The sequence below is a fragment of the Monodelphis domestica genome, chromosome 6 (genome assembly GCF_027887165.1).
Source record: "Monodelphis domestica isolate mMonDom1 chromosome 6, mMonDom1.pri, whole genome shotgun sequence".
Taxonomy (NCBI): Eukaryota; Metazoa; Chordata; class Mammalia; order Didelphimorphia; family Didelphidae; genus Monodelphis; species Monodelphis domestica.
The window spans coordinates 304,235,356-304,307,444 of record NC_077232.1 but is presented as its reverse complement, the minus strand read 5'-3'; positions in this window follow the sequence as shown (position 1 = coordinate 304,307,444).

Genomic DNA, 72,089 nt, shown 5'->3' with positions numbered 1-72,089 from the left:
TGTATGGACTTCATGGAGCTAGTCTTAAAACTTAAATTAGATAATTTATGTAAGGTGACTGACAAGATTATAGCAACATACAGGTATCTATCAGCTACTATCTCCATCTTCAGGCTAGCCAATATAGTGGTTGGTATTAAATAAACATACTTCTTTCACTTGGCAGCACTTACTCTGGAAAAAGAAGTCTGGGTTCTCTGTCACCTGTGTGACCTTGAATAAGTCACTTCAAATCTCTGAGATGAAATTTCCTCATTTGCAAAGTGAGGTGGCTCAGGGGTTCAGAACCTGGGATCTGGGATCTTTCAAAGAAAATTTTAATAACTATATGTTAATATAATCTATTTCTTTTGTAAATCCTGTGTTTAGGATGTCCTCAACATCCTAGAGCACCTGTCTATTGGATTTTACTTTAAGCATTTAAATTGTAACAGGGTTGCATGACAAAAAAAATTAAGAATCCCTGGATTAGATGATCCTCAAGAGTCTTTCCAACTCCATATTCTGTGATGATAGATTTATGGTGAATCCACACTATAATAGCAAATATATATATATATATATATATATATATATATATATATATATATACAAAGAATCTATGATGTTCTTGCCATGTTTGCTGTAAGAATAATTTTAGTGTTTTGACTTAAAATCTAAGTAAGTGGTCACCATGGGAAATTCCCAAATATGAAAATACCCAAGTCAGCTGGGATTTATGGAGATTTTAATTAATGAAGAAAGAAGGAATTAAGGGAGAGAGAGAGAGAGAGAGAGAGAGAGAGAGAGAGAGAGAATTAATTTAAACTGCTCTGGCTCAGGCTGAGCCAAGCAGTAGTTAAAGGCCTAGGCCAAAGTGGCCTCCCTGAGCCTAAGGAAGAGCGAGTCAGTCTTCTTATTCACCACAAGACCATCTTCAAGCAAGCTCCAGTCCTCCACTGAATCCCATGAACTCCAATTCCCTGAACTGAGTTCAGAATCCAACTCCACACTGAATTCAATTGCTCTCCAAACTGAATTAGCCTCAACTGGCTTTTTACCTTTCCTTTTAAAGAAAATTTTCTCTTATGTCACCTCCCCTAAATTTTCATGTCTACCAATCACAGTAGACACTTTTTTCCAGGACCACCCATTTTTAGTTCTCACCTTATTTGGTTCTCACCTTCTCTGGTTAGATTATATCTTCTGAGTACTTCACACCTCTTTTGTTAATCTTGTCTTTTGTAAGTTGTTTGACCCTTTGTGATTAATTTAACCTTTACAGGTACTTAACACCTTTTTGTATTAGATCTAAAAATAGACCTATCTTAAGGTTCTAGCTTTACGATCAGGTATGAGTTAGGGACTTTCATTGTTCAATTGGGAGTTTACAACTTTATCTTCCCCTAAGGCACTGTCTGAATAGGGTGGAATAATTTCCAAGTCCACAATACATTCTTGATTCTTGTTAGACCAAGTATCTCCATTGTTACAATGAGGGAATAGCTAGACCAAATCTTCTAAGGTACAATCTGAGTAGTTTTTAAGATTCACATGGCCACACACAAATAATAACAATCCTTGTTAGTTCTTTGTTTCAAAGAAAACCAGCAACATCAAAATGAGTACTGGATTTTAGTGAGGCAGAGTTGCACAAAGTTAATAGCCTCACTCTCTCTTCCAAAGTCATTGAAGTCCAGTGGTAAATTAAATCAAGATAACTGGCAAATGTCTGATGAAGTGGATGATCTTGGTATCTTCCATGTCTGACCAAATTCTAGGCACTCTACAGCACCTGCATCAGCCACCTTCATGGCCCCTGGAACAAATTGTTTTCTTCTGCCCATGAGGTGGGAAAAGATTGCAAATGCTTGGGGTAGACATCCCCCTAGATCACCAGTGGGTTTAAAAGTCTGTCAGCTCCCTTCAACCTGGTTTAGCCCATCTGTAGAGATGGTTTTATTAGGATATGTGTATACTACAGTTTCTTGGGCCATGTGTGAGAGTGGCCATCAAAGGAATTACCTTTACAACAGAGAGAAGTGACCTCCCCAGAATTACATGACTTTGGGAATCACAAATCAATTTAAAGCTGGAAGAGTCCTTAGATTTTATTTGGTACAACTGTTCGATTTTACAGATGAGAAAACTAGGGGGAAAGCAATTAAATTATTTCCCCAGAGATTAAATTATCTCACATAGTAAGTGTCAGAGATAAGTTCTGAACCCAGGTCTTCCTGGTTCAAAGTCCAGAATTCTCTCCACTGTACCACATAGCCAAGTGGAGGACAAAAGGACTTTTCAGGGGCTGTGTATTTCTGCTCCAATCCTGAAAATACTGAGTCAACTCAATTGAAGGCAATCATTCTATGAAACATTACAAAGGATTATAGCAGTTGTGTAGTAGTAAATATTTAACAAATGGCTTTCCAGGGTGGGGATGGGAATGTATGTATGACACATTTGAGAGTTTAGCCTGGATTATTAACATTCTCTCCATTATTTTTTTAAATCAAGACAATCAACAAAATAATGAATCAAGACCTAGTTTGTAGAGTTTGTTGACATTAAAAATTTAATAATCAGTTCTCAGAAACCAGAACACCTCTGGTTATAAAGTTTGCAAAAAAAAGGAGGGAAAAATGACAAACTGTTCCAGTGTCCTACCAAGAAAACTCAAATGGGATCACAAAGAGTTGGACACAACTGAAAGAAAAAAAAAACAACACACAACCAAATAACCAAAAGTGTTTTAAACACACACATATCATTATATCCAAAAGATCTTGGACTTGTACTGAGTTTATAGAGACTTAATTATAACAAGTACACTACCTGGGAAGCCTGAGCTCTAGCTCTAGAAAAAGTCTGATGAGAATAAAACCTCCACATGGCAGACAGATGGAATGAAGCATTGTGTTCCCGCAAGCAAAAAGGGGTTATTCTTTCCCCAGTTTTGCCAGTTATCTAAGCAACAACTAAAGTGAGTCCATGTCTATTTCAAGCTGATTCCCTCCCACAGAGAAGATCTACCATGGATTCCTAGCTCATCAAAACACCCATCAAATCCATCAGTTCATGAAAAAGCCAACAAAGATTTGGCTTCCAAATTTTGTTAGGGAAGTCATCCCTCAGAAGATTATGGAGAAATGGCCAAGTGAAGTGTTCAGATAACCCAGGTCACTGGAAACAGTATTAATGTGACAATCATATTATCTTTCTATGTGGGGTTGTGTGATTTTCACTTGTAGGTACCTATGAGACTTTATAACAACATACCACACTAAATGTTTTGAGATTCTTTCCTTTACGACATTGCCAAAGCAAGTGATCTTCAAAGAATTGTTTGGGGAAAAAAGATAATATGTTCAAAATGCACCCCACCTGCTTGTTGAGACAGCAACATTTTTTAAATAAGGAGGGATTTACAAGGTGTCTGGCACATGCTTAGACCACTGAAGATGATTTCATCTATAGAGAATACACCAAGGAATCTACTTCCAGAAGCCTAGAAAACTAAGCACATGGAGAAACATCTGTATTGGTCAATCACGTGGTTAAAAGCAGTCTGCATCCATTAACTGTGCAGCCAGAACGCCTAAGTGCCATCTTGGTATCTTGGCATCAGAAGGTGAAGAACTTCTTCACTAGCAGCATACACAGTAATCACCTATTACATTCATGGAATTTGAGGAAGTGCATAAACCAGTCATGTTCTCCCTTCTCTCACCTCGGCTCCTGCCTCTCTGGATTTGGCCTCCAATCCAGCAGCCCACTTACCCTGGATGATGCCTTCATTTCCTCTTCGTCTTGGCCAGTTTCTCCTCAGAATCTCATTTTGAGGAAGTGCCTGAGTTGGCCAAGCTCAGTCCACTCCTAACTCTCCAAACTTCTTTGACACCATGCCCCATGCAGGTACTTTTCTTCCTATACATACATTTTTCAGTTCTAGTTTATGTTTTGTATTCCCCTAAGTCCCTTATAATAAATATAAGCTCCTTGAGGGCAGGGACTGCCTCTCTTTTCTTTTCCTATTTGTATTTCCAGAACTTAGAGCCATGTCTAGGACAAAGCAAAGAGTTAATAATGCTTTATCTATCTAAATCATCCCCATCTCTACAAACATAGATACTCTGACTCCTAGAACAGAATTCTACTCCATTTGATAAGCATTTACCAGGCACCTGCTAAATACAAAGCACTGTGTTGGGAATTAGGGCTATAAGGACAAAAATGGAAACTGCTCCTTCCAAAAAGAAGCTTTCATTCTGGGAGAGAAAAGTATAGGCACAGATAAACAGACATAAGAAATATAAAAAATAAAGGCAAAGCAATTTGAGGTGGAATGCTAATAGGAGTGCAAGGGGCACAAGAAAGGCCTTCTGAAAGAAATGGCATTTCAGTTAAGCTGGAATAAAATTAGGCATTATCCTTCCAAAAGATGGAAGTGAGGAGGGGGCATGCCAAGTATGGGAGCTATCTGGTGGGAAGTCAAGAGATGAAATATAAAGCCCAGGGAAAGGCAAATAAGTTTGTATGGCTGGCACATAGAGTGCATGAGGAGAATATTGGGAAATACCTTGAGAAATACAAGTTGGAGCAAATGGTTAAGTGTTTTAAATGTCAAACCGAGGAACTGTATTTTATCTTAAAAGGCAATAGAGAGCAAGTGGCATGCTTGAGCAGGATAGTGATATAATCAGATGTATGCTTTGGGAATAAGAAGGATGGATGGAGAGGAGAGAGACCAGAGAAAAGGGAAACAATTAAGGGACTCTGACAGTAGTACAGACAAGACATTACCAAACCTAGAATTACACTGGCAGTCATGTGAAAAGAAGGAGACATTTGCGGGAAATTGTGAAGGCAGCATTGACCAAATCTGAAAACTGAATGGATTTGACAGGGTAGGGTGGGGGATCGTAGAGAGAGGGGAAAGAGTCAAGACTGACCATGAAGAAGCTGCCTTGATGAAGACAAATTTATAATTATACTTTACATTTTGACAACATGTTTCTTTTCAGTGACCTCAAGTAGTATAGAGAGGTAGGTGCCTGGCATTGTGCTATGTGACTTAAGATAGTCTTCAGTAGGGGAGTAGGATATGTACAGATGGGGAGACAAGGAGAAGACTTTGAAAATATAGAGTACAAACATGAACAAAAGCACAGATGTGAGGGGACCATGGGAAATGTGCTCATAAGAGAGAGCAAAGGTCAGCCTGAGAAGTTGAGGAAGAGGGGAAGATTGGTTAGCTAGGGTAGCGACACACTATGGAGGGTCTAGAAAACAAAAGAGATGGATTCAACCTTGTGGTGGTAACAGAAGGGAAGTTGAGCTGATTGTTTTCCCTGAAATTATGGGGGAAAGGAAAGGAATGGGCATTTATATAGCACTTACTATGTACCATAAGCATTTTTACAAGTAATATCTCTTCTGATATATGGATATTGGTGTTTTTTGGAGCAAGGGAGAGGGGAAGTAGGGAGTGGACACAAATAACTTTGGGCTCATTTTCAGTGACTAAAGCAGCTTCCAATACAAAATCTACCTGCCCCACCTAAAGGAGGATGATAATAAACCCTTATAGAGCCCTTTAAGGTTTTCAAAGTGTCCCTAGAAGAGCAGTGACTAGTGATGCTTCAGAGGCCAAGGACAAGGAGACACTGAGAACTTTCAGCCCAGTAGAAAATCCCAGCATAGCCAATGGGGACCATCGGAGGATCCTGTGCTGACCCCAACAGCTGCTATAGCAAAAGACTGCCCTGCTTTCCTAACTCTCTTGCTGATAATGTCTTACCATTCCCTGATCCCTTTATCTTTCTAAGGAGAATGCTTTTACTTCAGACCCTCTTATTGCTAGTGCCTTCCTTTTTTGAGATGACCTTCCACATCTTTAATATAATAATATATTTTATACATAGAGTTGTTTACATGTTGCCTACACCAGTGGAATGTGAGTTCCTTCAGGGCAGGGGCCAGATTTTTGTTTTTCTTTGCATCATCAGTACTTAGCACAGTGGCTGGTATAGAGTGGGTGCATAATAAATAAATGCCTATGCATTGGCATTGTTAGTAGGTCAGCCTTGCTATTGTGCTTCCGAGCTCCAAGACAGGAGAAGATGATCCAAAGACTGAATTGTTGGTGTCCTCCTTTGTAGCTTTGTAATTATCCTCTCATGTGTTCATTGTTTTCATTAACTCATCAAAATCCGGAAGGATTCTAAAAGAGCTGGTGACTGGCTCCTTATACTTTTATCACGTGGTTGTGTCCTGTATCAGTGAACATTGAATCTAGCCTAACTATGGCCTTTTTTAGGTTTTCTTTCACCTATATCCCTTTCAGGCTCTGAAATTTGGCATTCACATGAATTACATGGCCAGAAGGTACTTCCCCTTCCTGCTGAACTGTATATATGAGGAATGTAACGCCGTCATCAGCCCCATCCATATTGCTTCTATAAGTTTTGCAAACAGGTTTTCCAAGTGAATTTGGAATCAGATTTAAATTCAAAAGTGCCTTTTGTCTCAATACAAATCCCAAAGCTCATCCACTGATACAATACTTTCCATTAAAAAGGTCTGCTTTCCTAACTCCGATAACTACTCATTCCTTAATGGACAATCCAAGTTTCCTGTGGTATTTCTTTTTTTTTTTTCTTTAAAACCCTTACCTTCCGTCTTGGAGTCTTGGAGTCAATACTGTGTATTGGCTCCAAGGCAGAAGAGTGGTAAGGGCTAGGCAATGGGGGTCAAGTGACTTGCCCAGGGTCACACAGCTGGGAAGTGTCTGAGGGCAGATTTGAACCCAGAACCTCCCATCTCTAGTGTGGTATTTCTTTAAGAGAACATGGCTCCTTTCCAGAAAAGATTCCAAACTTCAGTCAGTGACATATCTCTCCGATGAGATATCTAATCTTGATCGAATCTGGAAGCTTAGAGGAGCTCACTTAGCACAATTTGTTACCGTTGTTCAGCCATATCTGACTTCTTGAATCAGGGTTACATGACTTGGACAGGATTACACAACTTGTATATATCTAAGGCCAGATTTGAACTTCACTCCTCCTGTCTCCAGAGCCAGCACTCTATCCACTGTGCCACCTAGCTGCCCTTCAGCACAACTTACATATGAGCTTTTCTTTTTCTGACTTAACTATGCTTTGCCATCTGTCTGACTTCGAGCTTAGTCTTCTTATTTTGGGTTCCATCCTTATGCCAAACTCTTCTTCAGAAGAGGACATGAGATCAGCATCTAGGTATTAGTTCCTACTCTCAGTGTATCCCATATGTTTGAATGACTAGATGACGGGAAGTTCACAGAGTATTAAGTGAATGGTTTTCCCAGTCTTGACCTGGCTACGGATTCTCCCGAAGTTCCCCACTCTTCCACCTTTGCATTCAATGTCATGATCATATCCTTATTTTTATTCCCCTGCTCCACTCCTAGAATCAGGAGACCCCAATGAGTTTCCAGTTCCAAAACATCACAAAGTGTTCAACAAGCCAACTATGTTGAGTGTAATGCCAAATATGCCATATTAGACCACTGTGACAGAATAAAGCAGCAGTCTAACCAAGTGAAAAGGGATGAAGAGTAAAGCAAGTACTCAAATATTACAACTGCCACTACAATAGCACTCCACCCATAAGCCAACGATTTGGTAAATATTTAGACAAGAGCATCTAATAACGCAAAAGCAATTTCACATTGACATACTCTTATCAGGACACATATTTTTATGCAAAAAAAATACCATTACTGAAAGAGGTACTCTGCACACAAAAGCAATTTATAACTGAAGAAAAATGTTTTGTTTTGTTTTTAGAGAAATGAATCCACTATAGGAAAAGTTAAAAATAAATAAAATTAAAACAAGATTGAAAAAAAATAAAACAAAGCTAAAGCAAAAGATGAAATTGAAATAATTCTTTTAACATCTTCAGGATTGAAAGAAAAAATGAATAAACACAAAAAATATTTTGAAAATATGAGCATCTTCTAAAGGTAAAAGAAAAACTTCTGGAAAAGATTCAGATCCTGGATATGACGAAATTGGAAAAATAAAGAAAAAAATGGCCAAATGAGGTGTCCCTACTTGGGTCTTTACTACCCAAGACTTTGCAGTAACACAAGGCAAGCCAAAAATAAATACATCAAAATAAAAGTACCAAAGCTCCTACATAAAACTAGGTTAGTTTAGAGAGAGAGGCTTAATTGTCAATCATCCTCTAAGCCAAAGAACCTGTCTAATCATGCCCACAGAATTTTTCAAACCCAGAATGCAAAGGATGAAAATTGCTAACAGTTCTCTCTTCCTCCCTCATACAGAATGCCACATTCATTTCTCTGACTTTTTCTCAACTCAAATTTTAAAACAGCTCAGTCTTGAGCTTTTTTCTCAGTCATGTAGACTATTATACCTGCCTCTCCATTTTGCCTTAGCAGTTCTTAATTAGTTCTAAACCCAACACCTTGAACAACTAGGCAAGATATTTCTCTCTGGAAAGCAGATTTCTCTCCCCTCCTGTCTTCTCTGTCACGTTCTCTTAAACAGAGCTGACTATATACGGACAAAGACAGAGGAATCCAAGGACCGGCTAACCATCCTAGATGCAGAGGCCCTCTTCTGAAGAAGAGTCCAAATGAAGCAGATGAGATTTTAAAATAAATTAGAAATGTTCAAAAGAGTCAATAATCACTCTCTTAAGAACTGCACATTACTAGCTAAAGGCTGTTGTTTTCCCTTCTTCCACTCCACACACTCGGATTCCACTGGAGCCTGCTTCTGAGATTTCCTAACTTTGCTACAAGTATCATTTTTTTAATCACCTTGTTTCATTTCTTAAAAACATCTACAGCTGACTTTGAACATTATACATTTTGTGTTGTATCTTGCTAGGATAGTCCCTGGATATGGGAAACATAGTAACTATTATGAAGTATGTAAGATAGGGCAGAGAGGCCTATTTTTGTCCTCTTACTAGAGGAAAGTTATCTAACCTAATCTATTTTTTTAATTCTCCAGAAGAAATAATTTTTGTGAATTCAGGATGTTCCCCTAGGCAGCTGGCCTGCTACCCAAAGATAGCATGGACCATCTTTATTTGAGGAGAAAGTCCTAGAAGTGGCCTTTCTACTTCTTCTTTTGGGAAAGGGTAATCAGGAATGCCATCTTGAGGTTACACCTACATTTGTAAACATTCAATAAAACATGGTCCAAGAAGGTTTTATCATATTTCAAAATCTTAAGGAAAAAAGGACTCTTTTAGAACAGAGGCTCAGAAAGGACCTAGGAGACTAAAGTGAGCAAATATACCCAGAGTTTGGGTTTCCTCCTTGGAGAGGTGAGGTGAAAAGAGAGTGTCCCCAACATCTCCTCCCAGCCTCTCTTAATTACCAGTGCAGATTTTGCCCAGTATATAATTCACCTTTGGTTCACCATGCTTCTCCAGCTATAGCCAGACCTCTACTGTCCACTGAGATTGATCTCCCTCCTCCTTTTGCTCCTTTCTCTGGCTTGCCTGGCCTCCTGCTTTCCCTTTTCATAAATTCCTTTTTCCAAGATCGGAGTTGGAGACAATGCTTAGGAATCTGGGTAATATCCATCAGGGTCAAACGTCACCTTTGTCCAAGTCTCTCTGCCCCTTTGGGGTGTGGATGAGTAAAAACAAGACAGCATTTGTTAGAAACTTTGTTACCAGGGGTAGAAACTCTCCAGGCAGCAGAACTGCCTCCTTTCCTTCCCATGACAATTTATCGTCACACCCCTCATTCAGAGAATTTCTTACCTCCCTCCCTTCCAGGAAAAACTCACTGTGGTTTGCTGGCCCTCTGGGCTACAAATAGGCCTCCTGGCCTTTGGAGCAGATGGTACCTCCCATTCTCCCAAGTGACTGGGCCACCCCAGGAATATGACCCTGGCCCTGGCTGTCTGCCCTTATCTTCCAAACTCTGCACTTTCCGACTTAGTGGAAGAGGATGAATCTTCCTCTTCAATTTCAGACCTAGTTGGTTGGACTGTTTGTAGAGTGTTAGAGATAAGAGGCACCATCAAGAGCATGAAGTGTAACCCCATCCATTGACAAGTCAGGAAACTGAAGCCCCAGAAGGGGATCACTCTAAAGTATTTGCTCATTGAGGCATCTTGATATAGAGTCATACTCTACATCAATCTGAATATACCTAATCTCTCTAGCACTTCCTGTTTTCAGGTAAGTTCTACCATCCAACTCACAGTTTGGGCTATAAGATTAAAAGTTAATATCCAATACTCCAAGTATTATATTTCATAAGAGTTATTAATAATCACTTGAAGTAGAGGAGAGTGATAGCCTGAGTAAAGAGTAAAGAGAAGCTTCCCGGACCATGCAAGCAGGAGAGAGAGAGGGTGGAGTTACACACAACTCTACTGATACATGTGGAAGAGAGAGATATGGGAAAGGCATGCAAAAGAACAGAAGCAGTGGCTGAGTGGTAATCTGTCAATCAAATGAAGATTCTGATTTGGAATGTTCCCGGGAAAGGCAGTTTGGAGCCAAACCAAATACTGGCTGAATTCTGGGACTTGGCTGATGGGGTTGCCTTTGAATCAGGGAAGGAAGAAGCTGGTTTAATCTCTCTGACTTGCTCTGTTTTATGACAGTGACTGACTGCCAGACCTATCAATCATTCCTCTCAAGTTGAACTCTATCCCAATATCCTCAAACTTGAGGCCAACTTGTAATATAGAGAAATCCTCATCCCTCTTATCTCCATCCTCCATCTTTTCCTGTCTTCCCCAAATAAACCCTTACTTAAGATAAAAGAAGATAGAGAGTATTTTCATTTGAAACATCATTAACTCGCCCTGACTGGTTTAGAAACCAGAAGAAGAACAGGAGAAAGGGAAGCTGAAGTGAAGAAGAGGGGAGGAAGGGAGGCTGGAAGAGGGAGGAAGGGAGAAATAGAGGGAGGAGGGTAGACAAAACAAGATAACTTCCTGATTTATTAGTTATCATTTACCCATAAAATATACCCTCCCAATATTTTCTATTACAAACATAAGAATGTAACATGGGGACAAAGGGAAAGGGACTCTAGGAAATGTAGTTCAAGGGTACAAAATTCTATTTACACAGGGCATGGAAATCAAATTTCACATTGTAGGGAGAGGGCATGAGAAGTATATATATTCTAATGATTCTAGACCCTTTCAAGGAGTTAATGGGGAATTTTAGAGCAAGAGTCAAAACCAACTCCTAAAGGATATTTGGACCCATAGCAATGGATACAGACTCACTCATAAACTCATCAATTATTTAATTAAGAACCTACTCTATGCCAGACACTGTATCTGGGGACATTCTAGGAGCACAAATACAAGAAGGAAAAATGGCTCTTGATTTCAAGGGACTTACAACTGGAATAGAAGATATATAAACAAAATTGTAAAAAGAAAATTAATATGAAGGTACAGTGCCTAAACCACTAGAAGAATTAGTAATGCTTCATTAATCATTCAATCAACAAACTTTTACTTTATACCTCCTATATCCTAGGCACTTTGCTAAGCATTGGGAATATACACTCAATAAATGAGACAATCCCTACTCACAAAGAACTGAGTTTCTCCTGTGGGATATGACCTGTGAACTGAGGCTTAAAGAAAACAAGCTAGGTATTTTAAAATGCAGAGATAAGAAGGAAGAGCACAGGGGACAGAAGGAAAGCCTGTTCAAAGGCACCCAAATAGGAAATGGAATGGCATTCATGAGTCATAGTAAGTAGGCCATCAAATAAGATCCATGGGATTACAAAAGAAAGTAATTACAGGGAAGTCCAGTTACCAGAATTGTGCCCAAAGGGCCATAAAACTAAGAATATCCTTTGACCCAGTAATACCTCTACTAGGTCTGTATCCCCAAAAGGTCAGAGATAGGAGGAAAGGACCTACCTATACCAAATACGTTTAGCAGCTCTTTCTTAGTGGCAAAGAAATAGAAACTGAGAGAATCCATCAACTGGGGAATGGCTGAACATAATGAGTTCAGAAAAACCTGGAGAGACCAATAGGAACTGATACAAAGTAAAGTGAGCAGAACTAGTACAGTGTATATAGAAATATTATACAATGGTCCTAAACTATTATCAGCAAATAAGGTCTCAAGCTAACCCCAAGGGACTTATGATGAAAAATACTATTCACAGCAAAAGAAGGAACTGTTGGCCTCTAACTGCAGATTAAACCATATTTCACTTTATTTCCTTCATGGGTTTTTTATTGTATGTGTGATATCTGTCTTCTATAATAGCATGGGGAATGTGGAACTATGTGTTGAATGAAAGCACTGGAAATAAGGGAAAAGAACAGGGATGGAATTTTAATCTCAAAGTGTCAAAAAACAATTGTCAAAGACTGTTTCTACATGTAATTAAAAGAAGAAGAAGAAGAAGAAGAAGAAGAAGAAGAAGAAGAAGAAGAAGAAGAAGAAGAAGAAGAAGAAGAAGAAGAAGAAGAAGAAGAAGAAGAAATCCAGTTGTCAAAATATTTGAATAACACATTCTCAAACCCTAGTTCACAAATCTTCAGTCTAGAGCAGTCTTCTTATTTCATAGGTGATAGCTGAAACCAAAAGAAGTTGAGTTACTCAATCCAGGTAACCCAAATAATAAGTAGCAAAGCAAACACTGAACCTCAGGCCCCTCTCTAGTCTCAGTATTCTCTTTCATGTCTCTATGATGTATCCTACTGTAAAAATTAAAATTTCATCTTAATAATAAAATATTATATTTTAGGAAGTTTATTAAATGATCATTACAAATCAAGGAATAAAGAGAATACAAAATAAAAACCACATGCCCATGGCTGGTTAGCTATTTTCAAAATCTCCACTCACCACCATCACTGCTGATTGCTGTATAATGCCCAAAAAAGACTGTGGGAGGAGTTACCACCAGTTAAATACCAATAATGTGATCCTGTCAATGTGAAGACGCAGGAGAGATTATAGGGAATTTGGAGAAATACCAAGGACTTCTGGGGAATGAAGTCAAAGGTTCAAAATCTCCATTTATACATTCCTCCCTGAGAGCTGAGGAAGACTAGTCTCTCAGATGGGACTTGTAAACATACCAACTTTGAAATTACAATAATTTGAGGATAAGAGGAAAAGAAAACAAAACCAATAATTGCTAGGCACATTGACAAAAAGCCAGTTAGGGGGCAGTCCCCTTTGGCATAAGAATATTCATACAAAACAAATGCATTCAACACCATACAGTTCAAATCACCATATCCCAAAGTTTACTCTGGATCTCCTGATGTAGCTTGTGGTCTGTGGAGGCATCTTCATGGTGCCTTCTCCAAAGAGTTCATTTTCTGGATTCAGAGAGGTAGCATGTTTCTTAACCTAAAATTACTCTCAAAAAGAATTTAAACTTTGCAATTTAAATTAAGTGCTACAACCTCGAGTCTCACACATGATCAAGTCCTTAAGCTCTTTGCACAGAATGTCATCAATCCACATAGGATTCATTTGGTCTCTGACCTTGTGCTCTATTGGCACTATATAAGTAGCGTTGTGCTTCTTTGGCACTGTGCAATGGCTCTTTTTGTACTCCCTTTTCCTGGACTCAGACAGAATCATTAAACAAAGCCCCATTAAATTTTTTAAACAATCAATGGCATTATTTTTATACTCTAAAGCTTTTTGTGTATGCATTGGGATCGGGGAAAATGTATTTTAAACTTATATTACTGTAAAATCAAAAAAGTTAAAGAAAATCTTCTCAATACTGGTGACATGTGCTTCAAATAAAAAAGGAGAGAAAATTAAAAAATGAAATAGTATATTGCACCTGCAAGCAAAAACAATAATAAAAAAGCTTTTAAAATAAAAAATATATAGCTTATAATCATTGACACACTTTGTCAGCTAAGGAAAGGTAGAATACAAAGGTTTCTCACCAAAGATGAGTTTCATTTCCTCTTCAAACCTGGCTATAAACCACTGTGAGTGCAAAGCAAATGATTTTCACCAAGTAATGTTTTTTTATAAAGAACAGTAGCACAACATGTAATGCACATTGAAAAAGTATCAAAATCCCCAAAGTTATAATAACCCATTTAATGACAATAGCAAACAAACCCACTATCATATTCTACATGAGTCTGCTGTATGACTTTTTTAAATTTTATAATATTTTATTTGATCATTTCCAAGCATTATTCATTAAAGACAAAGATCATTTTCTTTTCCTCCCCCCCACCCCCATAGCCGACGCGTGATTCCACTGGGTATCACATGTGATCTTGATTCGAACCCATTGTCATGTTGTTAGTATTTGCATTAGAGTGTTCATTCAGAGTCTCTCCTCTATCATGTCCCGTCAACCTCTGTAGTCAGGCAGTTGCTTTTCCTCGGTGTTTCTACTCCCATAGTTTGTCCTCTGCTTAGGAATAGTGTTTTTTCTCCTAGATCCCTGCAGATTGTTCACGGACATTACACTGCTACTAATGGAGAAGTCCATTATGTTCGATTATACCACAGTGTATTAGTCTCTGTTTACAATGTTCTCCTGGTTCTGCTCCTTTCACTCTGCATCACTTCCTGGAGGTTGTTCCAGTTTCCATGGAATTCCTCCACTTTATTATTCCTTTTAGCACAATAGTATTCCATCACCAACATATACCACAATTTGTTCAGCCATTCCCCAATTGATGGGCATCCCCTCGTTTTCCAATTTTTGGCGACCAAAAAGAGCACAGTTATGAATATTCTTGTACATGTCTTTTTGTCCATTATCTCTTTGGGGTACAAACCCAGCAGTATATGGCTGGATCAAAGGGCAGACATTCTTTTATTGCCCTTTGGGCATAGTTCCAAATTGCCCTCCAGAATGGTTGGATCAGTTCACAACTCCACCAGCAATGAATTAGTGTCCCTACTTTGCCACATCCCCTCCAGCATTCATTACTTTCCATAGCTGTCATGTTAGCCAATCTGCGAGGTGTGAGGTGATACCTCAGATGTGTTTTGATTTGCATCTCTCTGATTATAAGAGATTTAGAACACTTCTTCATGTGCTTATTAATAGTTTTGATTTCTTTATCTGAAAACTGCCTATCCATGTCCCTTGCCCATTTATCAATTGGAGAATGGCTTGGATGTTTGTACAATTGATTTAGCTCTTTATAAATTTGAGTAATGAAACCTTTGTCAGAGGTTTCTATGAAGATTTTTTCCCAATTTGTTGTTTCCCTTCTGATTTTAGTTACATTGGTTTTTTTTGTACAAAAGCTTTTTAATTTGATGTAGTCAAAATTATTTATTTTACATTTTGTGACTCTTTCTATGTCTTGCTTGGTTTTAAAGTCTTTCCCTTCCCAAAGGTCTGACATGTATACTATTCTGTGTTTACCCAATTTACTTATGGTTTCCTTCTTTATGTTTAAGTCATTCACCCATTTTGAATTTATCTTGGTGTAGGGTGTGAGGTGTTGATCAATTCCTAATCTCTCCCACACTGTCTTCCAATTTTCCCAGCAGTTTTTATCAAATAGTGGATTTTTGTCCCACAAGCTGGGATCTTTGGGTTTATTGTATACTGTCTTGCTAAGGTCGCTTGCCCCCAGTCTATTCCACTGATCCTCCTTTCTGTCTCTTATCCAGTACCAAATTGTTTTGATGACTGCTGCTTTGTAATATAGTTTAAGGTCTGGGAATGCAAGGCCCCCATCATTTGTGGGGTTTTTTTTCATTATTTCCCTGGATATCCTTGATCTTTTGTTCTTCCAAATGTACTTTGTTATGTTTTTTTTCTAAATCAGTAAAGAAATTTTTTGGGAGTTCAAAGGGTATGGCACTAAATAGATAAATAAGTTTGGGTAGGATGGTCATTTTTATTATATTGGCTCGTCCAATCCATGAGGAGTTAATGTTTTTCCAATTGCTCAAGTCTAGTTTAAGTTCTGTGGAGAGTGTTTTGTAGTTGTGTTCATATAGTTCCTGTCTTTGTCTCGGTATAGATTCTTAAGTATTTTATTTTGTCTAAGGTGATTTTTAATGGGATTTCTCTTTCTAGTTTTTGCTGCTGAGCTGTGTTGGAGATGTATAGAAATGCTGATGACTTATGTGGGTTTATTTTGTATCCTGCAACTTTGTTAAAGTTGTTGATTATGTCGATTAGCTTTTTGCTTGATATTCTAGGATTCTTTAAGTAGACCATCATATCATCCGAAAAGAGTAATATATTGTTCTCCTCATTGCCAATTCTAATACCTTCAATTTCTTTTTCTTCTCTAATTGCTACTGCTAGTGTTTCTAGTACAATGTCAAATAGTAGAGGTGATAATGGGCATCCTTGTTTCACTCCTGATCTTATTGGGAATGCATCTAGTTTATCCCCATTGCAGATGATATTAGCTGATGATTGACCAGTACTTTGTCTATTTTGTTTGTTTTTTCAAAGTACCAGCTTCTTGTCTTATTTATTAAATCAATAGTTCTATCACTTTTGATTTTATTAATTTCTCCCTTAATTTTTAGGATTTCTAGTTTGGTTTTCTGCTGGGGTTTTTTTATTTGATCACTTTCGAGTTTTTTTATTTGCATTTCCAATTGATTGATCTCTGCTCTCCCTAGTTTGTTAATATATGCACTCAGGAATATGAATTTACCTCTGATTACTGCTTTGGCTGCATCCCAAAAGGTTTGAAAGGATGTCTCGCCATTGTCATTTTCCTCGATGAAATTATTAATTGTTTCTATGATTTCTTCTCTAACTAAATGATTTTGGAGTATCATATTGTTTAATTTCCAATTAGTCTTTGATTTGGTTTTCCATGTACCATTACTGATCATTATTTTTATTGCCTTGTGATCTGAAAAGGCTTCATTTATTATTTCTGCTTTTCTGCATTTGTTTGCCATGTTTCTGTGACCTAGTGTATGGCCAATCTTTGTGAATGTGCCATGTGGTTCTGAGAAGAAGGTGTATTCCTTTTTGTCCCTATTTATTTTTCTCCATATGTCTATTAATTCTAATTTTTCTAAGATTTCATTCACTTCTTTTACCTCTTTCTTATTTATTTTTTGATTTGGTTTATCTAAATTTGATAATGGTTGTTTCAAGTCTCCCACTAATGTAGTTTTACTATTTCTTCCTTCAATTCTCCTAGTTTCTCCATTAGGAATTTGGGTGCTATATTATTTGGTGCATATATGTTGATTAGTGATATTTCCTTATTATCTAAAGTCCCTTTTAACAGAATGCAATTATTTTCCCTATCCCTTTTAATCAGGTCTATTTTTGCTTTGGCTTCATCAGATATCATGATTACCACTCCTGCCTTCTTTCTGTCAGTTGAGGCCCAGAAGGTCTTACTCCATCCTTTAATTCTGATCTTTTAGGTGTCTACCCGCCTCATGTGTGTTTCTTGAAGACAACATATGGTAGGGTTTTGGATTCTAATCCATTCTGCTATTCGTCTACGTTTTATGGGTGAGTTCATCTCATTCACGTTCAAAGTTATGACTGTCACTTGTGGACTCCCTGGCATTTTGATATCCTTCCCTAATTCTAACCTTTCTTCTTCAGCTCTACCTTTTAGTCCAGTGATTTACTTTAAATCAGTCCCCCTTATCCCCTCCCTTGATATGTTTCTCTTTCTAGTCCCTCCCTTTTTGTTCCCTCCCCCTACCCCCTCTTCTTCCCTCCCTTTTTTGTGTTCCCTCCTCCCTACCCCCCTTGGTTTTCCCTTCTCCCTTACCTTGTTGGGTAAGATAGAATTCAAAATCCCAATGGATCTGGATGTTCTTCCCTCTCAGAGTTAATTTCCCTGAGAGTAAGGTTTAAGTAAAAACTCTCTTCCTCTCCTTCTTATAGGAGTTTTCTTCCCCTCCCCTTCCCATGTGAATCTTTGTGTGAGAAAGATTACTCTGTTTGGTCTTTCTTTTCCCCCTATTTACACATTACATTTTCCCCACATGTTAGTATACATAGATTGATATAAATGTAGTCCTTATAGAAGAGAGTTTGAGTAAAAGAAAAAGATAACATTTTTCTCCTTTTCCCTTTCCTTCATATTTACCTTTTCAGGTATTCCATGCTCTTTGTTTTTCGATATCGAACTTTCCACAGAGTTCTGGTCTTTTCTTTGCAAAAACTTGGAAATCTTCTATTTTGTTGAAAGCCCATACTTTCCCTTGGAAGTATATAGTCAGTTTTGCTGGATAGCTGATTCTTGGTTGAAGACCCAGCTCTCTTGCCTTTCTGAAAATCATGTTCCATGCCTTACGATCATTCAAAGTGGAACTTGCAAGGTCTTGTGTGACCCTGATTGGCATTCCTTTATATCTAAATTGTCTTTTTCTGGCTTTTTGTAGGATTTTTTCCTTTGTTTGAAAGCTTTGGAATTTGGTAGTTACATTCCTGGGAGTTGTCTTTTGGGGATTTAGTGTAGAGGGTGTGTTCTGTGAGCTCTGTCAGTGGCTGTATTGCCCCCTTGTTCTAGAATCTCTGGGCAATTTTCTTTGATTATCTCTTGTATTATGATGTTGCATTTGCTGTTAATTTCTGGCTTTTCTGGAAGTCCAATTATTCTTAAATTATCTCTTCTTCCTCTATTTTCCAAGTAAGTCTGTCACCTTGTCAGTGAGGTATTTTATGTTCTTTTCTAATTTCTTGGTCTTTTGGCTTTGTTTTATTAATTCTTGCTCATTGTCTTCGAGTTGCCTGATTCTGACTTTTAAAGCCTGGTTTCCCTTTTCACTTTGGTCAAACTAGTTTTGTAGATGCGTGAATTTCTTTTGCATTATTTCCCACTTTTCCTCCCAGAGGGCTTCCATCTTTTTGGTCATTTCCAATTCAAATTCTTCATGGGTTTGTGGAGAGTTTCCATTTCCTTTGGAAGGTTTTGGAGCATTTGCGTGTGTTTCCTCTTCTATCTCCTCTGTATTTTGTATTTTTGCTCCATAAAATGTGTCTAAAGTCGCCCCCTTCTTCTTATTTTTCTTGGAATTTTGGGGCTTTTGTGCTTCTGTGGAGTTTGCCATCTCTATCTGAGTGGGGAGGACTAGCTTTTCTTATCTCCGTCTGGTGTTCAGAGGTTTTAGCCCTAGGCAGATTGTCCGTTATATGCAGTTGTTGTTCTGTCTTCCCAGGGAAGCCAGGAATTGATGGTGTTTCCCTGTTACTGCCCTCCTCAGGTCCCTCCCGATGCTTCTCTGTTGCCTTACTTCCATGCCCTGAGCCTGGCTTGGCCCTTTCTGCAGGGTGTTTGTTTCTTTGCCTTAGCCGGCCAGGAGAGCCAGCACTCTGAGGGGGGAGGGGCCGTGGCTTCCCAGAGCTCTGAGGGCTCCTGATAAGATTAAATTTCTCTGGGTTGAACTGAGTATGCTTTGAGGCAGGGAGCTCTGAGGGCTGGTGATAGGATTAACCTCAGACTGAGTATGCCCTGAGGCAGGGGCCTTCGGTGAGACTCAGATGGAAGGATCTGGTCAGGGGGCTACAGGCTCCTCCTGTCTCTCTCTGTTTCCCTGCTGTCTGGGTGCCCCCGCGACTGGGTCAGGTTGTTTTCAGGAAGCAGCCTTCAGAATAGCAGGCCCCGAGGCTCTGAGGTTCCCTCTGCTGCCTCAGACTCAGCGCTCTGGGTTGGGGGGATGGGTCCTGGGACCTTCCTTCTGCCTACCCCTTAGGTCCAAGTGATCCCAGGTTCTGGCTTTTGGGGGGGCCATTCCTTTTGATCCAGGTCCAGGTCCAGGAGGAGGATTCCTGGGGTCTATGCTATTGTTCGTTTTGAATTTCGGTGCCTTAGGAGCATATAGGTTGAGTTCGGTAGGGAAGGGTTTCCGGAGATCTGAACTTTAGCTTTCTCTAAGCCGCCATCTTGACCAGAAGTCTGCTGTATGATTTTTAAAGAAAATGGATACTTGTCATAAGTTTTATAGGTGTAGCAATGTTTCAACCTTGGCTGAGATATTTTTTTAAAATCTATTACTTCCATCATTACAAAAATGTGACAGAGGGGTCTAGAAAAAACCAAATCTCTATACTGTTGCTGTTGAGTATAAAAATGTCACCAAGAAACTTGAGATCATTCTGGTGAAAGGGTAAAGTGAACTGAGGAGGTACAAATGAGAGATGCCCCTCTTTTGGGAGCCATGCCCTGGCTCCTTTGGTATGAGATTGCAATGTCCCATCCATTCACATTTTTACAAATGAGGGAGGTGGGGATTATAATTGTACTTCACTTCAACTACTAAAATGGACCTTACTTCCTGTTAGAGGCAGGCAAAATGATCAGTTGTTGAAAAAAATCTAAAATTCATTTGAAGTTTGAAGTTCGAAGACCCCTTAAAATCAATTTGGGATATTTACCTCATTAAATTTACCAAAGGTTGTTATACACTTGTAACCAGTTTTTTATGAAGTCCATCAACTGTAAAGGTAATTTTAGGGTTGTGACTCAAATCTAAATTAATTTTGGTTGCCAGAGTAAATCCCAAATAAAATACCCAAGTCAGATGGAAATTTATGGTGATTTTAATTAATATAGAGGGAAGGAATTAAGGAGAAGAAAGAGAAGGGGGGTATAGGATTTCTCCCACCTGGCATGTGCCAGGGGAAGTTCAAAGGCCTCTGCCACAGGGTCTCTTAAGAAGATTAGAGGCTTTCGAAGAGGATAATATTTGGAAGGTAACAGAGAAAGGAATCAGCCTAAACTCCGATAGAGCTCAGTTAAGATGTCTCACCTGAACTAGGCTACTCAGCTTCTCCCAGTATAGTATCAAGGAAAACTCACTGTCAAACAGGACAATAGCTGCCACCACACCAAAATGCCAAATGCTCAGTACGCTGCCAGCCAGAGCCACCTCTCCACCGAAACAGACTGGAGAGAAGAAGTGATGCGAAATATTTAGATGGTTTTTACATCACTTTCCTGAATCTCACATGTACCAATGGTAGCTTAAGATTGACTTAGGACAGCCCAGGAGTCTGTCAGTTGTTTCTGATTTGTCATTTGCTAGCATATGTTGGTCATAGGCCATCCTCCTAAATACTTAATCCTTAAGTATGGGTGTAGACATTCCTGTTTTTGGTAGACTAAGTAGGGTGGAGTAATCTAAAGTTCACACCATCCTCTATGTTACAATTTACAAAGCCAAAAAGGAGGGAAAAATTTGTTTTTTATATGGGTTTATTCAATAATATTTGTTCAGTATAGTTAAAGGGGAACGCAACAGACTATAACAGTAGATAAAAATCCAGTACATTAAAATGATTTAGTGTAACATAATAGTATTGAATACATTAATATATGAACTTAAAACCACAAAATTAAATCTTAAATAAAACAATCAGCAAAATACAATAAAATACAGAGGCTTTTATAAAACACTGGAGCCTAAAAAGGCCTAAAAATTTAACCTCCAGTCTCTTTAAAGTTCCTTTCTCTATCCATTGAGATTTCTTTTGTCAGTACTCTGGGATCTTCCATTGCAAGGGAGAATGTGGGTTTTAGGAATCTCAAACCAGGCAGGCCCAAATGGCAAGGATTTGCAGGGAGATTAATTTCTTCCCTGAATCTCAGGTAAGATAAGTAAAAGTATCAGTGAACTCATGAATGGTAGAAGCTGTTTGAAATAGGTAAATTCACTGCTCTTTCATAGAATATACCATGCTTGTAATCAACTTCCTGTTTGGAAGAGTGTCTTCCTTCTCCTCACACCCCGCCCCCCCCCCCCGGTCCCCTACCACGTGGAGACTAATTGTTGCCTAAGGAAAGGACATCCCAGTTCTTTACCATCTACCCTGATTCCTAGCTTCTTGGTGGCAGCAATCAGCAGCAGTGGTAGGGGTCAGGGCCCTGTTGGAGGTCAATTTTAAGAGTAGAACTGGAGATCAGGAGGAGGATTTCTGGAGGCCAGGGGCTAGGACCTGGGGCTAGGGCCAGGCCAGATGAGTGATGGGGTCTAGGTCTGGAGGAAGCAGAATCAGCAACGCCAGAGTCAGCAGCGAGGAATTGGGGAAATCAAGTAGATGGGCAAGAGTCCTCAAACTCAAAACAGCCAGACCTGTAGGGAGGGCAAGCAACCAGGCAAAAAGTAGGAAAAGAAAAAAGGCAGCAGTTCCAAAGAGAGTTCTAGTTCTCTCACAGTTTGTGAGGGTGGGTGGGTGGGGTGGGTGAAAAGCATTAGCAGGAGAAATGTGGCTTAAAAAAATTACCTAGACTATCTTTTTAAAAAAATTGAGAGTTTTCTCTCATCCCTTCTGGTCACAACTGTAAAAATTAAAATTATGTCTTAATAGTAAAAATATTATATTTAGGAGGCTTATTAAATGATCATTAGAAATCAAGGAATAAAGAAAATACAAAATAAAAACTGTGTGCCCATGACTGGTTTTCAAAATTTTTCAAATCCCCATTTTCAAAATCCCCACTCACTACCATCACTGCTGATTGTTGTACCATGTCCAAAAAAAAAAGGCTGTGGGAGGAGTTACCGCCAGTTAAATACCAATAAGGTGATCCTGCCAATGTGAAGACCCAGGAGAGATTATAGGGAATTGGGAAATACTAAGGACTTCTGGGGAATGAAGTCAAAGGTTCAAAATCTCCATTTATACAGTTCCAAGTAGCCAACAGAAATTCTCTTTGATCTCTCACTCTCATATAAATGCCACAAAAGCTATTGTAAAATATCTACTCAAAGGTCTTCCATCTCAGTAACTACTAGTAGAACTTTACCTCCAATTGGTATGATCTTTAAAAATCCAGGATCAATGAGTAGTTCCATGACTCAATTGAATAGAGAACCAGGACTAGAGATGGGAGGTCCTGGGTTCAAATCTAACCTTAGATATTTCCTAACCGTTTGACCCTGGGCAAGTCACTTAACCCTAATTGCCAAGCTCTTATGACTCTTCTGCCTAGGAACCAATACTTGGTATATATTCTAAGACAGAAGGTAAGGATTTAAAAAAAAAAAGATTTATTGACTAAATTATAAGATTTTAAATCTGGGGAGACATTAGAAATTAATTTAACACTCTAAATTTAAAAATGAGGAAACTGAGGTGCAAAGAGATGAACTGACTTGTCCAAGGTCACAGAAATAGCAAGAAACGACTGTAACAGAATAGGGATTCCAATATTGGCCCTCTGTGCTTTCTATTCCACCAAGTTGTGCCTGAGCCTAGCATGTGCTATACGTAATAGTTCATCTATTTGGTTGAGTTACATTGACTTGGTAATGTCTCTATTAGGAGATAGTTCACGTAACTTGAAACTCTACTTTTTTTAAATTTCTCTCCCTTATTTTTGAGAACCAGGGATAGTCCTTGCATTGAAGTAAGCGTGTGCTTAGGCAATGCATGTAGTCTTGTTTTATAACACGGAACAGTGTCCTAGGCAAAACCCCACGTGACCTGATGGGACCTTGCCGTGTACCAGAGAAACAAGGCTGGCCTCAGTCTTGCCTGTATCCCCTGCCTAAAGTAGTAACTGGGACAGAGTGAACAAGGATTTGCCCCAGGTCACTGAATTTAGAAGGTGCCAAATTTGGATGGCAACTGACAGAACTTGAAATACTACACCAGCCCAGAAGAAAATGAGCTTTAGAACCAAGTTAGCAACAATAAGTTAAAATAGGAAGTTCAAGGGCTAGAGCAGTGGTTCTCCACCTTTCTAATGCCGTGACCCCGCAATACGGTTCCCCATGGTGCAGTGACCCCAAACGGTGGCTACTTCCAAACTGTCATTTTGCTACCGTTATGATTCATAATGTAAATACCTGATATGCCTTACGTCTTCTCATTGCTACAAAGTGAGAGGTGGAGAACCGCTGGGCTAGAGGAAGCTTTTCCTCTTTCTTTGCCCCACCCCACCTGGCCACCCCAGCAGCAGGCCTCTATCTGGTACCCTGCCTAAATAAGTTTGCTTCCTGCCATTTGTCCTAAGCATGGTTTTTTATTGTGTTATTTGCCCTAGGTGTCAAAATTCATAGATATAGCCCTTCCCCTAAACCTTACCTAATTAATGTGGTTTCCTTTTTTCCCCCTATCTTGCATTGGTTGGAAAAATTGTTTTACAGAAATGACTCATGATTGAGCCCCTAATCTCCCTCTGGTTTTGTCATTTCTGTTTACAGTAGTTTTACTTGCTGATGAAAAGAAGTGATGACTCCAAAGACATGTTAGAAAAGGACTAGTTTTGGCCCCATTTATAAGGAAGGATAGCATGAAAGAAGGAGGGAAGGGAAGGGAAGGGAAAGGAAGGGAAGGGAAGGGAAGGGAAGGGAAGGGAAGGGAAGGGAAGGGAAGGGAAGGGAAGGGAAGGGAAGGGAAGGGAAGGGAAGGGAAGGGAAGGGAAGGGAAGGGAAGGGAAGGGAAGGGAAGGGAAGGGAAGGGAAGGGAAGGGAAGGGAAGGGAAGGGAAGGGAAGGGAAGGGAAGGGAAGGGAAGGGAAGGGAAGGGGAAAAAGAAAATCCTTATGTCTTTTTCTTTCACAGGATAGAAGGCAAGATTTGTTCTTCATTCTCAAGGTTCCATCATTTACAGGGTTAAATTACAAAAAGAAACCATATTACATGGGATATTTAAGATTCAATCACTATATCCATCTCACAAAAAGCCACTAAAACTGGTTCCGGCAAAGAAGGAAGGAGGAAAGTTTATTAGAACAGACCACAACCTCGAAATAGCCCTAAAGCTGGAAAGATAATGTCAGACTCTGTTAAGACAAAAGTGAGCATGGCGTCCTGGCACTGAAACTTTGGAAAAGCTCTTAACCCCAGGGACCATGCAATACTGGGCAAGCAGACAGGACCCAAAAATCTGTCAACTGTGACAATAACTGGCTGTCTCTTCTATGCCGTTCTCATCATATAAGCTCAACCTGAATGGTGCCAAAACAATCCATCATTTTATTTTATTTGGTATTTTAATGCAAAACAGGTCTCCCAAGACCAAACTTGAAACTACATTTTCCAGACCTTTTGACAAAAGATTGCTTTGGTTTCCTCTGAAACCTTGTCCAATGCCAGCAGGGCAAATGTGAGCTCGAATCCTTGTTCTGGCCTCACTGGCTTGGTTAACTCCTGAAGGACCTGGTTGAGAAAGGGGAGGAAGGAGAAGCAATGGAAAACTATTGCACAGCCTTGCCTCTTTATCAGGTATCCAGCACAGAATCACTTCCAAGGCAATGATTGCCATAAAAAAAAACAGATATTCTATTAGCTACAATCATTTTAAATGTGATGCTATTACTGAAGCAAGAGAAAGAATGTAGATTCTAAGCAACTGGATTCAAATACCAACTCTTCCACTTGTCATGGACATGACTTTGGCAATATCCTTCTCCTCCCTGGACCTCAATAAATTTTCAATGTTGTTCAATACTGTCTGACTCTTGGTGACCCTATCTGGCATTTTCTTGACAAAGATATTGGAGTGGTCTGCTATTTCCTTCTCTAGCTCATTTTACAAATGAGGAAACTGAGGACAATAGGGTTAAGTGACTTGTCTAGGGTTACACAGACAGGAAGTGTCCGAGACTAGATTTGAACTCAGGAAGAGGAATCTTTCTTACTCCAGGCCCAGCATTCTCATCACTGTGCTATTAGATAGCTCACCAAAATGTTTGTTTTTTTTTTAAACCCTTACCTTCTGTCTTGGAGTCAATACTGTGTATTGGCTCCAAGGCAGAAGAGTGGTAAGGGCTGGGCAATGGGGGTCAAGTGACTTGCCCAAGGTCACACAGCTAGGAAGTGGCTGAGGCCAGATTTGAACCTAGGACTGCCCATCTCTAGGCCTGGCTTTTAATCCACTGACTACCCAGCTGCCCCCTCACCAAAATGTTTTATAGGGGGGAGGGGCTAACATGATAGAGCAGAATAGAGTAAAGAAGGCACCAGACTCAAATTTAGAGGCCAGAGATGTGTTTGTGGTAGTTTTGACACTAGCTATATGGCTATGAATGAGCCATTTAAATTTTCTAAGCCTCAGTTTCATCATCTATAAAATGGAGCTAGCAATACTCGCACAGCCCTGGATTCCTCAGAAGTGAAGCACTTTGTAACTTTCAAACATTAAAATGATGTGATGATAGCAATAATGGCAACATTGATGGTAGCAAAGGTAATAGATGACAATAATGATGGTAAGCAATGGTAGAGAAGACAGAAGGCAAGACTTGGAATTAAAGGAGGAGAATTCAAGTTCTTACTCTGCCAGTTAATCGCTGTTGCTTTCTACAAGACAATTTACCTCTTTAGTCTTCAATATCATATCAGACAGATGAAAGGATTAGATAAGCTGGTCTTCCTTTCCAGTTCTAAATCTATGATCCTGTCATGTGTTCTTAGACCCACGTAAACTCCTCATCTTCCTTCTCCTAGGAGGCCCCAGAGAGGCACCCAATTTTTAAGCATTTAGTGGGCAAACGTCCAGGCAAAATCATCTCTCAGAAGCCCCCACCAATATGGTCATCTTCTTTAGACCTCACAGAGGCTACATTAGCCACAGACAATTATTCAAAAACAAGGGAGAAGAAAAATTTACACACACACACACATACACATTGGTAAACTCTTAGCAGGATACCACACCACCACTGGAGTTTATGGCACATATAGAGAGCAAACAACCAGGGAACAAATAAGAAAGAGCCTACATATAATGAGCCCGCTGTCCCTGGGAAAACATATGATCCAGGCAATTCACACTTCCAATTATGCAAAGGCATCATTCTACTCTCTTCTACTCTTAGTTTAGCTACTGTTGTTCTACTGGCTTCCCTCAAGTCTCAATTAAAATCCATCAACTAGAAGCTTTTCTCCACCCCTTCAAAGCAAGTAACTTGTTTCCAAGCTTATCTTCAATTAATCCTATCTTTTGTTTGGATGTTTGTTGTTGTTCAAGTCATGTCCTGTTCTTCTTGACCCCATTTGAGGTTTGGAAATCTTGGAATGGTTTTCCATTTCCTTCTTTAGTCCATTTTTCAATGAGGAAACTGAGGTATATAAGGGGAAGTGATTTGCCCAAGGTCACCCAGTTTGTAAGTATCTGAGATTACATCTGAACTCAGATCTTCCTGACTCTAGGACTGGCACTCTATCCATTGGGTCACCTACATTCCCTAGTTTGTAGTTATATTGTCTCACCCATTTAACTTTTAGCTCCCTGTGGGCAAGGCCTATTGTTTGCCTTTCTTTGGCTTCCCAGTGTTTAGCACAATGCCAGGCACATGGAACCTGCTTCATCAATGCTTGTTGATTTCACCTGACTTGTTGCTATCTGCAAGGCTTCACTTCAGATGCAACTTCTTCCCAGTTAGAAGGGAGGGAGGAACTGACAGTTGTTTAGCTTCTAGCCTGTGAAGCTCTCTTCAATTATTTGTTATATAGACATCAGATCGTCTCAATCCAAGTTCAATGCTCTTTCTATTATATGATTCTGAAAAAATATGAATTCAATTAGCATAGGGGGCAAGGGGAGGGTTGCAATATGGTATGTGCATATCTATGCTCCCAAAATATAAGCTATGTTCCTAGTTCTATAGGATGAGATTGGGAAATGCAAATACATGTCAAAGAAACTCCAGAGAAAAAGGTAGATCTTAACTATGAATTAACTAAGAATTCTTAACCCATGGCAGAGAAGGTGAAAAATAAGGCCTATTTGTTAGTGAAGTTCATAAAATACAACTTCACCAAGAGTGATATTCTATCATAACTATTTGGGTCAAGACATTAGAGGTCATTGAGTTTCTAATACAATTCAAACCTATAGGACTCTGTTGGTGAACCACCAACATGCCAGAGGGGATCACTCTCCTTCCCCTCTCCACCATGCCTTTTAGGGTATTTCTCACATTGGGCCCAGCAGCCCAATGGGGTTGCTTCCTCCGTCCCCTGACTGGGGGGGGGGGGAGCCTCACATGTGGTGTGAGGGTACAGTTTGGACGCTTGATCTCTAAAAGGTTCACCATCACTGCTATAGGAAGCATACCAAACCCTATTTATGGACTTTCATAATGAGAGGATCAAAGTAGCTTCACCTAAGTCTTCAGGCTAGGCTGATAACAGAGCCAATTCATTTGAATTGAATCCAACCAACCCAACCTAAGCTCCTATTGTGTGTCAGGCACTGCATACTGGGAATAAGGAGCAAAACCAAACCAAAACAAAACAAAAACAATATAATGTCCCTGTCTTCAGAAAATATATAATCTCCTTAGGGAAGGGCAGATATAAAAATACACAGAAATAAGTAAATACAAAGTAGAATCAACAAAGTACAAAATTATTTCAAAAATGAAGTATTAACAAATGAGGAGAATCAGGGAAGGACTGACACCTGAGATTTGAGTTGTGAAAGAAGCCAGGAATTCTGGGATGGCAGTAAAGAAAGAGTTGATTACAAATATAGGAGGCCACCTAAGCAAAGACACGGAAGTGGTAGATGGAATGTTACATACCAAGAATATCCATCAGGCTAGTTTGACCAGATTGGAAGGGAGCAACCTTCAATAAGACTGGAAAGTTATTTGCTATGGATGACTTTAAATGCAGGTCTAACCATTTTGTGTTTTATTCTAGAGATAATAGGAGGAAATTGGAGGGTTTTTTTTTAAGTTGGGACAGTGCAAAATGGATACTTCATCACTGTTTTAATCTCCCCCCACCTCTCCCATCCTATTTATATTTAGAAGAACAAGTGGAAGGATTTCATTCCATTTCTCTAAGGCGACATTTGATATCCACATAGACCAGGAAAGTAAAGTACACCTGTTAAAACTATTTTGGTTTGGGTATATCTAAAGCCCCATGGAAATGCTAAGTGGGCCATTTTCTATATATGTCTGAACCTCATGGAACCAAAGAGTGGAATGAAGGAGAAGGAGAATGCTAGTAGTGAGACCTCTCCAATGGATGCGATTTCAGAAGAAACTGGGGCTAGTCACAAGTGGCTAGGCATAAAAAGGCTCCCCAACCACAGTCAATCTGAAATTGTTCTTTGTCTAGTAAGAGATCCTGTTCCTTGACTAGTAAAATTAATCAGTTTATTTGATTGAGGCAGCTGGGTGTCTCAGTGGATTGAGTATCAGGCCGAGAGACAAGAGGACCTAGGTGCAAATCTGGCCTCAGATATTTCCTAGCTGTGTGGCCCTGGGCAAGTCACTTAACCCCCATTGCCTAGGCCTTATCACTCTTCTGCCTTCGAACCAATACACAGCTTTGATTTTAAAACAGAAAGTAAGGGTTTAAAAAAGTAATCAATCATTTATTAACACCAAATATTTCTTTCAGTCTGATACCTGGACCTTGCCACTCAATAGCTCTCTGCCTCAATTTCCTCACCTATAAAATAGAAGAGGGGTATTCATGATAGCTTCTAAGGCTCCTTTTAGCTATATAATCCTGTTTCCCTCACCAGTCTCTCTTGTATCTTGTAATCGCTACTTTTGACCCTGTTACAGGCTTCAGATATCACCTTCTGCCTTAATAATGGGTTCTTCTCTCCCATGGGATGCAATGTGGCAAAAGTAGAAAGAATTTGGACTTAAATTCTCAAAGGTGCTTTCTCCCCCAGAGGAGAAGTCAGGGGAACCTATGAAAGAGCGAGGGACTTGGAAGCTCTGGGTGTATTCTTTTGTTTCGGTAAGAGGAACAGAGCTTCTGAATGTGAGCTTGTGAGTCTCAGCGCGTCAGGAGGGAGCCCGGGGATCTCCAGAGACTAGAGGCAGAGTTCACATCCAGAGCAGCAGCAGTGTCCCCAAGGCAAAAGGAAAGACTTCAGGAAAAACCAGTCCGAGATAGCTGAGGCAAAGACTGATCCAAGTGGGATGCCACATTTGGACCTGAACCGGGTGGGATTCCGGCTAGGTGTGAACTAGACTAAGGCTGAACCCACTCCCCCCTCAGAGACCAAGGAAGTCTCTTCTAGGCTTCCAGGGTGTGGGAGAAAATGTTGGTATGTTTGTTCTTACTCTAAGTACAAAGTTAATATCTCTTTTTAGAAGCTAATTAGTGTTAGTTAGTAATTAAATGGAACTGGAGCTTAACAATGGTCAGGAAGGAAAGGGATTGGGCTGCTGCGGAGGGACAACTGCCAGCAGGGGCTCAAGCCAATGTCAGTAGAGCAGAGACACCACAAGCCCCGCCCCCAAATATCCTAGAACTGGGGAGGGGAGAGGCAGCCAGTCTCACTCTAAGGGAGTCACCAAGAGAGTACACTTGGAACTGAATTACAATGGCCTTTCGGAAATTTCCACCTATTGCTTCTATTTCGGTCCTCTGGGGCTAGGCAGAACACGGGAGATTCCTCTTTTACTTCATGGTTACTGACAGCATAGAGCAGTGGACAGAAAACCAGCCTTAGAGCCAGAAAGACCTTAGTTCAAATGCTGCCTCTGACGTGTAAGAGACATGGCCCTGGCAATCATTTAATCTCTCAGTGCTCTAAGGCTAGAAACTGCAGAGAAAGGGCAGTTCACTATACAGATGAAGAGGAGAAGGAAGTGAAGGAGAAGAAGGAAAAAGGAGAAGGAGAAGAGGAGGAGGAGGGTGTAGAGGACATGGAGGAGGTGGTAGAGGAGGTGAAGGAGGAGGAAGAAGAGGAAGAGGAGGAGGAGAAGAGGAGGAGATCTAATTCCACTTCCAATCCAGGACTGCAAGGGTTTAGGCACAGCTGATTTCACATCGTGATTCTGAGTCCTCCCACATAATCTATTCTTGATCTGCTTTCTGGTACCAAACTAGGAAGAGCTCGAAAAGCCCTGCAGTCATCACCAGGGCAGCCCAGGGGGGACAATACCCTGAACATTAACAGGAAGATGGATTTTCCTTCGAGGAGGCTTGGATTTGCCCTCTGTGGAAGGTTATACAAGGCATGTGCAGATTTCTCCTACCTGGGTCCAATCCAGCAAATGGAGGTTTAGTTAGCCTACTTCAATACCCAGAGTGACTGGAAAGCCGGGGCACTGTGGTGATACGTTTTCTTCTTGGCTGAGGACCTGGAAAGACTGACGACTCAGGAGGCACAGAACTAGAACTGAGTTTTCATTAACAAGGTCTAGGGAGTGCCTAGGTTCCCAGGGAGTTCAGGAGATCCATCAAAAGCCATCAGAGAAGTGTCCAGGGCAACCAGGGGAGGTAGCTTAGGCAACCGGTGAAGACTTCAGTATAGCCTCAAATCTCCTTGACTGGGACCATTAGTGAATTAACCCCCCAGCTGAGCCACCATGCCCCTCAGGGAGCCTGCGAAGCTGATCAAGGGAGCAATTAATCCATTATCAATACAATGCCTCAACGTGAATTTGGTGGGGATCTCTACGCGGAAAAAAGACTCAGAGGTCCAGGAGTTGTGAGGTAATTCTTAGCCTCGTGTGTTCCATACATATGTACTCCAATGCTTCCATACTCTAAGTTTGAGCCATGATCGCCAGCATCTGAGTATGAGCAAAGGGGAGAGCAGGCCCACAATTTGGGTATATTGTTATAATTTCTGTCCTCACTATACCTTGTCAGTCAATACCCTTTTGTCAAAGCTAATAGAGTTCTACCATTTGACCATGCTTCAGTGCATGTTGGATGGGGGCTCATAGCCCTCAGGGTTACACTCTAGGAATCTGAGGGGAGCTGTAGTCATTGTTTATGAGAACAAAATTTGCTAGTTCAGTCAGACTTGGGAGAATGCGTCCAGAGATTCCGCTACACACAGAAAAGCATACCTATCAAACCAATTTAAAAATGAATAGAGCAGTTACCACATATAAAAAACACCATGTCGAGAATCCTAAAGAAGTTAGCATTCACAGAAGAGGATAATTAGATGCAAGACAGCACAGGACAGGCCTGCATCAAGTAACTGTTTCAAACAATGAGTGCTACAAGAAAAAAATTGTCATGTCGGAAAAGGTGGGGCTTGAGTTGTACTTTGAGGTAACCATCAATAGAAGGAAGCAGGGAGGGCCATTTCTGTTGGGAGAAAACAGTAAGCCGAGGCACAGAAATGAGAATCTGCAGTAAGATAATACAACTGATAGAGCCCTAGAATTGTTGTCAGGACAACCAGAATTCAAATCTAGCCTCAAACTCAAAAGCTGTGTGACTTTGGGCAAAATCACTTAATCTCTGTTTGCCTCAGTTTCCTCAGTTGTAAAATGGGACTCATAATAGCATCTTCCTCCTAGAATTATCATGAGTATCAAGTGAGATACGGAGCTTAGCATGGAATCTGACATATAATAGCTACTATATAGATGCTTATTCCTCTCCCAACCCCAACAAAACAGATTCCCACATTGTCCATGACCAAAAATGTATGGCTGTCTCTGCGTTGTCAGCCTTTTATCTCTCTGTCAAGAGGTAAGTAGCATGTTTCACCTGCAGACCTCCAGACTTCTGGTTGACCATTTCATGGATTAGAATTCTACAGTCTATCCAATGTTGTCATAGTGTAGATCATTCTCCTAGTTCTATTCCCCCGGCTCTACATCATTTCATAGAAGCCTTCCTAATTTCCACTAAAAATGTCCATTTTGCCATTTCTTTTGCCACAATAATATCCTATTGCCAGAGTTTGCCATATTTTGTATGGCCATTCTCCAATAGGAGATAACCCCACTGGTTTCTAATTTGAGGCTACTACAAAAAGTTCTACCAGAAATGTTTGTGTATGTATAGGTCCTTTTTCTGATCCCTTTTGAGTTAAAAGGCAAGCCCAGTTTAATAGCTTTCCAGGCTTAGTTGCAAATTGCTTTTCAGAATGGCTGGACCAATTCATAGCTCCACCAACAATACACCAGTACACATATCTATTTTCCCATAGCCCCTCTAGCATTCATCATTTTCTTTTATTATCTTTGCCAGTCCAATGGGCAAGAAGTAGAATATCAAAGCTGGTTTAATTTCTACATATTTTTATATGTTTTAAAAAAGGCATATTCATTTAGAGGGGGAAATCCTACTTCTTTGAAGTATTAAGAGTATTCATTTCACTGAAAATGTAAGTGACTTTACTGTTGTTTGAGGGTTTGAGGTTGGATTTTTTTTTGCCTTTGTGTCCCCAGGATCCAATTCAGTGCCTAGTATATAACAGATTTTTAACAATTAGTTGCTGAACTAAACTGAAAAGTTTTTAGGAGAAACCTTTTTAGTAACATTATCAATTACCAATATTCTCTGGGGCCTGGACATTGTCAAGAGTTCAAATTATTAGAGGGAAATTGAATAACAGTTTGGAAAATAACAGTTTGGAAAAAAGAAGAGGAAGGGAAATTCTTGATATACCAGAGATGTGTTGAGGTGCTTTCAGAGGTAATGATGCAAAGAATGTCATGGAATATTCACCATCCATATCCTCTCACATCTGTTCCCACGGCACTTTTTCACAGCAACTCCCAGGATGCTCATACAAAGGAATTTCATAAATAGGAAGCAAGTATTTCATGATGGAACATCACCAATGACAAAATAAATGAGAAAGAGGCAATACTCTTGTTTCTGACAATATTGGGCTCGTGCATCCTACATAGGATAGCAAGACAATGTCTACAATCTGTCCAGAGCAACGTTCGTCCATACCCCTGTCACATCATGCCAGCATTTTGGTCTACAATCTAACCTGTCTCTCAGAGCTTGGTTATATTATGTAGAGAAAAGAGCAGTTTTTCACAAGCAATAGAGTCCTTTTTCTCCATTGTAATGTGATCACCTTGCTCACTTGAGTCATAGCTGCCCAGCTTCCTTTTCCTTAATGGAATGAAATTTATAACCACAACCTGATATTCAGCTTGGGAGAAATGAATTTGGAAAGTAACCTCTACGGCAATAACCAATGAGAGAATTTTGGACACAAACCAGCACCTGAATGCAGAGGCTGTAATGATCTGTAATTCCAACTCTCAGCTGGTAGGAAAGATGGCATTAAAGTAATTGGAAATAAATGGTAAGTGGTAGATTGGTGCTCCAATACTAGGTTTCAAATTATAACTTCGTGGCATAGATAGTTTAGACTAAGACGCCTGAGGGTTCCTTTAGGAAGTAAGAGCAAGGTGACTTTGTTGAGTCTCTAGCCCCTTTATGTACTGCTTCATTTGGACACAGCTACATTTAGACCTGGGCACAAGCCGCAGATTTAGTGATAAATATAGTGGTGCTCTGCTTACAAAATTGATACACTCCAGGAAAATTGGCTGTATATGTTTGTTTGTTTTTTACTAAATCCAATTTGAATTTCAACATTCCAGGAAAGCTCACTAGTAAATCAAGTTTTTTGGCTTAACCCTAAAGACCAGAAAGGTGGAGGTAAACTGCACCCCCCTTCCCACTTCTAACTAATAAGTTTTAGCCTCTTGGTATTCTAAATCCGGAGGTGGGAGGGAAAAACAAAAAAAGGTAAAGGAAGACCAAGGGAGTGGAGGGAAGGAAAAGGAGAAAGGAGAAAGGAAAGGGGAAACAAGGATAACTAAATAAAAAGATATGAGATATACAAAATATATACAATATCCATATATATACATCATAAATATTGTTGTCATTCAGTCATTTAGTACTGTCCAAATGTTTGTGACTCTGTGGACTACAGTGTGCCAATGTTATCCATGGGTTTTCCTGACAAAGATTCTGGAATGATTTGCCATTGCCTTTTCCAGGTCATTTTACAGATGAGTTCTAAAAAACTGAAGGCAAATAGGATTAAATGATTTGCCTAGGATCACATGACTAGTAAGTGTCTGAGGTCATAATTGAAGTCAGGTCTTCCTGACTCTATCCAGTCCAGTGCTCTAACCACTGAGACCCCTTACTACATCCTACATCAACATATATCTATATAAATATATACAAATCTATATAAAACATACGCCTAGATAAGTATATTAAAATATGTGGAATTAGCTTTCTTCCAATGACTCAAAGCCCCTATGAGCCTTTCAAAATGACTAAGGATTTATTTTCATCTGATTGATTGATTGAGTCAGGACATCTGGGCCTTCTATGGTTTATACCAGTTTAAAGCCTTTACAATTTTTTGTGAAGAAAGGTTGAAGAAATCATATCTCTGTCAAATTTTAACCTGTTTGATTGGTCCCCTGAGAGTATCAGTAAATCCTCTTAAAAAAAAAAGGAAATAATAATCTTACTATCTTGGGGCAACAAGCCCTCTACTCCATTAAAATTGTATGGTTATATTTTTAATTATACAGGTTTTCATTTAGACAACAATCCATTATTTTGTATTCTACTATGCAAAAAAAAAAAAACAATGTGTGTGTGTTGAGCCTGGTATCAAACTCACTAATTGTTCTAAAAGTGTTATCTCCATTAAGCTTTGACTTAAGGATGCCAGTTTATCTCTTAACATATTCACAACCACCACCCCATTTTGTCTTTGATAGCCTTCTGATCAATCTATCTTATCTAGAGAAGAAGCTATTTGTATTGCCTTGAACTACTGGGTCAATCTGTCCTTCCAGACTCAAGTAAATAAGTCTTCAGCATCTATTTTTCCATGAAGCACACTGAGAATTTTACACCCATCAAGTCCAAAGGATTTTTATGTTAGTGGAAAGTTTCCACCAGATGAAGTAATTCTTTAATGTTACTTTTAGTGAAACCATATAACTTGATATCATCCATGAGCAATATGTAATTAATAGAATATTTTGATAGAATTCCTTCTTTAACTTGAAAATCCTGCTCAATTCCATCAAGGGGATTGTTAATGTCAGACAAACAGAATGAGCTTAAGCTGTATCCCTGTAAGATCTCATGGTTTATATCAATTGTCCTTTATGTTATCATGCTGGTGGCATGTATTAAATAGAGAACAATTTTCCATGAGCATATAAAGCACTCTCACAATATCATCATGCCAAGGATTTATTTTATGTATTTGCAATATGTGATTAAGCCATGAGTGTAGACCTAAGATAAGAGTTTGTGATAATCAATAAATGGGGTTATAAATGCTGACATATGGAAATGTTGCTATATACTCAGGTGCTTTGATCAATAATAATTAATCAATATAAGGAATTGTTCTTTAAACGCCTCTGACTTTGTGACAGGCTCTTTCTTTCCAAATTAATAGTTTTCTTGTAAGTGTATGTATATATTTGAGTAATTCAACCTGTGATTGTTTCATATAAAATATAAAAAATATGATGCTTCTATATTTGGAAAGGTAGTTGCTGGTGTTCTCATCTTTTAGGAATAAATATTTGATGCCCCTCATTAAAAAATAGGAGATCAAGCTTGCATCAGAAAGTAGCCAGTAAAGGGCTTTGGGATCACCATAATTTATTCACCTCTAAGCCAATAATTATGGGTTTTACTACTTTTTGGTTTTGTAGAACAACTAGGAAGTCTGTCACCCTCCTACTCCTTCACCCCTACCCACTACACTCCCCACCCTTACCCCTGGCTTATAGTTCACTATGATGGCAGTAAACAAGCTTTCTGTTTTGTGCTTGATCCAATTTATGCTTCTGTCCTGTTGAAATTCTCTCAACCACATACAAAGGTCACCATCAGTTTTGTCCCCATCTTGTTGGTGGGCTTATTCTATCTTTTACTTTCTTAGGTTTGTGAGCTTCTGTAGCAGAATTTGTGAGCTGTGAATCTTAACTTCACTCTTTGCCATATTTTATCTTCATCTTTTGACATCTTTCAAATATTGACTGAAGTATCAGGAATTTCTGGAATATGCGTTACAGAGTCTAGTCCATATATCTATTTCTGTTGACTTTACGCAGCCAGTAGACTCTTCTTACTTTCTACTGCACATACCGAGTGGATATTGATATGATGGTCAGTCAATAAACATTTTATTAAATGCTCGCCATGTGCCCGGCACTGGACAGGACTATGGGGATAAAGAGAAGAGTAAAGTATAGTCTCTGCCCTCAAGAACATCACACTCTCATAGGAGGAATATACCATCAGTAACTAGGCATAGACAGCTATATCTGGAGCAGATGCAAGGTGTCCTAAGTGATACAGAGGACAGGGTGGAGGGCTCAGTAAGATACAAGTTCGAATCTGGACTTGTGCATTTACCAGCTTCGGGGTCTTGGGCAAATCACTTTAAAACTCTGTTTCCTTGAAAGGAACTGGAGAGTTCATGAAATAGCTGTGGAGCATTAGTGGCTTGTGGCAAGATCAACGGGATGACTATCTCTTTGTCTAGCTGAGATAGAATGGAGGGGGATAGGTCATAGAATGCGAACAGATAGAGAAACTGAGGAGTTGGGATATTTGAGAGGCTTTGGAGGTATTCAAGTTTCTTCCCTCATCAAACATTACGATATTGGTTGTATTGGATAATCTCCTCCCACAGTCCTCTTATTTCCAGTCATCTCTAGGGTGCCTTATAGCCCTAGATGACTACAGAAGAGACACTGAGAGAGCAGTCGAGGATCTATGAGTCGATTCACTGGCTGGCGAGGGCAGGTGCTGCATGGGGTTGGCACCCAGCCTCTGCCCAGGGAAAACCTTTACATGATCACAATCAAAAGTGGAACAAATGATGGGCAACACAGGCTCTACAATGGCACGAGAAGGGGGTTGGGCAGCACGACGGAGGCTTTGGAGTCAAGGAAACTCTTTCAACTCTGACTGACTAGCAGTCTCCCAGCAACTCCTGAAAAAAATGACAGCAATCAGGAACTAGTCCTGAGGGGTGGCCTGCTTCTGTCCGGGCCTATCAAATGCACCCAGAGGTTACCTCATATTACTGGAAACTGCCCTTTGAACTCAGCCCTGGCAAGTCTCCCAGGAAAACATAGCGTAAAAGAGTCTTTCCTCCTTGGGGCCCACATGGGGGTGTCCCTATAGACACTTGAGAGCTGGTTGCAACAGGTTGGAATGAGGCCCGAGCCAGGAAAACAAGCCCTCACCGGTATTATTTCCTACTGCTTGTGTTGTTTATTAAAAAGTTTTGGTTTTTTATGTCTGGCCCCATTCACTCCCCATCCCCCCCCCTTCTTTTCTGGAGTGCACTGTAGGCTTAGGAATTATTAAAGAAAACACTAGTATTATTTTAGAAAAAAAATCTTAATCCGGATTCAGGTTAGAAACTTTGCTTCAGCAGCCAGCCCAGCGGTAGTCTGGTTTGGGGGATAAGCGGTGGAGGGGCTGGTGAATTGCTCCCCTTGTTGCAAAACAAATTCTCTGAACTCCCAGAGAATTAAGCAGCAATCCTCTTGTTAAGCCATGAAAACGCCTCTCCCAGATGGGAGAAATGAGCTCTGCCTCCCCAACAGGCTTGATCACTGGGGATTCCAATAAATAAAGGGGGGGATCCAGGAACTGAAACTCAGCATCCACTCCCCTTTGAAATGGCAGCTGGTCTCACCCAAGGAGTCACGAGCTGGACCTGGGTTGATGAAGGAACAATCAGTTAGCAGGTGAGGTGGACTTTTTGAAGTTTTGGCAGATTTCTCAGTAAGAAAGTCCAGATTGGATGATTCAACAACAAGCCAGACATTCTTCAAATTAAGGGGTCCTGGGAAGCAGATGAAGTCAACACCTGAGCAACTGCAGGCACAAGTTTCCACTTCAACAACAGCGCAGGTGATCACCAAGGGAACCCAGAAAGATCCCACAATCCAGAGCTGCTAGAGGAAGAGAATGAGAAAAGACACTTGAGAATGAAAGAAGGGGCCACTAGAATCTCTGGCAGACTTGTACCCTCGACCATTAGATTTACCATTTTCCATCAATTTGGATTTTATATTCTTTAGCTTTATTCCCCACCCTCTGGCTTAAAAGGGCTATCCAAATCACCAACAGCCAATTCCAGCAAAGGTCTGAGGTTCTGGGTGTAAGATGCCCTAACAGCTGTCTAAGAAAGGGACTTCTTCCTGAAACACACTTTTGGGTAAATTCACTGGGGACACAATCCTGAGCCCTTCTGAATATTCTACATTGGGAGTGCCAGGGTGTGGTTCTTAAGACTCACTTCTGAATCCTTCATGACTTTTAGGATCAGTCAGTCAATCAACAAGTATTTATATTAAATGCTTACTATATGCCAGGAACTGTGCTCGTTGCTAGGGATACAGATACAAAGAATGAAATAATTCCTATTCCCAATGAGCTTACATGTGAATTAGGTAGGGAACAAATATATAATACATAAATTAAAAAGTTAGAAAATACATATAATTTAGTTAAACACAAGGTATTATGGGTGGGGAGTCACTGATTAGGAAATGGTTCACAACATTATAATAATTAGAGGTCAACAGTCCATTTTACAGATGAGGGAAGCAAGACTAAGAAAGGGTAAGTCATTTTACCTAATGTTGATAATATGGGAATAAGTTGTAGAGTAAGGATTCAAACCAAGGTCCTCTGACTCCAGATCTAGTATTCTTCTCACTGGACCAGACTGTCTTGGGACCTTTTGGCTCCTAACCCCATCCTCAATGCCATTGACACCCAAGCAATATGGGGATTTGTAAAATCCCTTTAATTTTGAAGCAGAAAACTAGTTGTTATTATTATTGTTATTATTATTATTGTTATTATTATTCTATAACCTTTCCTTCCTCAGCTGCCTTTCCTGACATCTGATTTACTCACATTTCTATCAGGTGCCACCCCCCACCTTGTAAAAAGGAAATAGCACTGATTTTTAAGTCAGAGGATCTGAATTTGAGTCACAGCTCTGCTAATTAATAGTCAGGTAACCTTGGACCATTCCTTTAGTATTGAAAGCCTCAATTTCAGTCAAATAATAATAATAATAATGTTGATCAGTAATAGGTAGCAAGACGACAGGGAATCGTGGTCTTGGAAACTAGAGAAAAATGTACATTGGAAATAGTTAACTTTAGGGTTGTTATTTGTAAGAGAAGAAAGTGAAGTCAAAACAGCAGGAAAGATATGAGAAAATACTGTAAAATTGAGGGAGTGGAGATCATGGGGAAGAAAAAAGCCTGATTTAAGAGAAATAAAGCATGGGAGGGGTGGGGCAGGGATAGAGAGAAAGATGGATTCTGCTCAGACAGAGGAATGTCAGAATTGTTTATCCTAGAATGAAAACATCAGTGGGTAACAATGGCAAGATCTACCAGGGGACCATCTTTGAATATGGCTGACATGTAGGAGGTCCTGGGAGTTGGGTACCCTGAGGTATTGCAAAGTTAGAGTATTTGAGGGAGAAATATTTAAAGGACTCTAATATAAGAAGATGGAGAGAAAAGGAAGACAAAAAGCAAGGGTCTGAACTACCTAAGAAAGGAGAAGACAACACACAAAAGGAGACAAGAAAGTGGGGTGGTAAAATGGGAATATATAGCACCAAGGCATTTTTTGTGGAGTTGACACTAGGTAGAGTAGTAGTGTAGAGTGAAGTGGGCTGGAAAATTGAGTCTTTATCCAGTAAAGAGAAAGCTTTGGGAGGAATTTGGTACTCTTGGGGGAGAGCAGCTTCAGTGCATTAAGAGCCAGGTCTAGAGATGGAAGGTCCTAGGTTCAAATCTGATCTCAGACACTTCCTAGCTGCATGACCCTGGGCAAGTCACTTGACTGTCATTGCCTAGCCCTTACTGCTCTTCTGTCTTGAAACCAATAAACAGTACTGACTCTAAGACAGAAGAAAAGGGTTTGAAGGGGAGGAAAAGGACACTAAGATAGTCACTAGGAACCCAAAGACAAAATTAAAACCAACATTCCCTTCAAATTGGGAATAAGTCAATGCAAAATATAAATAAAGCCAATGAGATGGAGTTTTTGATTACAGAAAAAGCAATAAAGGGATTCTGATCTGATAAGAGACAGTTGGAATAGAAGTACAAAGCTTCATAGAGGAGGGGAACTCTTTAGTCAAACCTTGAAGAACTGATAAGTGGTATGGGGCAGCAAACAGCAATAAGCAGTGAATTTAAGGAGCAGTGAAGAGACTTCTCTAACTAGAGAATAGAGCTTGTGTTGTTCAGTCTCTGTCCATTAGATGCTCTTTGCACCTTTTCCAGTATAGTCCCAGATTGGCCTCCCTCCCTGACTTCACTTGTTGACATCTCATCGGTTTGTTGAAACTCAAATCAAATTTCATCACCATGGAGATGGCTGTTCTTCCTAGCTGATAAGGGCTGATAGTCACCATCATTATGGCTGTTGGTAGAATTATGAACTAGTCCAATGATTCTGTAAAGCAATTTAGAACTATACTTGAAAAATCATTAAATGGTTCATCTCAGTGATATTCACCACTAGATTCTATATACTCCAAATATATCAAAGTGGAGGTAAAGGACCTATATGTACAAAAGAATTTATAGCAGCTCTTTCTGTGATGAGAGAGAATTGAAAGTGATGGGAATACCCATCAATTGGTGAATGACTGGACAAGTTGTGGTATAAGAATATAATGGAATACTGTTAAAAAGAAAAGCAATGATAAAGAAGATGGTTGCAGAGTAACCTGGAAAAACTTGCATGTACTTATGCAAAATGAAATGAGCAGAACCAAGAGAACAATTTCTACAGTAACTACAATATTTTTAAGATAAACCATTTTGTAAGACTTAGGAAATCTATCCACAGGGCAGTAAGAGAGGGAGGGGAAGGGGAAAACAAAAGGAAGAGGAAAAGAGAGAATGAAAGAGGACACCAAGCAACAGCTAAAAAAATATCTATAAATGGGATTTGTAATCATGTACCAAAAGAAAAAAAATCTCCCCCTGACATACAATTATAATAATTCTTTTTTTTCCTTTTGAATTAGTTTATTTAGTCAATTTAGAACATTATTCCTTGGTTACAATAATCATGTTATTTCCCTCCCTCCCCTCCACCCACCCTCCCCACAGCTGACACATAATTTCATTGGGTATTACTTGGGTCCTCGATTAAAACTTATTTCCATGTTGTTGATGTTTGCACCAGGATGTTCGTTCAGAGTCTACATCCCCAAACAGATCCCTTCAATTCATGTAATCAAGCAGTTGTTTTTCTTCGGTGTTTTTACTCCCACCATGTTTCCTCTGAATGTGGATAGTGGTTTTTCTCTTAGGTTCCTCGAAGTTGTTCAGGATCACTGCATTGCCACTAATTGAGAAGTCCATTACGTTCTCTTGTACCACAATGTATCAGTCTCTGTGTACAATGTTCTCCTGGTTCTGCTCCTCTCACTCTGCATCACTTCCTGGAGGTTGTTCCAGTCTCCATGGAATTGCTCCACTTTATTATTCCTTTTAGCACAATAGTACTCCATCACCAACATATACCACAGTTTGTTCAGCCATTCCCCAATTGATAGGCATCCCCTCATTTTCTGTGGCATACCAGGCATCTTAGCATCTGGGAAGGATGATTGATGTATTGATATTGTATGTGATGTTCATTGTATGGAAAGGGACAGTCTGAAGCACTAGCATAGAACAGGCAAATTTATGGGCAGGGCCTTCACGCTGCCTCCAAGTACATTCATTTGCAAAGCACAGGTTGGATTAATCTCCATCTCTTTGATCTCATCATTGTCAATTCAACCAATGTTAAAACTTATGTCATGTTACATATTCATGGATCATCTCCCAATACACATTCCTAAAACCTCCAATAAATACTGGGGAACTAGCGAAACTCTCTCTCTTACTCTTACTCTTACTTTCCCTCTCTTCCCTCCTCTCTACTTCCCTGTATCTTCTTACCGCTCTGTCTTATCTTTTCCTGCTGATCCTAGCGACACTGTTGCCCCCAATGCTTCCTATTAATGCTCAGACTCCCTTCTCTTTAGGAGGCATTAAGGAGTTGTGACTCCCCACTTATTTCCTTATTTTCTTATTCCTCATATTTCCCATTAATTCTCAGTGGAAAATATTTCCTCGGAGTTTGCGTCACTCCCCATATTTTCTAACTTGTTCTCTTTGAGTCTTAATTATTCTCCCATTTCCTTAGTCTCCCTTCTCCATCTTAGGTTATTACCCACAAATAAATAATATAGGACTCCCATGGGGGTCGCTATATTTTCCAATTTTTTGCTACCACAAAGAGCGCAGCTATGAATATTTCTGTACATATATTTTTCCTTATTATCTCTTTGGGGTACAAACCCAGCAGTGCTATGGCTGGATCAAAGGGCAGACAGTCTTTTATAGCCCTTTGGGCATAGTTCCAAATTGCCCTCCAGAATGGTTGGATCAATTCACAACTCCACCAGCAATGCATTAATGTCCTGACTTTGCCACATCCCCTCCAGCATTCATTACTTTCTACTGCTGTCATGTTAGCCAATCTGCTAGGTATGAGGTGATACCTCAGAGTTGTTTTAATTTGCATTTCTCTGATTATAAAAGATTTAGAACATAGTTTTGATTCCTTTAATTGAAAATTGCCTATTCATGTCCCTTGCCTAATTTTTTGTACAATTTGTTTAGTTCTTTTTAAATTTTAGTAATTAAACCCTTGTCAGAGGATTTTGTAATGAAGATTGTTTCCCAATTTGTTGCTTCCCTTCTAATTTTGGATGCATTAGTTTTGTTTGTACAAAAACTTTTTAACCTGATATAATCAAAATTATTGATTTTACATTTTGTGATTTTTTTCTAGCTCTTGCTTGGTTTTAAAGTCTTTCCCAAAAATCTGACAAGTATACTATTCTGTGTTTGCCTAAGTTGCTTATAGTTTCCTTCTTTATATTCAGGTCATTCACCCATTCTGATTTTATCTTGGTGTAGAAATTTGGATACTATGCCATTTGGTGCATTTGGTGTTGAGTACTGATATTTCCTCATTGTCCATATTGCCTTTTATCAGGATGTAATTACCTTCCCTATCTCTTTTAACTAGATTTATTTTTACTTTGGCTTTGTCAGATATCATGATTGCAACTCCTGTCTTCTTTTTATCAATTGATGCCCAATAGATTTGGCTCCATCCTCTTACTTTCACCCTATGCGTATCTACCTTCCTCATGTGTGTTTCTTGTAGACAGCATATGGTAGGGTTTTGGATTCTAATCCACTCTGCTATTCACTTGCATTTTATGGGTGAGTTCATTCCATTCACATTCAGAGTTATGATTACCAGCTGTGTATTTCCCAGCATTGTGATTTCTATTCCTAGTCCTACCTTTTCTTCTTTCACAGTTTCCTTCTACCCCAATGTTTGTTTTTAATCATTTCCCCTAGTTCCCACCCTTATTTTACTTCCCTTTCTACCCCCTCCCTTCTTATTACCCCCCTTATTTTCTTTGAAGTCTTTAAAAAGAAAAAACTCCCCCTACCCTCTCCCTCCCTCGTACTGTTGTACTGCTTCCCTCCCCACCAGTCTGTTTGTTACCCTTCTCCTTCCCTATAGGGTGCAAATCAATTTTCTGCCCCAATGGATTGGATTATTCTTCCCTCTTTGGGTCAATTTCAATGCATGTAAGAGTCGCATATTTCTTATCTCCAACCTCTTTACCCTTCCAGTGTATTGATGTTCTTCCCCCTCCTGCCATGAACTTCTTTGTGACATATAAATTTATCCCCTTTTGTTTCTTTTCCCATTTCTTTTACTATTAACCTCTTTTTTTAGCTCTAGTTGTATATATATATATATATATATGTATATGCATATATATATACACACATATACATTTATATGTATTTATGCTTACATATATCTATATACCTATTTATGTCTTGTCCTTTCATCCTATACAGTTTGTCACTGTTCCCTTTAAGTATAATTTTTCTAGCTGCCCAGGTGATGATAATAATTTTTAAATGTTACCAATGTCCTCCTTTCTTCTAGAGATACATATCATTTTAACTAATTGGGTTTCGTAAAAAAAAGTTTTGTGTGTATGCGTTTTGTTTTTCTTTTTTCTCCTATTTTTTAATTACCTTTTGATGATTCTCTTGAGTTCTGTCCTTGGGCATCAAATTTTCTGTTTAGGTCTGGTCTTTTCTTTACAAATTCTTGGAATTCTTCTATTTGGTTGAATGACCATACTTTCTCCCTGTAAGAATATAGTCAGTTTTGCTGGGTAGTTGATTCTTAGTTGTAGAGTTAGTTCCCTTGCTTTCTGGAATATCATATCCCATGCCTTTCAGTCCTTCAGTGTAGATGCAGCCAGATCCTGCGTTATCCTCACTGTGGTTCCATGGTATCTGAATGACTTCTTCTTGGCAGCTTGTAATATCTTTTCTTTGGTCTGATAGTTCTTGAATTTGTCTCTAACATTCCTGGGTGTTGTCAGTTGGGGATTAAGTATAGGAGGTGATTGGTGGATTCTTTCAATCTCAGCTTTTCCCTCTTGTTCTAGAATATTGGGGTAGTTTTCTTGGATGATTTCCTGTAGTATTATATCCAGGCTTTTTCTTTTGTCATGGTCTTCTGGTAGACCAATGATTCTTAAATTGTCTCTCCTGGAACGATTTTCTAAATCTTCTGTTTTGTGAATGAGGTGTTTCATATTTTCCTCAGTTTTTCATTCTTTTTGTTTTGTTTTATAGTGTCCTGCTGCCTTGTGAGGTCACTTAATTCTAGTTGTTGTATTCTGATTCTTAAAGACTGGATTTCATCCCTGACTTTTTGGTCATCCTTCTCCTTCTGGTCTGATTTTCTTTGGAGGTCATCTTTTATTCTCTTTACCTCACCTTTCATCTCCTTTGCCTTATCTTTCATCTCCTTCGCCTCATTTTCAAGCTGGTTGGTTTTGGCTTTCAAGATACTATTTTCTGTTTCTAGATGACTTATCTTGGTTTTTAAATTCTTTTCCCAATTGTCTTCAGCCTCTCTTAATTGTGTTTTGAAATGCATTTTGAGTTCTTCCAAAGCCTGTATCCAATTCACTGGGATTTCTGACTTATTGTTTGATGATCCATCCTCCTCTGCTTAGTTTGCTCTCTGTTCGTTGCCTCTGTAGAGGCGGTCTATTGTCATTTCTTTCTTCTTTTTCTGTTGTTTGCTCATATTTACCCCTTCTTTACTCCACATATTTGTCTATGCTCTTGCTTCTCTCATTTTTTTTGGTTTGGGGGTTTTCTGTTAGTCTCCCCTTTTGGAGCTTTGTCAAGAAAGTGCAGTCTTTTGGATTGAGTCCAGCAGGAGGGTTCCTTGGCTCTGTCTTGTTGTTAGGATTGATTTTCAGTCCCCTAGGAGCATTTAGTTTATAATTGGTAAGGAAGAGTATTCAGAGGTCTGAACCTTTGGTGCTTCTAAGCCACTATCCTGACTCCTCCTCTCCAATAATAATAATTCTTTAAAAATACATAAAAACTAAAATGTAAGAAACATACTAAAAACAAACCATTGACAGTAGGTAGCATAAGGGATAGAGAGCTAGGCCTGGATTCAGAAAGACCTCATTTTAAATCCTAATTCAGACACTTTAACCCTGTGCAAGTCATTTAACCTTTGCCTTATTTTCCTCAAATGCAAACTGAGGTTAACAGTAGCACCTTCTTCTCAGAGTAGTTGTGAGGATCAAACAAAGAGTAAAGCTCTTTGCTAACCTGAAAGTGCTATAGAAAAATTAACTAATATTATTAAGTCAAAATCACACATATCCCATTATTAGAATGCTCTTGGTAGTAAATATTTGCAAAATGCAACCTCACAAACTACAACTTTTCTCAAAAAGCAAAATTATCATAATTAAACCTATTTAAAATTAAGTGGTCATAAGATGCAAATTTTAGGTTAATTAAAATATTATTTTTATCATTTTGACATGAGATCTTTTTAATTTAGAAAATTCAAATTTTGAAAAAATAAGTCATGCTTTATAAGATAATTTAATAATTTTGAAAAATAATATAATATGGCACATGTAGCCTTTTGTCACTAAAATATTAAAATACAGACTTTATCAAAGCAAAATAATATTATACTCTAAATTCCCAAATTATAACTAATTATAAAAAGCTATATTTTAAAAACAACTGATTCAATAATGCTGTGACTGCTGCTAATAAAATGAGCCTACCCTGACATACTGTCAAAGCACAGAAGCAAATTTTTATACAATCAAAATGCTTGAACATTATGGCACAAGTTTACAAGTCATTATCCAGGATTGTACAAGCACTAAACATAATAATCACAATCGTAATAGCTAACATTTACATAGCACTTACTGTGTGCCAGGCACTGTGCTAAGCATTTTACAGTCATATATTTCCATTTGATCCTCACAACACTCCTAGGAGGTAGGTGGTATTATTATTGTCATTTTATAGATGAGGGAATTAAAACAAGCAGAGATTAGGTGACTGGCCTATGGTCACATAGCTATTAAATGTCTAACATTAGATTCAAATCTCAAAAATTCTTTACTTTAGACCTGGAGCTGTGCCCATTATTGTGACACCTAACTTCCCCCTAAGACAAACAGACAGATGGACAGATAGATAGATAGATAGATAGACAGACAGACAGACAGACAGACAGACAGACAGACAGACAGATAGATAGATAGATAGATAGATAGATAGATAGATAGATAGATAGATAGATGGATGGATGGATAGATGGATGGATAGATAGATAGATAAGTAGATAGATAAAGAGAAATACATACATGCATACCTGGATACATAGATACATGGATGAATGGATAAATATTTATATATATATATATATTTAATTAAGGATGACATTAAAATAGCATTATATTCTGATCATAATCTATAATTTAATTAGGATTCTATGTTAAATGATTACAAACAAGATTGTTAATATAATCATTTTCCTTGAAATTCACAAATCTTACAATGGCTGTCAAAATAATAACAAAAAATAATAGTATACCAAGAAAGATAAATACATCCAACATAATCCTTCCCAGATCCCTTTTTCAGCCTCTTCCAGGGCTACAATTTTACCCTTTGTACATCTTTCCTATGGTCAGCCCTGGTAATAGCAAGGAGAGGTGGTTTGGGTCACAGAAGTCACAGTAAGAAGTAGAAATGGGTACACAAAAAGAACAGGCTGGCATGAAGAAATGAGGAGAGTCAGGCTAAAATGAGTCTGGGCCTGGCTAGTCATGGTAAACCATCAGCAGTCAGAAACCCAGAGGCCCAGGGAGAAGGGGGAATTCTAGTTGAAGAGAGAGAAATCAGGCCTCTTTCTGCTTCTGTTTCCCTGAGTCAGTAATAAGTAACCCTAGTAAGTTATTATTTCCAACCTAGGTGGTTACTTGGTAGTCAAGAAGTTGAGAGTCTGAGATTTAGGCATTATCCTATGGAAGGAGGAGATTGGACACGTTTATTTCATTCTAAACAAATAAAATAGAGTGGACATTATGTATTAGATTTAATTTATTCCAAACACAGATGAACAATTAGCATTGAATCCACTCTTCCCAGGACCATTGATTTTTAGATCTGGAAGGGACCAAAGATATGACAAAATAAGTTGGTTGATTGGTTGGTTCTTAGGATTCATACTTGAAGAGGACCAAAATGAACTTGCTGGTGATGTCTTTTGACTCACACATAAATTGGATTTCGAGGAAGCAGAGCTGCACAAAGTCATCAGTATCACTCTCTTTTCCATCCAAATCCAGTGGCAAGACAAAAGTCAGTATGACTGGTGATGTCCCAGAATGCAATGGATACATCTTCAATGTATCTTCTAACCAAGTCACAAGTACTCCACAGCATGTAATTTAACCACCTTCATGACCAGAGACCCCTCACTTTGTCTTTGCATTACACACACACTCACACACACACAAGATGGCATATAATAGATGACTGTTAATTGATTGAATTATAGATTCTTTGGTTATGCTTCATATTCCCCATGACCAGAGCCATAATCAGGAATCTGGGGGTAGGTCTGGGGCAAAGAGAATAATAACTACAATAACAACAACAACAACAACTAACATCTATATAGTGCTTACTATGTGCCAGACTGTGTGCTAAGCATTTCCCAATTATTCTCTCATTTGGTCCTGCACCAAGCACCCAGAAAGCATTCTCCAACAAAAAATGTTAAGACACATTTGATTGAAGAATAGGGAGAGATTCCCAAGATCCCATCCTGGGAAATAAACACTTGTAAGTAGAGAGAATGGGACATTCAGATACTGCTTTTCATGAAGCAACCATTAGGAAAATAGTAGGAGCTCACCTGTAAACTCAGTGACTAGAGGAAGGAGAAAGTAAGTCATCTTCCCTATTTTAGCTCCCTGTTTTAGTCTTGCTAACTAGGTGTTAACATCAGGTGGTTGTTCTCTCTCTCTCTCTCTCTCTCTCTCTCTCTCTCTCTCTCTCTCTCTCTCTCTCTCTGTCAGCAATTTATGTACCCTGGGCCAGAGCCTTGATTGTACTACCTTAATTTCATCTCTACCCATAATTCCATGCACGGTGCCTCAAACAATTGTGCTTTGGTTGATTTATTAATTAAAGAAAATATCCAAAGCAAAGGCCCAACTCACATGGGATGGTGTTTTTTCTAGAACTCTCAAAGATGTTTTTATTTCTGAGGAAGTCAAAACTCAGCAACTTGTCCAATAATATATTTTAATCAAAACATTCTTTGTCTCCCATTTCCCAGACTGAGGCTTAGTGTGGGTTGTTAAACGGTGAGAAAGGAGAATAATAGAGATGGAGAAATCACTGGGGAGAAAATAACTCCTACCAGGACTCCTTCCTTCCCTCCTCCTCCTCCCCACAATGAATGTGAATTCCGCCCAGTTCAGACATGTGCTAGAGTGCCAATAAAAGGAGGCCTGCCCCTCTTCCTCCCAGGGATCATGGCTGCCTTTGTATTTTTGTAAGACCAAGCAATAAACTGCCATTGCCAAGCACCTCTATTTCACTGGAGATGATCAAAGTGGAAACAGGAGGAACACCCTCCTGGATGACAAGCTAGCTTCTTAATTGAAATTTAAAAAAAAATCCAAGTACAAATCCATGACAATCCACTGAGCTCACCTGCCTCTTAATTGCTTGAATCTCAAATGTGTTTCCATACTGAAGCAAAAGGAAGATCCTGTGCTTAGAAGCAGAGCTTAAGTTTTCCAGAGTTGGAGCCATCATAGAATTTGGCCTTAGGGAGGAGGAGGCAGAGCAGAGAAGGAGAGGGTTGAAGAGAAGCAAAGTCATCAGAAAGGGAGAAGACATTGCCCCTTTAAAAGTGAGATCCATTCTCTGCCCTGAGAATGTCAATGGTTTGTTTCTCCAGGAGAAGAAAAAGGGAAATCTGCATAAATCAAGGCTATTGGCCAAAACATAGAGGAGGAAGATAGCAGAGAGTAGAAGAGAGACTTGGCTTGGGAGCCCAATTAGTAGGATTCAAATCCCACCAATGCACCTTACTTTCCCCAGTGGAATCTAAGCCTCCTGAAATCAGGACATCTTCCTAGTCAGTGCTTAGTAAATTTCTGATTGATTGATTTCATCTCTCTGAGCATTAGTTTCCTCACTTGTAAAAGTAGAGTAGGACTCTCTCTCTCTCTCTCTCTCTCTCTCTCTCTCTCTCTCTCTCTCTCTCTCTCTCTCTCTCTCTCTCTCTCTCTCTCTCTCTCTCTCTCTCTCTCTCTCGTGGAAAGTGTCAGACATGGAGCAGAAGTTGTAAGACCTGAATTCAAATCCTTCTGCTTCTAGGTCCTACCCATGTGTAATCATGGGTAAAGTACTTTAACTTCTCAAGAGTTCGGCTTAATCATCTGTTAAAAGATGGGGTTGGTAATCAGGACAGTGTGATAAAGTGGAGAGAATACTGGATTCAAGCATACCTGAACCCTGAAGATCCTCCAGTGAAGAAGGTGCCTCCCTAAAACTAGAAAATCAGTGTCCTCACTTGAGTCACACAGCAGGACACAAACTGCCATCCCAGGCACTGAACCAGGAAGAGGCACCATCAGGCGTATGTCCCCATTGAGATTTAGGTGAGAATAGAATGAGAAGACTGATGGGAGACCTCCAGAGTTCCATCCTGTAGCAAACTCTCTGGGACTTCCATTTCCACCTCTTCTGTGAAATAAAAATGATGATGATAAAAGTAATTATAAATGTGTTGTTTCTTATATATACCACTTCTATAGTGTTGGGTTTGAAAAGTACTTTCAAATACTATCAAACTTCACAGCCTTGTAGGAGGGGTACCATTATTATTCCCATTTTAGCTGTCTCAAAAACATGCCAGTGGGACAAATGGTCTCCACCATGTCATCAGCAGACTATGGTTCTGTGAAATTTCAATTTTGAAGCACTTTAGGTTCCAAAGGGTTTTTTTGTTTTATTTTGTTTTTCTGAGAATCACTTCATGACTCCAATCAAGCTTAAATACTACCTGACTATGAGGCTTTGGGAAAACCTTCTGATCTCTGGGTCTCAACCTTTTCCTCCCCCTTTAATGAAGAGGTGAAACTAGATCATCTCTTGGAAAGATTCTTGGCCTCTGATCCATAAACTTGTTTTAGAAATATATGGGGGTTGGGGGCAGCTGGGTGGCTCAGTGGATTGAGAGTCAGGCCTGGAGACGGGAGATTCTAAGTTCAAATCTGGCCTCAGCCACTTCCTAGCTGTGTGACCCTGGGCAAGTCACTTAACCACCATTGCCTAACCCTTACCACTCTTCTACCTTGGAACCAATACACAGCATTGATTCTAAGACAGAATGTGAGGGGGTTTTGTTTGGGGCTTTTGTTATTTTTAGTCATTTCAGGGCTTAAGAAAAAGAATCAATACCATATTAGTTCCAAAGCAGAAGAGTGGTAAGGGTAGGCAATGGGGATTGAGTGACTTTCCTAGGGTCACACAGCTAGGAAATATCTGAGGGCACATTTGAACCCAGAACCATCAGCCTCCAGACCCGATTCTCTATCAGCTGAACCACCTAGCTGCTCCCAAGTATTGATTCTTAAATATTGACTCAAGACAGAAAGTAAGGATTTAAAAAATATCTGTGTGTATACACATGTGTTATACAAAATGTTACAAAAGGAAACCAATTCGATTGAAATACTATATTAACTATAGTACAGAGCATATATGACTATATCATTATAACTATCTGTATTGAAGACTTTCAATCCAATCAGTTTCCTTCTGTAACCCTCTTTATTTTCTTCCATGCATTTATAAACATTACTCTTTGGAAGGGACCCTTGGCTTCACCAGATTGCCAGAAGAATTCATGACCAAAAAAAGGTTAATAACGCCTACTCTAAGGTCCCTCCCAGTTCTCAGCCCTAGGAAACTAGCACAGAGTTTACACTGGGATTCCTAAACCACCATCAGCTGTGTTCCCAGAGAGCCACCCTGGATGGAAAAAAGGATGGAGGGATACAGGCAAGGGATATGGGGTGGGAGGGGAGCACTTTTCCGGAAGAAAGCCATCCCCAAGGGGAAACAGGACACCTTCAAGATTAAAATTTAGCTGGAAAGGGCATAGAAGATTAGAGAATGGCCTTTCTAGCATTCCCTACAGCCCGGTGGAGTTCAAAGGTTTTCCAAGCCTAAGGCATTGGGCAATTATAATCGCACTGTAAAAGAGAGAAGGTTAATGAATAACCTCTAAAGGAAGTTACTTCACATAATGATGACAGTCTCTCTGGGCTTAATGTGAATAATCAAGCCTGTAATGTCAGCAGAAAGGAAGGGTAGCCATAGGCTAGAACCCTGCTGCTTAGTAAGGACACCTGGGGGTGGAGTGGTCACCTTACCTGCCCAGAAAGGAGTGGAGGCATTCCCAGACCTGCCTAAAGAGTTTAAAGGGCCATCAGTTTGACCAAACCTCTGCTCACAAAGTGGAAGCTTGGTTAGTGGGAGTAGCTTGAGGAAGAAGCATTACCAAGAAGTCCCTGAGCAGCACACAGAAAGGAATTAGGTGTAATCAGCCAGAAAAGCAAAACACTCCCATTCCCTGCTGCCAGTCTCTGCCAAAAAAAGAGGATAAAAGATGGACATAGTCTATGAGGGAGAGGCAGGCTAATACCCTATTGACAGAGCTTTGAATGGGTCCAAGCATTCTGAAAAATAATTTGTAATTATGTGAGAAAAGTTAGTAAACTCATATCCTTTGATTCAGCAATCCCATTCCTGGGGAAATTCCCCCAGAAGTTCAAAGACAGAAAGGATGTTCTCATGTATCCCAAATATTCACTGGGACATTTATTGTGGCAGCAAAGTCACTCAAAACAAAAATGGATACCCATTAAGTGGAAAAAAATGAGTGTATTTGAATATGCTGGAATATTATTGTGCCATAAGAAACAACACATATAAGGAATTTAGAGAAGTATAGAAAACCTTGTCTGAGCGAGAGCAGAGTATTTAGAATCAGGGAAACCATTTATACAACTAGCTTTAACAATATTTCAAAAACAGCAAAAATGGCTCTGAAAAGTAACTGAACGTTGGTGAATTCCAATGGCCAGTCTTAGTCCAAGAGAAGAGATGATGAAACACATCTCCCTTCTCTCTAAAGACAGGTGGGGCACTACAGGTACAGAATGGAACACTAATACAAATAGTGGTTGGAGTTAGCTTTGTTGGACTGATTTTCTTGGTTTTAACAGAAAGTTTTGTGCCTGTGTGAGTGGATGCCAAAATAAAAGCCATCAAAAAAGGGGTGGGGTTCATTTTTGTTGTAGTACCACTAAGGAAATGTATCCTTCCTTCAGCCCATTCATTTATTCATAAAGCTGCCATTGTACTAGGTGCTGGTGATGCAAAGAAGGGACGGAAAGCTTTTGCTCTCAGGAAACTTATACTCTATTAAACTGAATTGGTATTCACCTGATCTGAACTAAGTCAATAGCATGCCTCTCTTTATTTTCCTGAAATTAAAAAAATACAATTGGGAATTTAATAATCACCAGGAAAGTGAATTAAAAATAAAAGAATGGAAAGGGTTCGTATCTAAGAAATTGTGAATATGTTACTTGTAATTTGGGATTCAAGGATTGGGGAGGCTCTATTGGTACTCGTAAGTGGAGCAAATGCACTTGACTCATCCTTTTGGTCTTCAGTGGTGCGGTGGAGGAGGTGGGGATGAATGTGGCATTTTTTTACTTGTAACAAGGGACTGGCACAAGCACAGAATTGACAATGATGAAATTCCCTATGGGGCACAGTCCGGGCAGCCTGCTTCTGGGACATTACGTGTAAGGGAAATGCCTTGGAGAGACTTTTTAGCATGTGTAGACATTCTGTAACTGGTTCCAATTTGCTAATTACGTAGTCCATAGAAGGCTCTTTGATTAGTGGTGGAAGCATTCAAAGGCACATTTAGTCGACCTCTGTCTCTCTCTTTGTTGGACTTAGTCTCTTGCTTTGGGCCTCCTGACTTCTTCCTGGATGATGGCATCCCATGAGACAGGATCCAGGAAGGAGAGAAGCTTTGGGTCTTCTTTTCGCCTGAGACCAACATATAAACCCATGAAGATAGGCCTCTCTCCTTGTATGCCTCTTCATTCACTCTTTCATCAGAGGTGAAGGCTTTAGAGGCTATGGCCTTATTAAGGTATATAGCTCCAGAAGAATGAGGTACCTGAGAGTTTGGGATTCGAGATTATATCGGCATTTGTAGCCAGTATCATACCCCAAGGAGCAAGTACGAGCCCTTTAGAATACAGCCTGGCAGGAACTGAGACTCAGACTCTAGGCTAGCAGTAATGCCATATTTGGACAGGAACTTATCAGTACCAATGCTTTGTAGAAACTGGGCTAAGTCTGAACATAGGGCTCTCTCTTGATCCCTAGCTGGTATAGGGGAGAGTATGTCCCTGAAGTATAGGGGGAAATATTTACACTCGTGTTATTATATCTTCATTTAAAAGCTAAATGATATTAAGTGATTAAATATCACTAAGAAAAACACCCTAAACTTTTGGGGTACTCCCCACCCCTCTATAGAGGGGAAATTGTAAAGCCTTTATCTAGGAGAGTGAAAAACTAGAGAAATATTTAAACAGGTCTGACTCTTAGAGGAAGAGAGGGATTCTAGGAGGTGGAGCTAAGAAGGCAGAGCATTCCGATCTTAGGGGATAGGCAAGCAAGGGAATGGAATATTATCTATGAGAAACAGAGAAAAGACCGGTTTGGCTTAGATAGAAGAATGTAAAAGAGGGGGCAGCTGGGTGGCTCAGTGGCTTGAGAGTCAGGCCTAGAGACGGAAGGTCCTAGGTTCAAATCTGACCTCAGACACTTCCCAGCTGCCTGACCCTGGGCAAGTCACTTAACCCCCATTGCCTAGTCCTTACCGCTCTTCTGCCTTGGAGCCAATACACAGTATTGACTCCAAGATGGAAGGTAGGGTGTAAAAAAAAAAAAAAGAAGAAGAGTGTAAGAGGCAGAGTTTTTCCTCTGGTTAATCTAATCTTAGGAATTTCCATTTTTTTCCAAAAGGAAATGGGGAGCTATTCAAGTTTCTTGAGTAAGGGAGATCAAATGCACATGTAAGAATAAAATATAATCTACCTGACCTTCAGGTGGTGGGAACCAGGAAGCTCTGATATCTTCTCTGTCCTTATCTGCAATAAATTTGGGCCCTTTGCTTTGGCAGGTACCCCTGGAAAGATTCACTGCCTGATATTGTTGATGACACCCTCAATAGCAAGGCAAAGTAGAGTGGTAAATATACAACTGATTTTTTTCCAGTGTGTATAACTCTCTTACAAGTCAGTCCCCCTTAATGTAATTGTGCAAACTTTTTGTTTGTTGATTGCTTCACTATTTAAGTCAATAACTCTTTTTGTGTTATTGAATTTGGTATGAGTCCTGATATACTACTATGTTCTATGCTATAGAATCCTGCAGAAGTAGATATTAAGTTGAATGTGAGCAATCTGGATTCACCAGACTTCTGCTGTCTCATGGAAATGTTTATATTGTTCTTTTTTTAATTTAAACAGACTTAGACTGCTTGCCTTTTGTGAAAGCAAAATACAAATTTGCAGGGAGAGCCTAAAATTCACAGGAAGGGAGTCTATTTGTCTTGTACTGATGCTTGGGTTTTCACTCCCATAGATTTGTTTTGACAGTTACAAGGATCTATGGGGGAAAATACTTTGGGGATGAAGGACCCAGAGGAAATTATCTAGTGATCACCTATGCTTAGAGGGACTCCTGGAGAATTTTAGCAAAAGGGACTTATATATATATATTTAAAATATATATATATATATATATTAGACCATCCCATTGGGTTTTGGTATAAATATATATATATATGTAAATATATATATATATATATATATTTTTATACCAAAACCCAATGGGATGGTCTAATGCATTGAGGAAATCACTGGAAGAGTTTCCCTCTGAGACCATTTTCTGATATGAGAAAGGGACCCCAGATCCCAAATTCCTATGGGGGCAGCACTGTATAGTTTGGAAAGTTCAATGGGGACCAGACTTCTATTTGAGACAGCCTAGTAAGGTTTTGGATTTGGAGTCAGGGACCTATTTTCAAATTCCACCTGTTAGACAAATAAATCCTTTTTCCTCCCTGGATCTCAGTTTCCACCTCTCTCAAAAGAAAGAGTTGGACTAGAGCAGGATTCTTTAAACTTTATTCATTGTGTCATGGACTCCTTTAGCAGTCTGATGAGGTCTATGAGACCCTTTCTCGGAATGTTGTTTTGTTGCCTCCATTCCCAATCAAAGGAAATGTGAGATTTCCATTTAGAGGTTAGTGAAAACAAAATATACTGTTTTGTCCATCCAAGTTCATGGGCCCTCTAAAATCTAACCAAGGACCTGTGGCTCTCAGATTAAGAAGCTTGAATCTTCGGGACCAGCCCTGTCTACCATATACCACAGTAGGGTACCCGGAACCTGATTCTTTTCAGCCCCAGTCTGATAATGGGCAGACAGAAGACTAGCACCTCCTGTTGCCATCTGTGGAAGCCATAAAACTTTCTCTTTCCCAACCATTCTAGCAACTTCCTTAAAAGGTAAATAAAACCACCATAGAAGAGGTGCTTTCATCCTTAATAGCCCTTCTATCTTTCTCTATGCTCTTTTGTAGAAAGATCTAGGAATAATTGCCAGGTGTGATGGTAAGCTCTCTAAAAGCTACTGGCTCGTTTCCTTATTCATCCTCATACTGGATTCTAAGACAATCAAGAAGTATATTCTAAAATTTCCTCATAAATTAATAGAAATGTACAATTTATGACATTAATCAATTAGCTCATCCCCGCCCCAAGTTATATATAACCAGAGAAACATCTTTCTTTTTTTCCATTAACTTTCCCTCTATAAAAACCAAGCCCCCTGGACTCAAAGGCATCAGTAACATCAGTGATACTATTCATGAAAGCTATCACAGTAGCAAATAATGAAACAAAAGTATAAATGCTTACTTCTGTTACAGTGAATAAAATTTTCAGTCAGCATCCCTTCTGTGCTCTTCAAATACGAAAGAAAAAAAGGAGTGGAATAATATCAAATATGCCACTGTTTTCTACTTATTCTTCAACTCTAGAAATGTCATTTTCTCAACTCTCTAGGGAATTCCCTTTATAATCTCCCTGTACAAAATTAGAGCTAGATACAGTTCTCTCTAAATGTCTCCTCACTTGACCACTCAGTTTCTTTGACAAGAAGTTCTCTTAATTCTTTTTCTGTGTCTCACTCATTGTTTGTTACTCAGTCATGACAATTAACTGTCAGTCTCAATTATTCTGTTCTCTCTCTCTGTGAAAACAATGAAAATATCCAAGTATTTGGGGGAGAAGTGATTTTAGCTAGGGTTACACTTTTCTTTTCAACATATCCTTTCCCTCATTCCAGGTGTCTTTCCTTTGGTTGGCCCTGAACTCCCAAGGGACCAACTGTCTCCTCCAAGTATAACATTCGTGTTCTCTCTTTTTCCTTTCCCTAAGGGTCTTTCTCTTCTAACCAGTCTGGTCAAGCAACTTACCAAAAGGTTTAGTAGTCGCTAATGGGTTGTTTTCTATACCCATAGGTTATATATGTGCATTTTAAGAATGGACATTTGTAGAAATGTTTTAATCCAAGTCATATAGAGAAGGACTTCTAGACTTGGGCTCAGAAACAACCTGACAGGGGGCAGCTGGGTAGCTCAGTGGATTGAGAGCCAGGCCTAGAGATGGGAGGTCCTAGGTTCAAATCTGACCTCAGACACTTCCCAGCTGTGTGATCTTGGGCAAGTCACTTGACCCCCATTGCCTAGCCCTTACCACTCTTCTGCCTTGGAGCCAATACACAGTATTGACTCCAAGATGGAAGGTAAGGGTTTAAAAAAAAAAGAAAGAAAGAAACAACCTGACACAGGTTGTGCTAAGTAACCTTGAACAAATCACCTCCCCTTTCTGAGCTCCAGTCTCCTCATCAGTAAAATACCAAAGCTGGACTAAGTAGTCTCTAAGCTATCCTCCCTCTAAAGCCCAAGGGAGCAGTAGTTTTGATGGTAGGAAAGAAATAGTTCAAGGAAAATAAATTTTACCACATTGGTTAATTGGTTAAAGAACATGAAGTAGAAAATTTTTAATAAGCATTAATTGAGCACCTACTATGTACCAAGCACTTTTCTGGGCTCTAGGAATACTAAGACAAGGAACATATGTAAGAAAAACTCTAGTCATTGACAAACAGCTTGAATGTTCCAAAACAATAATTATCAGGGAAATGAAAATTGAAAAATCTCTGACTTTTCATATTATACCCACCAAATTGGCAAAGATGGCATACATGCCGGGAGTGCTAGATGTGCTCAGGGACAGCCTAAAAAGCCAAAAGCCCTCTGGTTTTGCTGGGGCTGCCCAAAGTGGGTGTCAGAGTTGGGGGGTGGGGGCTGTTCACTAATTTTTAGAAAGTTTTTGCAGCCCTCTATTTGCTAAAGCTACCCCAGCTTTCTTTCTTTGATTCCCCACTCTTTCCCTCTGTTGATTGTATGTGGCTTTACGATAGAGAAGCATAAGTATGTCTACTGATTTGCTTTTCTTTTGAAGTCCATAGCCATTACTTGACTGTCTTCCAAACTTTTCCCATAGCTCTCTGCCTTACTTGCTTCTGGGGCAGTGTCCAGGTCCTCTTGGGTTAGGCCCTTTTGTAGTCAGTCTTCTTCCCTCTCACTCCAAGGGGACTAAGTTAACTACTCCAAAAGCCCCTACCTCTCCCCAGAAAATTCTGGCAACTGCATCATCTAGATGAAAAATCAGCAAGGCAATTTTTTTCACCGTTGATGACTTGCCATTTGCTTTTCTGTGGCTCTGCTCTGAAGTTCTGACACAGGCAAAGTAAGGCCAGACTTTTTTAAATAAAAGTTTACATTTCAAATGTATGCTTCTCTGGTCACTAGTAGGGGGGCCATAAGATTCAGTTGGACAGATGGTTTTTTAACTCAAGAGATTCAGGCTGAAAAGGACATTCTGTGTTTTTAATGGAAGAGGTAGGTTTTATTTAAGAGGAGACATTTGCAAAGTTTGCATTTATTAAATTTCATGTGTTCATTTTTAAAGGAAGTTTTCATTTCGCCAGCTTGTTGGTTGAATAAAAATAATGCCCTTAATGACTAAGGATTCAACAAGTGTTCCCTTTTTAAAAATGAATGAGGAAGTTCTGATGTCCCTTCCAACTTTAGCTCTCCAATATTCTTCACTGATCCATCAGTGAACATTTTTTAAGTGTCAGGCACTGTGCTAAGCACTAGAGATAAAAGGAGACAAAAGATAGTCCCTGCCCTCAAGGAGCTCACAATCTAGGGAATTGTGATCTCTAAAACCCAAAGGTCAGAGTGCATTCCCTAATGAAATGCTCTGGGGACACTTATGAAAAAATGGCAAATGATGAAAAACAGTGATTGTTGGTGAGTACTTTTGAGAAAACAAAGTGAAAATTTTCAAGAGTTTTTTTTTCTAATTTTTCCTATCCATTAGGCACATTTGCTCAAAGGGGATCATTGAGGGCAAAAAAATACCTACCTATACCAAAAACCCACCACACAGCTTTTGGGAATACCCAAGAACCAAAAATTAATTATTTGCCAATTATCAGGGTATTCATTGAGCAAATTATGATATGTGAATGGAATGGAATAATACTATAACATGAGATGGATTTTAAAAACTCAGAGAAACATGAAGACACTCATATGATTTTTTAAAAAATAAAACCAAAAGATTACTATCTGCATTGACTCCAAGAATACAAATGAAAGCAATAGCAAATGTAATGAGATTCAGATAAAAACAAGGATCAACATGGTCCTAGTTTAGGAGAAGAGAAGACTTCTAGGGGTCCAGTTCTGTAAATTCATGAATGTAGGAAACTCCCTAAACTGACTATTAACACACTTGTAATTTGAAGTCTTAGAGAGTTTCTTGGTGTGTTGTGATTTTGTTCTGTTGGGGTTGTGGTTTTTTTTTTCCATTCATATCCAACTCTCCATGACCCAATTTGGCATTTTCCAGACAAAGATACCAAAGAAGTTTGCCATTTCCTTCTCTAGTTCATTTTACAGATGAAGAAACTGAGGCAAACAGAGCTAAGTGACTTGCCCAGGGTGACACAACTGGTTAGTGTCTCAGGTTGGTTTTGAGTTCACGAAGATGAGTCTTCCTGACTCAAGGCTGGGCACTCTATTCATTGTACCACCTAACTGCCCTTTCTCATGGTACTAAGAGATTTAGTGACTTGTCTACCATCACAGAATTATTATAAGTCAAAGGTAGGATTTAAACTCAAGTTTTCCAACTCTTAGATTTGTTTTCTATCTATTCAATACTGTAAATTACTAAATGGTAAGGCAATTATTATTTGTGCTGTCTTCCTTAATTATCTAGGAGAATTAAACTTTATGATGAGGTTAATTGTGAATTTGAAGTTTGTATTCAGTTCCAATACAAGATTTATCAATAAAAATATTTGTTCCAGATTGTTTTTAGAAAGTGTTAAATGAGCACAATATAAAATGAGTTGTACTTCAAGTGAATGCACTATTTTTTTAAAAATCAAATTATAAGTAATAGCTGCCTATTCTTCTTACATACAGGGCCATCTCTGGATCATCAGAAAAGTCTGACAATTACAATTGATTATTCCTAGAATTATATATGGGAGGAAGTAAGAGAGAAAGGTGCAACCATCCTCCATTATTACACACACACACACACATATTGCAAATGCAAGCTCTTTGAATTCAGGGACTAGTGCCTGGCACATTATGGATGAATAATATTTCTCTTTAGAATCTAACAGTACTCTTCACACATTGTAAAGGTATAATAAATATTGATTAGTTTATTGCTATTTTAATTGCTTTAAATGAAACTTAAAATATCAGCAATAAAATATGAATGGCACCTTTGGAAATTTAACATTAGCCTGTACCCCTTTCCTTGTCACTCAAAGACAACCTTCAGTTTTTTAAAAAAAGAAAGGTTTAATCTTAAAATTGAAGCTATAATTCGTTTCTTCCCGAATCCCCTTGTTGAATAAGAATGGAGACAATACTTCTTGTTTACTTACTTGTAAATAAACCTCTTAATATAATGGGGTAGAGAAAAGATTGTAGGTTGGAAAGAGGTGGACATGCACACTGTGCAACCATTATGGAGGTCTTGTGGTTTCTGACAGACCCTTGTCTGTTGCTGAGCAACTCCCTGGCATCAAGAAGACCCAACTCTTGTCCAGAGTGAAGTCAGAGTGCTCTAATCAGAGAGGCTTGGGAAAGGTACATCACAAAATTTATAAAATGCAGTACCAGAAGGAAGTGAGGGCTGTTTCCTGGGAATCCAGAGTGAGTAGTTATGTATAGGCCTGCCTCCTATCTCTCAGCAAAGAAGATAAGGTAGTTGGTCACACATAGCTATGCCTTCTTTTTCTTTAGCTTTTTGTTATTTAATAAATAGTTATAAATTAAGATATAATCTCCAGAGAATTTTAATCATAACTTACCTTCATAAGTGGTGTACTGGGTGAAAATGCAGGAACTATACTAGGTGATCTCTGAAATCCCTCCCAAGTCTATATATCTTAGAACCAGAAGTCAAAGTTAAAATTAAAAAATTCACTGGTCACCTCCTTAGAGAAATCCCAAAATGAAAACTCTCAGTAATATTATAGTCAAAATCCAGTCTTCCTGGGTCAAGAAAAAAAAATACCATGAGCTCTCAGAAAGAAAGAATTCAAGAAGTGAGGACCCACAATCAGGATAACAAGATTTAACACCATCATTATTAAAAAGTGGAGAGCTTAGATTCTAAGCCTTAGAATATGATATTCAAAAAGACTAAAGATCTAGGCTTATAGGCAAGAATAACCTACCCAGAAGAATAGTGTACAAGCAGAGAGAGGAAAAAAATAGATCTTAAAAAAATAGATTCCTGATGAAAAGATCAAAGCTTAGTAGAAAATTTGTCATGCAAACACAAGAGTCAAGAGAAACATAAAAAGGAAAACATGAATGAGAAATCAGAAGGGAGTAGACATAGTTAAACTGTTTACATTCTTATATGGGGAGATGATACATGTAGCCCCTTAGAACTTTATAATTGCCAAGGGTCATAAAGAGAATTTAATTACACAGAGGGCCAGGATATGATTCTGTTGTGTTTGCTTTCCAAAGAAAAATGGACAGCATACAAAAAAGAAATACAGTGGGAGAGGAGAAAAGAGAGAGGAAGAATAGGAAACATTATCTCACATTAATGAAGTGTTCAGAAAAAGAGTTTATACAACATAGAAAGGAATGGGAATGGGAGGAGCAGATGACACTCAAACCTCATTCTCATTTGAATTAGTAAAAGAAAGAAAGACTACATACATGCAGTTAGATATAGAAAAATTTTGTATTCAATAGGTAAATAGAAAGGAAAGCAATTAAGGGGAAAGAAGGGATAAGAGAGGAGAAGGGGCAGATTAAGGGAGTAAAATAGACACTTAAACAGTTTAAAGTTTTGGTTAATAAATAAAAGTAGGAGTCATTTTGAATAAACCAATAAAATAGATGTCATTAGCTAATTTGACAAGAAAAAGAAAGAAGAAAATCAAATTACCTGTACCAAAAATGAAAAAGGTAAATTCACAACCAATAAAGAAGAAATGAAAGGAATTAGTGTTATTTCATCTAACTGTAGTAATAACACTGATGATCTAAATGAAATCTATTAATATTTACAAAAATATAAATTGCTTATCTTAGAAAAATTGAATAATGCCAGAATGAAATCTCAAAGAAAAATATCAGGATCGGATGAATTTACAACCAAATTCTTTCAAATATTTAAAGAACAATTATTTCTAAATGCTACATGAACTGATTTTAAAAATTGGTAATGAAGAGATACTAACCACTTACTTCTATGACACAAATAAGATATTGAATATCTAAGTCAAGGAGAGTCAAAACAGAAAAAGAAAACTAAGAAAAATATATTGATGTAAAAATTTTAATGTAATTGTAGCAAGGAGACTATACTAATATTATTTTTAACAAAAAGGCAGATCTGATTAAATATGAGAAAAACTATAAGCCTAATTGACCATATTAATTTAAAAAACTAAAATTATCTTATTATTTCAATTGATACAGAAAAGACCTTTTACAAAATAGAATACACACTCCTGTTTTTTTAAAACACTAGAAAGTATAGAATAAAAGGGGATGTTTTTAAAAGTATAGGTAGTATCTATCTAAAACCAGAAGCATTCATTAAATATAATAGAGATGAACTAGAAGTTTCCCCAATATAATCAGGGATGAAGCAAGGATGTCCTATCACCATTGTTATTCAGTCAAAATTACTGAAGTCACAGAACCAACAAGGGGAGAGAGCAAGATGGCTCTCCTGTAGAAAATAACTTGAAAGGAAGGTAGAGAGACTTCTGGGTAAACATGGCTAAAATCTAAACGCAGGATGCTTCCTCTCCTCACCACCTACTGATATAGACTACCTCAAAAAGCCAAAAAAAAAATTCATATGAATGAAGGGACTCTACAGTAGGGTGCAGCACTGAAGATACATGGGATTTGGGCATTTCCACACCATAAGGGGGGAAAAGCTTCCACCAAATGCGAGCTGATCCACCCTCCCCTACCCCACCTACAGAGCCAGAGTCAGAGCCAGCACATGCTAGAATCAGTGAGTGAGTGAGGGGCACCTCTGGAGCAATTGAGGGGAACTTCTATGTCCTTGGCAGCAGACTGAGACCACCAAGGACCTACTGCTGAGAGCAGCTAGACCTGAGGCCCCAGCAGGCTGAGGAACACAGACTGGGGCACCAGCAGGGAGATAGCACAGAGCGGGGCAGCAAACAGCAGAAGCTGCAGAGACTTGAGAGCTGGCCTCAGCCAAAATCCTTGCTCCTTAGCTCCATACACAGAGAGCCTGCCAATCTCACCCAGATTTCTAACTGGAAAGGGAAGGAAAAACCACCACTGTGATAGCAAATAGTGCCCAGGAACAACAACTTCCCAACACCAAATAAAACAAGAAAGGGTTGACCCTGGATAATTTTTATGGAGGAAAAACCCAGGCTACAGAGGAAATAGAAGAGGAAATACAAATAAATGCACCAAAACCTTCCCAAAAAAATAGAAATTGTCCACAAGCTCTTAAAGAATTTAAATTGGAGCTTATAAAACAGCTGGAAGACTTCTGGCAAGAAAAGTGGGAAATAGTCAAAAAGAAAACAAGTTTACAAGATAAGAACTCCCAATTGGAGAAACAGATGGAAGCCAAGAAAATCAGGATAGACCAAACCAAAAAGGAAAACCAGTCCTTAAAGACAAGAATTAAGCTATTGGAAGCCAATGATCTTGCAAAACAGAAAGAATTAAAAAAAACAAAGTCAAAAGACTGACAAAATAGAAGAAAACATAAAATATCTCACTGAAAAGATGACAGATCAGGAAAACAGAGCACAAAGAGATAATTTGAGAATCATTGGTCTACCTGAACAGCCAGAAATGAACAGAAATCATGACATCATACTACAAGAAATCATCCAAGAAAACTGCCCTGATGTTCTTGAACAAGGGGACAAAATAGACACTTAAAGAGTTCATAGAACACTCACCCTCTACACTAAAACCTCAAAAGACAACTCCCAGAAATGTAATTGCCAAATTCAAGAGCTTCCAAGCTAAGGAGAAAATTTTACAAGATGCCAAAAACAGACAATTCAGATATCAAGGAGCACCAATCAGGATCACACAAGACCTAGCAGCTTCCACACTAAAGGACCTCAAGGCCTGGAACACTATATATATTTAGAAAGGCAAGAGAACTGGGTCTTCAACCAAGAATCACCTATCCATCAAAACTGACTATATACTTCCAGGGGAAAGTATGGGCATTCAACAAAATAGAAGATTTCCAAGTATTTGTAAAGAAAAGACCAGAACTAAGTGGAAATTTTGATATCCAAACACAAAGATCAAGAGAAACATGAAAAGATAAATAAGAAAGAGAGTGAAAAGGGGGGAAATGATTTTTTTTATCAAAACTCTCTTCTTAAAGGCTACAATTACATGAAATTATATATATTAATATATGGGGAAATGTTATTTGTAACTCTCAAAAATTATATTCATTATTATATTAATTAGAGGAATTATTCACAGGAAGAGATTGGGGAAATAAGTGCTATAAGAATCTTATAGATGATATGCAAAAAAAGAAAAATGGAGGGGGGAATAAAAGATGGCACCAAGAGATACCTGAAGAACTAAAATAAATAGGATCATCTTTATCACACAAAGATACACATGGGAAGGGGAGGGGAAGAATACTCTTATAATGAGGAGAAGAAGAGAGTGCTAATAGGTAATACTTAAACCTTACTCTCAGTGAAATCAATTCTGAGAGGGAAGAGCATCTAGATCTACTGGGGTACTGAATTCTATCTTACCCTACAGGGAAAGTAAGAAGGGAAAACTAAGGGGGTTAGGAGGAGCAGGGACTACAAAAAGGAAGGGAAAGAGAGAGGGGAGGTAACTTAACAGACCCTAAAAAAATAAGAAGGGAACAAAAAGGGAGGGGGCAGAAAGGGAAGCTTATTAAATGTGGGAATTAGGGGTACTGATTAAAAACAAACCACTGGTTTAAAAGGATATAGCAAAAGAAGAAAGGACAGAACTAGGAGAGGATATCAAAATCCTGGGGAATATACAAGTGGCAATCATAACTTTGAATGAGAATGGGATGAACTCACCCATAAAATGAAAACAAATATGAGAGTGCATTAGAAATCAAAATCCTACCATATATTGTCTGCAAGAAACACACTTGATGTGGGTAGACACTCACAATGTTAGAATTAAAGGTTGGAGCAAAACCTATTAGGCCTCAACTGATAGAAAGAAGGCAGAACTTGTGATCATATATGACAAAGCCAAAGTAAAAATAGATCTGATTAAAAGGGATAGGGAAGGTAACTACATCCTGATAAAATTTAGTATAGTAGTAGTAGTCTCTCAGTAATCAAGGATGACGATTGTCTTTGTGCATTTTCATCTATGATAGATGAATGTGCACAAAGACACTTGTGCATGAAAATTTAAGTGGAAAAGTTGATGCACAGAGACAGTCCCACTCTCTCAGTGTTGGAAGCCTGGGTCCAGTGGCATGAAAAGTCATTACACCTGGAGACTTCCTCAGCTGCATTGGATGGCCGTGTTGTCTTTTGTGCTCCAACACACCCTAAGCACTCCACAATGCTTTGCTCCATCGCCATCTCAGCTGTTGAACCTTCTTATTGGTTTCTTCCATCTGTTCAGCCAAAGCAGTCTTCACATGCTGGGTGAGCAAGGCCCTGGTTCACCAGAGGTCTACGACCCAATGGCTAATCTCACAAGGTTTAGCCAGCCTGTCAAAGCCGTTGCTTGGGGTGTGGCTACTGCTGCATGCTAGCAGCTACTAGGAGCCACAAGTGAGAGTTGGGTGTCAGGTGGGGGTCAGAGGCTGGAGAGCTGCCCTAAAAGGGCATGACAAGCCCTCCATACCAGAGATACTACCCCTCCCTGAACACCCCATACACCCCCAAAAGTTAGTATAGACAATGAGGAAATAACAGTAATCAACATGTATGCACCAAATGGTAAAGCATCCAAATTTCTAAAGGAGAAACTAGTGGAGTTGAAGTAGAAAATAGATAGTAAAACTATACTAGTGGAAAACCTGAACTTATCATTATCAAATTTAGATGAATTAATTAAAAAAATAAAAAAGAAAGAGATAAGACATGTGAATGAAATCTTTGAAAAATTAGAGCTAATAGCTATATGGAGTAAAATTAATAGGGACAGAAAGGAATAATCCTTCTCAGCAGCACAAAGATTGACCATGTACTGGGCATAAAAATAAGGCAAACAAATGCAGAAAAGCAGAAATAATAAATGCAACCTTTTCAGATCATTATGCAATAAAAATAATAATCAGTAAGGGTACATGGAGAGGCAAATCAAAAATTAATTGGAAAAATAAATAACCTTATTCTCCAAAATCATTTAGGTAGAGAACAAATCATAGAAATAATTAACAATTTCACTGAAGAAAATGACACTGGTGAGACAGCCTTTCAAAACTTATGGGATGCAGCCAAAGCAGTAATCAGGGGAAATTTTCTATCCTTGAGTTCATATATTAACAAATTAGGGAGGGCAGAAGTCAATGAATTGGACATACAAATTGAAAAACTTGAAAGCAAACGAATCAAAAATCCCCAGATGAAAATTAAATTAGAGATCCTAAAAAATTAGGGGAGAAATTAATAAAATCAAAAGTGAAAGAACTATTGAATTAATAACTGAGACTAGAAGCTAGTATTTTAATAAAAAAAAAACAAAATAGTCAAAGTACTGGTCAACCTAATAAAAAAAGGAAAGAAGAAAACAAAGTTAACAGTATCAGAAGAAAAAGGAGATGTCATCTCCAATGAAGAGGAAACTAAAGCAATCATTAAAAACTATTATGCCCAATTATATGCCAACAAATATGGCAATCTAGGTGATATTGATGAATATTTACAGAAATATAAATTGCCTAAATTAAAAGAAGAAATAGAATTTTTAAATAATCCCATAACAGAAAAAGAAATTGAACAAGCCATCAAAGAACTCACTAAGAAAAAATCACCAAGGCATAATGGGTTCACAAGTGAATTCTATCAAACATTCAAAGAACAATGAGTCCTAATATTGTACAAATTATTTGACATAATAACCAAAGAGGGAGTTCTACGAAATAACTTTTATGATAGAAATATGGCATTGATTCCAAAGCCAGGCAGGTCAAAAACAGAGAAAGAAAACTATAGACCAATCCCCTTAATGAACATAGATGCAAAAATTTTAAATAGAATACTAGCAAAAAGACTCCAGCAAGTCATTGTGAAGGTTATTCACTATGACCAGGTAGGATTCATACCTGGAATGCAAGGATGGTTAAATATCAGGAAAACCATCCACATAATTGATCATATTAACAAGCAAACTAACAAAAATCACATGATTATCTCAATAGATGCAGAAAAAGCCTTTGACAAAATACAACACTCATTCATATTGAAAACACTAGAAAGCATAAGAACAGAAGGATATTTCCTAAAAATAATAAACAGTATATATCTAAAACCATCAGCAAACATCATCTGCAAGGAGGATAAACTAGAAGCCTTTCCAATAACATCAGGATTAAACGAGGATGCCCATTATCACCTCTATTATTTGACATTGTACTAGAAACACTAGCAATAGTAATGAGAGAAGAAAAAGAAATTGAAGGTATTAAAATATGCAATGAGGAGACCAAGCTATCACTCTTTGCAGATGATATGATGTCTACTTAAAGAATCTTTGAGAATCAACCAAAAAGCTAGTCGAAACAATCAACAATTTTAGCAAAGTTGCAGGATACAAAATAAACCCACATAAGTCATTAGCATTTCTATACATTTCCAACCCATTTCAGCAGCAAGAATTAAAAAGAGAAATTCCATTTAAAATCACCCTAGACGAAATAAAATACTTAGGAATCTATCTGCCGATACAAACACAGGAACTGTAAGAACAAAACTACAAAACACTCTACACACAATTAAAACTAGATCTAAACATTTGGAAAAGCATTGATTGCTAATGGGTGGGACGAGCTAACATAATAAAAATGACCATCCTACCCAAACTCATCTATCTATTTAGTGCCATACCCATTGAACTACAAAAAAACTTTTTTACCGAATTAGAAAAAAACATAACAAAGTTCATTTGGGAGAACTAAAGATCAAGGATATCCAGGGAAATCATGAAAAAAAATGCAAAGAAAGAGGACTTGCAGTCCCAGATCTCAAACTATACTATAAAACAGTGGTTATCAAAACAATTTGGTACTGGCTAAGAGACAGAAAAGAGGAACAGTGGAATAGACTTGGGGTAAATGACCTCAACAAGACAGTCTATTATAAACCCAAAGATGCCAGTTTTGGGGACCAAAACCCACTTTTTTATAAAAACTGCTGGGAAAATTGGAAGACAGTATGGGAGAGATTAGGTTTGGATCAACATCTTACACCATACACCAAGATAAACTCAGAATGGGTGAATGACCTGAATATAAAGAAGGAAACTATAAGTAAATTAGGAGAACACAGAATAGTATACTAGTCAGATCTTTGGGAAAGGAAAGACTTTAATACCAAGCAAGACTTAGAAAGAGTTGCAAAATGTAAAATCAATAACTTTGATTACATCAAATTAAAAAGTTTTCATACAAACAAAACTAATGCATCCAAAATTAGAAGGTAAACAACAAATTGGGAAATAATCTTCATTACAAAAACCTCTGACAAGGTCTAATTACTCAAATTTATAAAGAACTAAACCAATTGTACAAAAAAATCAAGCCATTCTCCAATTGATAAATGGGAAAGGGACATAAATAGCAATTTTCAGATAAAGAAATCAAAGCTATCAATAATCATGTACAACCTCATGCTTAGAGAAATGCAAATTAAAGCAACTCTGAGGTACCACCTTACACCTATTATATTGGCCAGTATGACAGTAAAGAAAAATGATATATGTTGGAACGATGTAGCAAAATTGGGACACTAATTCATTGCTGGTAGAGCTATGAACTGATCAAAGTATTCTTGAGGGCAATTTAGAACTATGTCCAAAGGGCTATAATACCTCTATTAGGTCTGTATTCCAAAGATAACAAAACAAAAGGGGGAAAGGACCTACTTGTGCAAAAATATTTACAACTGGTCTTTTTGTGGTGGCAAAGGATTGGAAATTAAAGGAATGCCCATCAATTGGGGAATGGATGAACAAAATGTGATACATGATGGTGATGGAATACTTTAAGAAATGATAAACCAGATAATTTCAGAAAGAACTAGAAAGACCTTCATGAACTGATGCAGAGTGAAATAAGCAGAACCAAGAAAACATTGTACACAATAACTGCAATATTGTATGATGATCAACAATGTGATAGGGAAAGGACATTGTGCAACAAACTATGTGATGCATACGTCAGAGTGATTGACAGGAGCATGTGACTGAGAGTTGTGATAGACAACTATTATTGACAATACAGTGTTTTAGGACAATTCTGAGGGACTTATGACAAAAAATACTATCCACTTCCAGAGAAAGAACTGTTGGAACTGGAATGCCGGTGAAAGTTGATGATTTTCCACTTGTTTAATTAGGTTTATATTTTGTGGTTTTGATTTTATAAGATTGCTCACTTACAAAGATGAACAATATGGAAATATATTTTGCATGATAATACATGTATAACCCAGATCAAATTGCCTGCCAGCACTGGGTGTGGGAAGAGAAGGGTGGGAGGGATATAAGTTCAATCATATAATTTAGGAAAACTTGTGTGGAAATATATTACATGTAATTGGTAAAAAAAAAATTAATAAATAAAATAACTGCAGTATAAAGTATTTGGGAGCCTACCAACCTGTCAATATACATACCAGAACTATATAAGCACAATTAGAAAACACTTGTCACACAAATAGAGATTGATTTAAGTTACTGAAGAAATATTCATTTTTCATGGGTAGGTTGAGGTGGTGAATGTTTGTATGGCACTGATCGCAGTAAAGATGTGGGTTTTAGCTCTTAGGGAATTAAGAAACAATATGGAAGAAGAGAGAGTCACTGGGTATGGAATAAGTGGACATAGATTTGATTTCCAATCTGGTTTTACTACCTGTGTGAACCTTGGGAGTTCTTACAATGTTAGAAGCATAGACCCACATAGTAAATGCTTGCTAAATGGACAAAGTATACTGAACCTGAGATAGTCATCTCCTTGGGGATCCAATTTACAAGTGCAGTTGGGAGATAGTCCAGAAGGGGCACTATGCTTTTAATTTAAAAATAAATAAATAAACTATGAAAAACAATTAGTAATAAATAACAATATCTCTAACATCAAAGGAATTGCCTATATGTGCTTAAAGAATGGTTTTGTTGTTATTGAGTCATTTCAGTCTTTTTAACTCCATTTTGGAGTTTTCTTAACCTAGATACCAGAGGACTTTGCCATTTCCTGCTCCAGATTATTTTACAAATGACAGGTTGAAGAGATTGGAGCAAATAAATAGGTTTAAGTGACTTGCCCAAGGTCACACAGCTAAGAGATTTCTGAAGCCAGATATGAACTCATGAAGATGAGTCTTCCTGACTCCAAGCCCAACATTCCATTGAAGCACTCAGCTGCCCCCAAAAGATAGCTTACAAAACATTAAGTGTAAAAAGCTTGGATAGATAGGAAAGATATTGGTGCTAACAACAGCTACTGATGGTAGCACTTTATCAGTGATAGCAGTGGGTAGTATATTATGCAAAACACCTCTGAATGATTCCACATGGAGTTACTAGAATGAGAAGAAATGGCCTTATATAAGTCTGAAGAACTTTGCATCTAGCAAATTGCTAAACTTAACCTTTTCTATTTTTCATAGCAATGGTATGAAGCAACAAATATTGCTCAACGCACTCCTTACATGCCACAGGTACAATTTAGTATAGAATTTAATGTTGGCTAATATGTGTTACTTTGTAAAGCTATTGATGCTTGCATTAGATCCAGAAAAAAACTCAATACAAATGATGGGTTTTTCAATGAAATAATATAATGTGAACTCTATGCTGACAGGCCTAAGTTGATTTAAGGGCAAAATGTATGCCTACAAATACTTGTTAAAAAGTTGGCTCTTTGTG